The sequence below is a fragment of the Maylandia zebra genome, unplaced genomic scaffold (genome assembly GCF_041146795.1).
Source record: "Maylandia zebra isolate NMK-2024a unplaced genomic scaffold, Mzebra_GT3a scaffold11, whole genome shotgun sequence".
Classification (NCBI taxonomy): Eukaryota; Metazoa; Chordata; class Actinopteri; order Cichliformes; family Cichlidae; genus Maylandia; species Maylandia zebra.
The window spans coordinates 648,481-720,569 of NW_027490041.1; the positions used below are offsets into that span (position 1 = coordinate 648,481).

The following is a 72,089-nucleotide window of genomic DNA, read 5'->3' on the forward strand; positions in this document are numbered from 1 at the left end:
TAGCAGTTTGTTCATAGTGAAAAATGAAGCCACTGCCAATCAGACATTTGCACAGTGGATCAACTTCTGATGGTACTGTCCTGAATTCCACACCTATAATATGTTTGCACATCCTGATGAATATGTGCAGCTGATTTTCAGTCCAGTTCCTGTGTGACAGACGCCAGTCTTTCTGCCTGTGTCCTTCCTTAACAATAGAGCCATCCTTCCACTGAGACTGTTTCTGATGAGGCTTCACTGAGCAGTAGATGGATCCCTCAGCTCATCTAATCGTCCTATTTCTAACACATGACTGTCAGAAACTGTTAATCTGCTGCAGCTCTTTAACTCCTCCACTTCTTATTTTGTAATCTCTTAGTTTCCTCATCTTTTAAGGTGGCACTGCACACCAGATCCAAAGTCAACATGCTGTTATATAATGGAGTTGAACCTGTAATGGAGTTTGATTTAAACCAATCAGCAATTAAGTGAATGATGATGAGCAAAGATGGTGGAGGTGGTGGATGAAGACCCGGACAGCTGTGGTTGGCTCCTCGTATAGAGCAGAGTGAGGTTGTGTTTGCACATTATTATAAAACCATGTTCACCATATATTTTAGCTGCAGACAATAACATTATTTCTTTGCTGTGGTGATTTTATTCCACTTTGGTAAAATGGAAAACCATCATTTCTTGCTGTAATTCACACATTATTCCAAGAGCCTCAACACGAGCCTTGTAGTCCGACCATATATAGACAAATCAATAGTTGTGTTTGTAACAGCTCATGAACATGAATCGTTCCACATTACTTTAAAATCATTGCAAACTAAACTGGAATAAATGAGTGTTTATATATAGTTTTGTCTCAGCTGTTCATACACAGTGTTTCAGTTCTTATCAGAGTCCCACCGTCTCACTGTGGTGAACCTTTAGCTCTGTTGTAAGCGTGTTGTTAGACCAGGGGCCCGTTCTTCGTACGTCGCTTACTACATCCAAGATCAAATGACACATCCAAGACCAAACCATCGCGCTAACCGTGAGCTCGCTAATCCGGTTCCCCGAACCCACCTGTTGTTGACGATTAGTACAGCTGGACGCAGTAATGTGACATCACTGGGTGTCGTAAAAGGGGCTACGCATCGATAGTAGAAACATTGATAGGCAACCCGCTGATTGGTCGGCGAAAATGTCGAAGGGGCGCGCTCGGTATTTTCCGGCAGCAGAGCAAGAACTCTTGAGTGCGGGATTTCAGGAGTTTCAGAGTTTAATTAAAACGCAAGGGAACACTGCAAAGGCTGCAAAAGCAAGGAGAGAGGGCTGGCAGGAAGTTGCTGACAAATTAAACTCGTAAGTAATTTAATAATAACAATAATAATGGAGTGGGTTTATATATAGCGCTTTTCAAGGCACCCAAAGCGCATGACAATACCACTATTCAGTCACTTTATTATTTAGCCTATTTATAGATTTATTATATTACACTATATTATCCAATATTATATTACATTATATTATATTGTCATATTATATCCCCTTTCACATTAGAGCCACAACAGGACCCACTAGAACATGGGAACAAGTAAAAGTGAAATATAAGAATATTCTACAGAATGGTAATATTTATCACTTATATTGCTTTTCGTCTCTTGGAAAGAGACCCTGAAATAATCTGTTTGTTTGTTCATAACAGCAACCAAGAAAAGGGCAGAGCAAAAAAAGACAGGTGGTGGTCCTGCACCCCCTCGTCAACAAGTTGGTTAAGTGAATAATACCCTCACGGGAATATCGATATCTCTCAATGAGCACACTGTCGCGCTGAGCTAAAGGATCCTGTCTGTCCCGCAATATACGCTGAATTCTGAGGACTCTCCTTATCAATCTTGCACCTTCCGCAATGGGTGGCTCGCGTATACGGACAGGACATGGCTGCGACAGGCTTCCCAAATCCACCTTCGCTTTTATAGCCGTGGTCTCTCATCTTGATTACACGAAGTAATTTACAATTACTACTCTGAAATATGAATTACATCTGTAATAATCACATACATGTAATAGAATGTTAATAGTACATTTCCCTTTTTTAGGAAATGACCTGTATGTATCTGTGTGACATCAATAAAAGGATCAGGTGCTGCATTATCTTTAGTTACATTGATGTTATTTATTTATGGTGAAACAGTGGTGGAATATCGCTGTTGCTTTCGTGTAAATGAAGCGGACATACCTGAGTGGCCGCGATCTAATCCTGTTTACATAAAGTAAACCTGCTCCCGAGCAGGTTTACGCTCACGGCTCTGTTGCTATGACAGCAAGTCCCGGATGAGCTCCGGGGAACCGAAAGATCCAGGATCACGCGAAATCGTCAACAATCTAATCCAGCTAACTTACTTAGCGAGGTACGAAGAACAGGCCCCAGGTTTCCCTCATTTAAAAATAATCTCTCATTAGAAATGGACATGATGTCTAAGACATAGAAATGCTTATTATGGGTTCACTTGATGTCACTGAATAGATGCACATGGGTAACGTGCAGGCCATCCAGCTCCGAGGTTTATCTCCTCACCTCGAGTCTGCGACACTCTCTCCGTGTCCTCTCAGATAAGGGCGCGCACATTTCTGCACGATCTTCTAAATTACAAAGAGCGATTCACAAAACAGAAGCTCACAAAACACTCATCACAAACCAAAAATGGCTCCACTGAGCGTCAAACTGTCACCAGAATTTACTGATAATCTAAAGACTCACAGAACTCATTTTGTCTCATTGTGTCTTAGTTTGAGACATAAGTGCATGATCATAATACTGTGTAGTTAGATGAGACAGAGCTGATGCTTGCTCTTAATTATCCTCTTCATGTTTCCCGAGCCTCAGCAGTGGAAGCTACCATGGATAGAAAGACTATGACTCATCTTAAATCTCAAATCTTTGTCTCCAAAGAGCTGCTGATGTGTCCGATATGATCCACAAGCTTAAACTAGGATTATAAGTGTGTGCAGTGATGTGTGTGAAACCTCTGAGGACTCACACGTGTGTGCTTCAGCCCACACACACATATGAAGCACTGCGACCTCACACAGAAGTGTTTTACACATCCAACCTGAATCCTGATCATTTCTACAGTTTATTAAGTTCAGCTTCACCTGAACATCAGTGATGAAGCTGCTCTGACTCCATCACAGCTCACAGCTGTTGGAATGAGTCAAACAATGAAGAAGGTTCAGAAACAGCTGATGATTTTACAGAAACATGATGCAAACATGAAAATGGACACATGATTTTTTATTAACAGACACTGTTTATGTTTCACTGTGCATGACGTCATCAACACTGACACCAGGGGGCGCTCATCACCAGCCTGAGGAACTGTGATAAGGGAGGGAGACGCAGTGTTGTGTGTACTGCAGTCGGACAGAAGGAAAAACTTCCTCCTGAAAACATTTTCATCCTTCCCAAAAGTGTTTGAGTCAAATGTTACAAATATATAAATACAATAAAACACAGGGTCTTACATGAAATTAGTGATGCAGTTGTGCACTGAGCACCTTTCCAATGTTCCTTCCTCAGATGAGTCCAGCTGCTGAACACATTAACATCTGTATGTAAATGTAGCCGAGAACCAACCTGAGCACTGCTGGGAAAATACAAAGGCAACCATCAAAGTGCTGTATTATCTTATTTATTCTGAATGTTGACTTAGATCCACACCACGATTTATGAAACTATAGAACTAAAATAACAACAATCGTCTGCTTCTTTAAAATTTCTTTCATTACATCAAACCAGTGAAAACTGAAAAAAACAAAGAGCTGTTAGCATGTTTAGACCAACTTTGAGACAGAGACTGTAAAGTTCTGCACTTTAAATCCTGCCTGTGTTCCTGCAAATGATTCACACTGAAAGTATCTTAGTTTAGTATTGAGTGAGCCACAAAGCAGCCTGATAGCTTTAAAACAGGAAAAGTAAATGAAATTGACAGTTTCAGTGTAGCTGGATCTATTATTGGGGGGTCATGGCCCCCGTAACCCCGCCTGGTCCTGAGGTCAAATCCACCATCTTTGTTTCAGAGCTTCATGTTCTCCCGTGTTTGTGTGCGTCCTCTCCGGTACTCCGGCTTCCTCCCACAGTCCAAACACATGCAGTTAGTGGGGTCAGGTTAGCTGTGAGTGGTTGTGTCTCTGTGTTATTCCACCTTAATAAATGACTTCCTGTTAGCATGAAGTGCTTCTGTAGGACTGATGTCATTTTCATGGTTGGATCATTTAAATGAAGCTGGACTCAGATGCAGTAAATAAGCTGATTGATCATTAATGAATAAAGCTGGTCAAACACATCACGTGGACACATGTGATTGTGTGTTGTAGTATTGATCCCAATGCTGGTATCAGTCCTGGATCAATAACACTGGATGGATGCGTTCAGCATGGAGCCCTGAGCTGTGTTACAGACAAACATGGAAACTGACAGGTCTGTGTCATTCACAGTCTGTAACACTTCTAAACAACAGAGGCTGACCCAAGTGCCTCAGAGCCAGGCACGCTCACATCACAGCTCTCTAAATAAGCCAGTTTCAAAATAAGAGCTGAAAGCTGTGTTTGCTTGTGTTAGCTTATTATTGTGGAGACTAACATTCAGTGATCATGTGTTCAGACTCATAATGATTACTCTCAGAAATCCTGATCTTTGTATTTACTGTGTGTTGGATCAATAACTGAGATTCATGGTATCACACAGCTGTGCTGCTGCTGATGTCAGCACATCTGGAACAATACGAGGTATCTGCTACCAGACTGAGCAGGACGTGAGACCTGTGGACTGTTTAAAGCTGTCCCTCCACAGCTCACTCAGACCTGATCCACACCTCAGTGATATTCTCTGACTTCCTCAGTAGAGACAGAAACCATTCAGATCTGGGACCATCAGCTGACTGATGATGTCACACAGACTGTGTTTTTCAGGAACAGTGATTCTGATGTGAGCCTGCTAGCTGACAGCAGACCTGATGAAAGCACATGTTCACATCTGTGAGGACAGACTGGACTCTTTGACTGCACCTTGGTTCTCCTCAGAGGTCTGTACAGGAGCATGTCCACCCCCACTGAAGATCTCAGTCACTGTGAAACATAGAAAGCTGCTTGTGTGGCCTCTGCCTCACATGTAGATACAGCTACAGGTTTCTCTGTCAGTCAGACTGAAACAGTGTCCTGATGCTGCATCATTCAGCTCTGTGCCCCAGTCAGCATCACTGGGAGCTACCAGTGTTTCTGCCCTTTTCCTGTAACACTACACTCAGCACAGGCTCAGCTGGTATCCAGTGTTGGACTTTGGCTTCAGCTGCTGTGATAGATCCTCTAACATAGATCAGCTCTGCTACATGTTGTTAGATAAGTGCAGCTGCTGTCATGTCCTGATGTTTCTCTGGCTCAGCAGCTTCTCCATCAGAGGTTCACATGGAGCTGATCCAGTATCTCCAGTAACTGTGTTCTGTGCCTCACTGGTTCATCCTTCTGTCTGTGTGACGTCAGTCAGATGTTGAAGTTAAACTCTGTAATCTTCACTGTGTCACAGAGTTCAGTGAGTCCCGTTATTCACAGTATCAATCAGATCATCAGAGAACAGCTGATCAGCAATCAGTGGTGCCAACAGCGCCTCCTGTGGTGAGAGGATGCAATAATGCAATGTAGCATTTTTCCACTCAACACTTGCAGTCATGGAAACTGTCTGTTGGATCTGTGTGACGTTGCTTTCTTGGTTAGAGTTCCTCACAAATGTCCAGATGATTCTTCTAATGAGGCGTCGACCATGTTTGCAGCTCTTTGGAAGAAAACGTCGCCCTTTGCCATCCTTACTTTTCTTTGACTTCTTCAAATGCAGCTGAACTCCAGCTGGTATTTTCTTGAACTTTGCAGCTGTTTCTGGTCATCAGTTCATTCCTGCAAACCTCTGAAGCTGAACAACAATGATGCTGCATTGCTGGCTGATCCCAAAAGGTTGATTCTGTTCATCTGGACATTTTCAGAAACGTTTGCTCACTGATCAGGTGACTTCTTCAGTCTCAGCTGACTGCAGCTTTACAAGCTTACAAACAGCACATTTGCACAATGACTGAAAGCAGCAGCACCTGATATATATGATACTAATATAATACATATACATATATAATCCATACTAATGATGAAGGAACTGAGCTCACAGTCCATTGTTCATTCAGTGAACTACTCAGTTTATTTTGGGCCTCAGAAATGCTCACTCTGTTTGTACATCACTGTCAGCAATAGACTCATTCTGCTGTGTGGACAGGAACACATGTGACATCACTTCCTGTTTGTTTGTGACTGAAGAAGTTTACAAGGAATCATTTAGAAGAGTTTCAAACATCAACTGATTGAATCCATGAATCTGAAAACGTGTTTGTGAGTGAAAGAGACAGACATGTACAGACTGAACTATCTGTTCAACAGTCAGAGTGTTTCTGTAACAGGAGACACTCTTTACACTCCACTCAGCACAGGGACACTGAGGAACCACGAGACCAGAACCAAAACCCAGGATAAAGAGTTTGAGTGAATGTGGTGTTGAAGGTGTGGAGGTGGATCAGAGTGTCAGAGGAGACTCTGTAGAAGGACAGAGTGCCAGCAGGACAGTCCACATACACTGCTGCTCTGTTAGAGACAGAGGAGGAGGAGGAGGAGGAGGAGATGGATGTTAGTCTGTTATTGTGCCTGACAGAACGAGGACCATCATCAGAGCAGCTCAGACTCCAGGACTGATCATTGTTTCCAAACACACAGTCTCTGCCTCCTTTCCTTCTGATGCTTCTGTAACTCACTGATATATAAACTCTTCCTCTCCACTCGACCTCCCAGTAACAGCGACCAGTCAGACCATTTCTACACAGCAGGTGAGGATAAAAACCATCAAATCTGTCTGGATGATCAGGATATGACTGAACCTCCTCCACACAATGTGCCTCAATGTTATTGATATTATTATTAACATTGTTATATAATAATAAAACCTTTATAATAAAACCACTAAAAACCTTTGTTCTCATGGTCCAATCATGAGTGAACTCCCCGATGAAGCCTTGTGTGCTAAAACATGTCAGAGTTTTAAAGGTTAAACATGAGTTTCCAAAACGTTTTGCTGGAGAACAATGAACTATTTGACTGAGTTTCAATCATTTACAGACGAGCAAAACCAGGACAGAGAAAAAAAGGACAAAACTGACTCAGTAAAAAACAAAAGAAGATCCCATGTAGATCTGTATTATGTAGAAGTTCAGCCCAGCAACCAGTTCAGTTCAACACAAGTTTAAATGATTCTATCTGAACTCTGTGGAGCCTGATCTCAAGCTTTTTGAGTCTGACACAGAAACCAGAGGATCTTTCTGTGTCTTCAGATTCACTGTGATCCAGTGATGGGAGTGATTTCAGCCCTGAGTGATCGCGCTGATGTTTGCACAGAGCAGACAATGAGGTGAATGTTTGGGCACATTGGTAACAGTGAAACAGTTTATTAGTAACGTGGGATCGTTTGTGTGCAGAGTATGAACTGAGATTCCTGAAGCTCTTGTCACACTGGTCACAGCTGTAGTTTCCTTCCATGTGTGCACGTTCATGAATGTTACGATTACCTGAATGTGAGAAGCTTCTCTCACAGTGTCTGCACTTGTGTGGTTTCTCTCCTGTGTGGACTCGTTTGTGTGATTTAAGGTCCCTTGCAGTGGTGAAGGATGACCCACACTGATCACAGAGGTGCTTTTTAACCCCACTGTGAATCAGTTCATGTCGTTTTAAATCACTTGGTGTGGTGAAGCTTCTCCCACATTCTTTGCAGTATTTCAGTTTGTCTCCAGTGTGTCTATGTTGATGTACTTTTAGGGTCTTTTGCCGACTGAAAGTTTTTCCACAGAGGTCACAATGAAAGTCTTTCCCACCACCACAGTGATGACAGGGTTGAGAACTGGATCCATCTGTGTCGCTCTGCTTCTAAACAAAGACACAAAGACAGTGTAAGTCAGTCCTTCAACATTTGTATCCTGAACGTCGCCTGAAATAAAGAGCATCTCTGCAGACGTCCAACTACATTTGACTGTTTCAGTTAACACACTCAGTTTACTGGGCTGCAATAACTACAATACTACCACCATAATACTACAGTAATACTAAAATCATAACTGAAAGGAAAATCTGAATAATCACTCAGAGCTGCTTTTCCATGCAGTAGAATTGCTAACATGCTAACACAGTTTAATGAGCAGAGTTGTTCCAAACAGTCAGGCTAAAATGACAAGATAACAATATAAATACATACCTCACAGTAACTGCACTTGTAGAGTCTCTTTCTGGTGTGGATCTGTTGGTGTTGTCTCAGGTAACGTGGAGATTTAAAAGTCTTCTCACACAGGTCACATCGATAAGGTCTCTCCTCAGTGTGGGTAAACATGTGTCGTTGTAAGTGTGCGTCTGTTGTAAAGTATTTGCCACACTGTTCACAGCAGTACACATCATGTCTGGTGTGAATGCGTAGGTGTATATTTCGGTTACCTCTCTGGCTGAAAGTTTTTCCACAGATGTCACAGCTGTATGCCTTAATTCCAGAGTGGGTAACTAGATGCCTCTGTAAGCTGCTACTGTGAGTAAAAGCTCTGCCACACTGATCACAGCTGTATGCCTTAATTCCAGAGTGGGTAACTTGATGCCTCTGTAAGCTGCTACTTTGAGTAAAAGCTCTGCCACACTGATCACAGCTGTACGCTTTAACTCCACTGTGGATGAGTTGGTGTTTTTTTAGGTAACCCTTCAAGGAAAAAGACTTTCCACACAAGTCACAGCTGAACGGTCTCTCTCCAGTGTGGATGACCTGATGCTGTTTTAGTGAAGCCCTCACAGTAAAACCCTTCCCACAGTCGTCACAGGTGTGTTTTTTCTCTCCCTTTCTTCTGTGAGGTTTGTCGGCCTCCTGAGAGCGCTGACTTCTGGCTCCATGTTGGTCCTGCAGTGACAGAGATACAAACAGAGGCAGTGAGTGAAATGCAGTCGTGGAACAAACTCAACCTTCAAACTCCATTAACACTAGTTTTAAACCTGAAGGTGGAGCGTGGCACCAAACACCTTAAAGGTCTCTTATCCCCACCTGCTGGTAGTTCTAACACATTACATCCAACCTGCTGTTAAAGATAATTCATGACTGTTCAAACACTAAAATCATGCCCGTCCCTCCTGATTGTACACACACACACACACACACACACACATTATTTTATAATTTAGATTATTTTGTTGTTTCCTATTACATATTTCTATAATTTGTATAGATTTATACAGAATTATTCAGTGATAATAAATCCTATGTTTGTTTATTCTAAAGGAACCCCGTTAGCTTCCACAACAGATGTTGCTCGTCTTCCGTCAAATACTCACATAAAATATTACACAATAAAGTGGATTCAAGATATCCACATAATTTCACTCTTACATCCACAGTGAGGTTTCACAATTGTTCAAATATAAGCAATCAATAATAATAATAATAATAATATCAATAACATTGAGGCACATTACACAAGTTTCAAAAACAAATCATGTCTTACAATATTTACAACAACTAAAAGCTCTGTAAATCGGCTTTTAAGTGTTCATTGAAGTTTTGAATAATTCTCTAATTTTTTAAGGCAACTTATTCCACTTAAAAGTTGCTCTAAATGTAACAGTTTTACAAAACGTTACTTTTAACTCGAGCATTTACTAAATTGCAGCTTGTTGAAAACTGTGTAATATGATGATGTATTTCATCTGGATACTGCAGCTGAGCAGAATAAATGTGGTGTGTTTAACAGAATTGCTTTCTTTAGAACTACAAGTAAGCCATAGAATATTTTAGCCTGTACAGGAAGCCAAGAAAGGTTATTATGCATTTTATCAATATTAGTATAGTATGAACATCTTCACACTAATCTGGACGCCTTATTCTGGACTAACTGAAGTCTGTTAAGATCTGTCTTATTAGCTGCTGACCAAATGATTGAACAATACTCCAGATGAGACATTACTAGTGCATTAATGACATCTTTCATAATGAAGAAGTGATACACAAAGAGCATTTCATAGCCATAGCTATGCCTTGTCGGCAGAGTTATGTGACATTAGTGATGTTTGTACTTTCAGCGTTAACTTGGTTTTAAAGCCTTTAAAATATACGCCGTTCAATAGTCGACCTTAATCTGACAGAGAATGTGATGATTTTGTGGATAATTAAAGTCAGTCATATATCCACAAACACAACAAGCTGAAAGTCAGTGATGCTGCTCGGTTTGCAGTCCTGAACATCACGGCACAAGCAGGATCCACTGCACTGTTAATGTTAGCTGTGTTATATTGCTGCCTCTGTTCGGTGGTGTCGAGCCAAACGCACTTTAACGTGTGTTTGAACGAGCTGACGGTTCACTCGTTAAGCTGAAAGAAAGATGCTTTAATCACAGCAGTCACACATGTGTCCACTGCACCATCTGGAACTCTTCTTGTTTACACTCGTAATAACACAAACACTAAATCCTGCTTCTCTGGTGCTGTTGTGTAGCAGTGTGTACACCTGAGACTGTCACCTGTCTGTCTGTCCTGCACTCTCTCTCTGTTTCTTTCTCTCTGATTGTGGAATAAAAGTATGAACATGTGTTTATAAGTTACACTTGTGTTTGAATCCTGCAGCTTATCACACATTTGATTTCCATGTGTGAATTACAGCAGTTATGACATGGTCTGATTTTCTCACCCAATAAAGGAATATTTCATATATCAGTCTACTCTTCATTCTATCAGACACAGTTATCACAGCTCCTACATTTGCTTTTTACACATATATGTAAGCATTGAGCCACATTTAGTACCAACATATTAAACGAACAATATTTGTCTCTTATATATGATACATCTGTATACACACTGTCACAGATACTTGTCTGTGAGTGAAGTGATTAATATAATAACTATAATATTGGCCATATTATATTTACATTACCACAGTGTGATGACTTTAGTCTCATGAACAACATCAGCTAATTGTTATTTACAGCTAATCTTAAACGACTGTTCAGCACAGAAATGAAGCCCAACAATCATGTTTCACAGTCCTGTGGTCTCAGCCTCAGATACTCATCAAATCACACAGAGCTCATGTAGAAACAAATGAACTAAATATGTTCTCCTTCATTTCTGTCAAACAAAGCTGTATGAAACGTTTCCAGCTGTTAGTATCATGGTTGCTAGGCAACCTGGGCAGCGCGACGGAGGCTAGACGTCCCATTTCACGAGCCTACGAGCCTCGCACTTCGGCCTTAGCGGTCTTTGAGTACGTGGCCCTTGAGGACTTTGAAGCTGCAGAACCTGAATCGGGATACAGCCATGATGATCTCCAGCCTCGTGCTCGCCAACATTCTCACCTGAGTTAAGAAGACGATCACTGAAATGGTCTCAGCAGGTCCTTTGATGACAGCAATGAAATGCAGTGGTAAGGCTTTTTGGGGATTAAGTTCGTTTTCATGGCAAAGAAGGACGATGCAGTTCATCTGATCACTCCTCATAACATTCTGGAGTGCAGGCAAAATGCTATTATAAAAACTTAAGCAGCAACTTCTCCAGGTTCCAATATTTATGCAATTCTCAAACCTTTTGGCCACGACTGTATAACCTCTTCTGAAGTTTAGTGGATATTATACATGGTTATGCTCAGGATGTGTCGGCCAGTTTCCACTGGAAACGCCTTTTGGTTAAACTGTCAGCGAGGAATTTGCATTTGCACTGTTACATTTTTATATAACTTTAATGCACATAAACAACAGCTGCTTGTTTCAGTGAAAATACATTGATGGGTTTTTAATAAAGTTGTACAGCTGTAAAGTATTTTGTCTGCTGTCAATTCTATCGTCAGCTACATCGTTATGGCAAATGTTCAAATGTATACAGGGAGTGCAGAATTATTAGGCAAATGAGTATTTTGTCCACATCATCCTCTTCATGCATGTTGTCTTACTCCAAGCTGTATAGGCTCGAAAGCCTACTACCAATTAAGCATATTAGGTGATGTGCATCTCTGTAATGAGAAGGGGTGTGGTCTAATGACATCAACACCCTATATCAGGTGTGCAGAATTATTAGGCAACGAGTCAAAAGAAGGACTTGACAGGCTCAGAAAAGTCAAAAATAGTGAGATATCTTGCAGAGGGATGCAGCAGTCTCAAAATTGCAAAGCTTCTGAAGCGTGATCATCGAACAATCAAGCGTTTCATTCAAAATAGTCAACAGGGTCGCAAGAAGCGTGTGGAAAAACCAAGGCGCAAAATAACTGCCCATGAACTGAGAAAAGTCAAGCGTGCAGCTGCCAAGATGCCACTTGCCACCAGTTTGGCCATATTTCAGAGCTGCAACATCACTGGAGTGCCCAAAAGCACAAGGTGTGCAATACTCAGAGCCAAGGTAAGAAAGGCTGAAAGACGACCACCACTGAACAAGACACACAAGATGACGGCGCGTGAACAACGCGAGGCTCAGTGTCTCTCCAGAATCTGCTATTTAGCGGTTTTTTATCTACTTTTAACCGGATTATTCGTCCAGAATTGCTGTGCGTTGCTGACCTACAGCAGACAGGAGCTTCTGGACATCTGGACTCACAACTCCAACAGTTTTATCGCCGATCTCCGACTCATCCCAGAGATCTCCAGAACACCGGAGGCTGCCCACTCTCCCCGGCCGGGCGGAAGTGCACGCAGACGGCACCGAGATCGTAAACAAAGGAGAGGTAGGCGCGGAGGGCTACGGGCTAAGCTAAAGCTAACACCACACCAGCTGCCTTTACCCAGTATTTTCCTCGCCAATGTCCGTTCTCTGGCAAACAAAATGGATGAGATACGGCTCTCCATCACTAACAACAGACGGATTATGGACTCAAATGTCATGTTTTTCACCGAAACATGGCTGAACAACAGCTGCCCGGACAATGCTATCGAGTTAGCAGGACGCCACACACACTGAGCCGACAGGCTAGCAGATGACTCCGGCAAGACCAGAGGTGGAGGTTTGTGCATTTATATTAACAATGCTTGGTGCATGAACTCCACTACTATTGAGAGTCACTGCTCACCTAATGCGGAGTTTTTAATGGTCAAATGCAGACCTTATTATCTCCCCAGAGAACTCACTTCGATCATACTCACTGCCGTGTATATACCCCCCGACGCTAATGCTAGGTTGGCCATGAAAGAACTTTCTGCAGCCATTAACAAACACCAGAATAAACACCCCGAGGCTGCTTTTATTGTTGCTGGCGACTTCAACCACACCAACTTAAAGACAGTCCTCCCCAGATTCCACCAACATGTCTCCTGCCACACCAGAGGAGACAAGACTTTAGACCATGTGTATTCCAACCTGGCTGGAGCCTACAAAGCCACACCCCTCCCCCACATTGGACAATCGGACCATCTCTCCCTGTTCCTCACACCTCGGTATTCACCACTCATCCAACGTGTGAAACCTGCTGTGAGGACAATTAAAGTGTGGCCAGAGGGGACAGACGCAGTGCTCCAGGACAGATTTAAAAACACAGACTGGAATATGTTCACCCACACAGACCTGGACCAGTACGCCTCATCTGTACTGGATTACATCTCCGAAACCACAGACAGTGTCACCACCCAGAAACGGATCACCATGTACCCCAACCAGAAGCCTTGGATGAACCGGGATGTTCGTCTCCTCCTGAACGCCCCCAACACCGCCTTTAGGTCAGGAGATGCACACGCCTACAGCACAGCCAGGGCTAATCTAAAGAAGGGCATCAAAAAAGCCAAACACCATTACAAAAAGAAGGTAGAAGAACACTTCTCCAACTCCAACCCCCGACGCATGTGGCAAGGACTCCAGACCATTACAGACTACAGGACCACCAAACCCTCCCCCGCATCCTCTGATGTCTCCTTCCTCAACGAGCTCAACAACTTTTATGCTCGTTTTGAGCGAGGGAACCCACAACCACAACCAAAGCAGACATGACGCCAGACCACCAACCTCTGACTCTCTCCCCCACCGATGTAGGAGCGGTGCTGAACAGGATCAATGTCCACAAGGCTGCGGGTCCTGATGGCATCCCCGGGCGTGTTCTCAGAGCGCAGGGCTCTAGACTAACTTTTTGCCATGGGCGTACCAGTACGCCTAACTTTAAAAAGTTAGGCGTACCGGCACAAAAGTTAGGCGCACACAAATTTTATAATAATTGATATAATATAATGTGTTTTTCTGGATACACTGTGCTTTTTCAGCATTCAAAGATTGATGACACCGTGTCAGAGCACTGGCTATGAATTTCAGAAGGATCAGGCCTTAACAGAAAAGTTAGCAATAGTTCTTTTCCTATTACAGCTACATCCACGTCTGTCGTGCCTAGGCTGCTCACTAGGGCTGGGTATCATCACTGATTTCTATAATCCATTCGATTCCGGTTTTCAAAGTCCCGATTCGATTCAACTTAGCCTCAGACAGTCAGAAATATTATAATTCTGATCATTTATCAGTACTGACTTCATCAGAATTGTGAGCATCACAGCAGATGCCTTTGTGTGAAAGTAACTGAGAATAAAACACAGAAAAACATGAAGGAGATTTTCCTGGTCTGGCTTTTTATAGCAGATAACCTTAAAATATTCTACAATGTTCTGCATATAAAGTTTAAATTTCTTCAGTATTGAACAACAGAAAAAACAGGCTTTCTTGTTCGAGGTCATTTAAGTGAAAAAAAGAAAAAGAAAAGAAAAAGACAGCAGCCGCAGCGCTGTAAACAACGGTAGACTGGTGGGTAATAAGCGAATGAATAATACAGAAAACAGAGATTGGAGACGGGAAACTGTTCTTGAAGTACAGAGAGAGATAGAGAGAGCTAGCTGTGCATGAAGTGCGATTTTAATAGTCGTGGAAGCAAAACAGCAAAATTCAGCTCGGTGAATTTTGGTTGGAGAGACAAAACCTGCAGCTCAGAATCAGCGCAAAAAGACGTAAACACAGCGCGGACCGGACGCATCAGGATCGCTAAGCTCCGACAGCGTGTCCGTCTACGGGCCGTCGGGTGAGAAAGCCGAGAAAGACAAAGTTAATTCTGATATGTCGGGTCTGTGCTGTGTTTACGTCTTTGTGTGGAATCCGTGTACCTGGGCCCTGTTTCAGGAAGCCGGTTATGAAAACTCAGAGTGAAAAACGATACGCAGGGTTGAGTAACCCCGAACTGTCCAACTCGGAATATTCGGTTTCAGAAAGGCTGATAACAATTAGTTCAGTCAACGCGGAGTTGCTTTAACCCCAAGTGAAGCGCGCGGATGAGGATACATAAAGCCCTGATAAGCGGAGCACAGATTAAGCGAGTCACCATGGAGACGGAGGGAAAGAAGGCGCGGTCAATGTATTTCACAGCGCTTGAGGCCGAAATTCTGATGGCAGCATATGCCGATAACATGCAAATTCCGCGGAAAAAAGTAACACAGCCACAGCTGCAAAAGAAAGGGAGCATGCATGGCAAAACATAGCCGACAGAGTCAATGCGTGAGTGTTAATATAAACATTGATCTAGGGATTTCCACCCATTTAACACGTTATTTTATCATATGTTATTTTATTTGTTATTTTATACATTTTATTTTGTGATGTGATGTGAGCGCAGGTGCAACCCAACAGGCCCCAAAGGTTCCTGGCAGCAAGTAAAAATGAAATATAAAAATATAGTCCAAACAGGTAAGGTGTAATTGTATTATGAGCCATAGTGCTTGGTCTGTTTGTCCGATGTAAATCAATTGCAGTTAGAGGCTACATTAATTTTCTTTCTGTAAGCACTTATTGAAATTATCTGAGCACATTACAAGTACATATTTGCTTACTCTGTATGCTCAAATGTGACCCGTTATAGCCAACAGAAAAAAAGCGGAGGCCCGAAAAACAGGTGGGGGTCCTCCACCACCACCACTCACAGAGGCTGAGCAGTTGGCCCTCAGCCAAAACAGTGGGCGCCCTGTGGCCGAAGGCATCTCTGCGGGGACATCCTCTGAGTCAATAACCCCGCAAGACACAAGTGCCTACATAAGGGGTAAATTCAAAATAATACATGATGTGCATACATCCTTTCTTCACAGTCACCTTTGCAGTGCTACTCATTCATCTGATAAACTCTTCACCATAATGGATTATTTTGTAGTGAAGTTATTTTCCTACTGATTTTGCCTTCCCTCAGTCTTGGTTGTCTTTGAGAGCATAATGACAATGAAGTATAAGGTGATTGGTATGTTTGTTAATTGCCATTTGGTCCCTTGTAAGTTATAAGTGACCTGTATAAACCTCATATTCTATCAGTTGATGGTGGTGGTGTACTGCATCTGGTGCAGCCTCCTGTTGAGCCAGACCAACATGCAGTTGTGAGTAATACTCCACAGATTATATGAGTTTACAGTAGAACAGCAATGTTGTCTATTTCTTTACTACAGGAAAATAATGAAGAAACATTGACAGCTGTTACAGAGGAGGAAGCAACAGAGACACTTTATGAGGTTTACATCTTTTAATACTTTGTGTACAGGAAATACAGGCGACCAATAAAGCCAGTTGAACAAAAAATCTGTTTATTCTTCTTTCAACATGTTGAGGTGATGGGTCAAAAGAAATGATTGTGACATATGGTGTCTCTGACTGCTCTTCCATCTTGTATGTCCGTGGGAGGGTCAGGATGTTCATGGTTTGGATCACTGCTGATGTTTGGTTCAGAAGGACAGTGTTCTCCTCTAATTGTGGCAATGTTGTGAAGAATCACACATGCCACAATAATGTCACATGCCCTTTCTGGGGTGACCCTGAGTCTTTGCAGGCACTGGAACCGGGCCTTAAGCATTCCGATAGTCATTTCAATTCTGGCTCTTGTCCTGCAATTAGCCAGATTATATCGCTGCTGTGGGCCCGGTTCAGGGTCAGAGTAAGGGGTAAGCAAATAGGGTAAACATGGATACCCCCTATCACCAAGCAAGTAGCCAGTGAACTCTCCTAAGACAGAAGGATACACTTCAGTTCAAATGTCCCTGAAGCAATTGGTCTTTATATATTTTAAAGTATTCTCAACTCACCATGTCCAAATTTTGTGCTCAGTGTACATTCACGGAATATTTGTGAGTCATGGACAGAGCCTGGCCACTTGGCTTCCACATTTGTGATAATGTTGGCAGCATCATATATGATCTTCACAGTGCAGAGAACACAAATTAGCATCCATTACTATAATGAAATAATTTGTTAGTTTGAAATGCTACAGGGAACTATGTACCTGTACATTAATGCTGTGGAAAGACTTCCTGTTCACATAGTCTCCTTCATTTACTGAAGGAGCAATGATTGGAATGTGAGTGCCATCTGTACAGCCAATCACGCCTGGGAACCCTGAAAATAAATGTACAATTTAAGTAGTAGTCCAAGTATCACCACATCATAAATTAAGTTTTGGTCATCCTGATACCTGCAATTTTGTGGCATCCCTCTTTGATAAATCTTGTGGGTCTATGACCGGGGAACACCACAGACGAGTACAGGAGACGTTTCAGTGCAACTGTAACATTCCTGACTGCCCGACAGACGGTAGCCTTGGAAACGTGCTCAGCGTCACCAATATTATACAGAAAGCTCCCGTTTGCAAGAAACCGAAGTGCAATACAAATAATATGTAATGAACTGAGAGCATGTCCGCGATGTGTCACATGCGTAATATATGGCCTGAGGATGTTATCCAAATAACTTAGAGATTGTGCTGAGAAACGGTAACGTTCGCACAGAAAATCATCAGGAAATGATAAAATGTCCAAACGCGCTCTGATCACTCTCTCCCGGCGGAGAGCTCTGCGGAGAATTTGGGCTTCACGATCTACTGGCTCTTCAAGGAAGTGGCACGCCATGTCCGACACTTCCTACTGTCAGGTTTCCGACAAAGGGGCGGAGACAGTCGGGGATAGTTGTAGTAAACCTGCTAGGGGGCAGGTTAGCTTCACGGAGTGTGTCGTCATAGTGACTCACTGAGGCTTCATCTGAACTCGCTTTGTGAAACCGAAAACCCAGAGTTTTCGTTAACTCAGGGTATACTTACTCAGTTTTTCCACTAAACCGGCTTCCTGAAACAGGGCCCAGCTCTCATTTGCTGTTTGGTTGTTGTTGAACTGGTTTTGTGAGCTTTAATCTGAGAATCTGGCGTTTCTGGCAAAACACAGTTATATTTAAAAGTCGATTCAGGATTTAATGAATCGATATCGCTTTATTCAAGCTACTCACCTCCCACTTCCACCTGCACTTTCAACTGGACCACGGCCAATCAGAGAGGTCCCGCCCCTGACTATCTCTGATTGGTTTAGTCCACGATAGGGGCAAAATGTGTGTCTGTTGTTGACCACAGGGAAGGTTGCAGATTTTTTTTTTTGGCTACTCGAACAGTTGGTCGCACAGGTGCAACCAAATATTTTTTTTTAGTCGCACCACTGAAAAATTTGGTCGCATTTGCGACCAAATTGGTCGCACTCTAGAGCCCTGGAGCGTGTTCTGGGGAGCTTGCAGGAGTGCTCACAGACATATTCAACCTGTCCTTGGCCCACGCTGTGGTACCGGCCTGCTTCAAATCCACCTCCATCGTCCCGATACCCAAAAACTCCAACCCATCTTGCTCAATGACTACCGCCCAGTAGCACTCACCCCCATCATCACTAAGTGCTTAGAGCAGCTGGTCCTAGCACACTTCAAATCCTGTCTCCCCCCCACCCTGGACCCCCACCAATTCGCATACCGCCAGAACAGGAGCACAGAGGATGCTGTCTCCAGCGCACTGCACTCTGTCCTCTCACACCTGGACAACAACAACACCTACGCCAGAATGCTGTTTATAGACTTCAGTTCAGCATTCAATACAATCCACCCCTCACAACTCATCAGGAAACTGACAGACCTGGGCATCAGTTCCCTCATCTGCAAATGGTTACTGGACTTCCTGACCAATCGCCCCCAACATGTCCGGCTGGATAACCACTGCTCATCTACCATCACAATGAACACCGGTGTACCACAAGGCTGTGTGATGAGCCCTTTCCTCTACTCCCTCTTCACCCACGACTGCAGACCTGCTGATGGTTCCAACACCATCATTAAGTTTGCAGATGACACCACGGTGATTGGCCTCATCAGTGACAACGATGAGGCCGCCTACAGGGAGGAGGTGGATCGTCTGGCTGAGTGGTGCGACACAAACAACCTGCTGCTTAACACCGAGAAGACCAAGGAGCTCATCGTGGACTACAGGAGGAATGCTGACCCACATCCACCCATCCACATTAAGGGGATGGCTGTGGAGCGTGTGAGCAGCTTCAAGTTCCTGGGAGTCCACATCTCCGAGGATCTCACCTGGTCGACCAACTGCTCCAAGCTGGTCAAGAAGGCTCACCAGCGCCTCTTCTTCTTGAGGACTCTGAGGAAGAACCACCTGTCCTCAGACATCCTGGTGAACTTCTATCGTTGCACCATCGAGAGCATCCTGACCAAATGTATAACAGTCTGGTACGGGAACTGCTCTGCCTCGGACCGGAAGGCGTTGCAGAGGGTCGTGAAAACTGCCCAGCGCATCGCCGGAGCACCACTTCCTGCCATAAAAGACAGCTACAGGAAGCGGTGTCTGAAAAGGGCTGGGAAAATCATCAAAGACCCCAGTCACCCATCACATGGACTCTTCACCCTCCTGCCCTCTGGGAGGCGCTACAGGAGCCTCCGGACTAAGACCACCAGGTACCGGAACAGCTTCTTCCCCACAGCTGTCAGACTCCTGAACTCTGCCTCCTGACATCTGACCCACGTTAACTTATGGACTCAACATACACACACCCACAATGGACAACTGTACCCTATTAGAATCACCTTGTTGTTGAATTGTGCTATACAAATAAATTTGCCTTGCCTTGCCTATTTCAGGAAGCCGGTTTAGAAAACTCAGAGTGAAAAATGATACTCAGGGTTGAGTAACCCCGAAATGTCCAACTCGGAATATTCGGTTTCAGAAAAGCTGATAACAAGTAGTTCAATCAACGCGGAGTTGCTTTAACCCCAAGTTAAATGCGTGCACGAGGATACATAAAGCCCTGATTAGTGGAGCACAGATTAAGCGAGTCACCATGGAGACGGAGGGAAAGAAGGCGCGGTCAATGTATTTTACAGCGCTTGAGGCCGAAATTCTGATGGCAGCATAGGGCTTTGGAGTTGACGTCACGCGGCAATGCATTGTGGGAGCGCAGCTCCATTTTCGGGGTCTACGAATCAAAACAAACACACTGTGTTGGAACTACGACGACAAGAAACATGCTTAAAAGCAGCTAAAAAAGAAAAGGGACGGTATAGAGACCGATTGCATCCAGAGGCGAAGCAGCGGTACTTGAAAAAAATAGAGTGCATCGCAAATCTGGACCCATATGAAATACGGCAGTGGAGTAAAGACCCAGACGACTTACCGCCACTGTCCTACCCCGATATCTTCACGTATCTTGTTTGTGGAGTAAGCGCTTACACAGCGAACCAGTTTCGTAATTACAAGTCACTGGAGGCGCACATCCAATTTACAAATGGCTGGGTGCAAGATTTGGCTATTTTCAAGCCGCCAAACTCTGAGTATGTCGTCAAAGTAAGTCAGCTGGAGTGCATCCAGTGAAATAGCCATTTTCCACCCCCGACCATAATTAATGTTATACATTTATCATTGAACTGCTAAAATATCGTTATCATATTATATGCCCGTAATTGTAAAGTACATGCAAATTAACACATTGATAATTGGGCAAATTATTAACGCCAATTTGTGTCCTTCCTGTCTCATTTCATTTATTGTCTTTACATCAACCAATCAAGTCACTCCATTCGATGTTTGATCGCAATTTCTATAACTTCCGAGACCACCAACGATGATATTATTCAGCTATAAAGTGTGATAAGAACATATTTAGAACTTACCGGAATGAAAATGTCTTGAGCACACCAGCTGATATCTGGAGACGTAACAGAACTTGATATCAGCTCGTCTCACGGCTGCTATCCAGGCTAGACGCCTTCGTTTGGTAATATCCGATACATGAGCTCCTTCATGTTGCTTCCAGGTTGGGAAAGCATAAAAAGACAATCCAAACTTATTCCCGTGCCGGTCGTAAGATCGAACATTGCAGCCGACCACACAGCAAGTACGAACCATGGCTATGCTTTCGCTCCTTACTTAGACCCCCAAAATGGCGGATCGGGCCAAAATCCTTTCCACGCCCACCCCCGTGACATCACGCTCCAAAGCCCTATATGCCGATAACATGCAAATTTTGTAGAAAAAAAGTAACACAGCCTCAGCTGCAAAACAAAGGGAGCATGCATGGCAAAACATAGCCGACAGAGTCAATGCGTGAGTGTTAATTTAAACATTGATCTAGGGATTTCCACCCATTTAACACATTATTTTATTATATTTCATTTTTTATTTTATACATTTTATTTTGTGACGTGATGTGAGCGCAGGTGCAACCCAACAGGCCCCAAACGTTCCTGGCAGCAAGTAAAAATGAAATATAAAAATATAGTCCAAACAGGTAAGGTGTAATTGTATTATGAGCCATAGTGCTTGGTCTGTTTGTCCGATGTAAATCAATTGCAGTTAGAGGCTACATTAATTTTCTTTCTGTAAGCACTTATTGAAATTATCTGAGCACATTACAAGTAAATATCTGCTTACTCTGTATGCTCAAATGTGACCCGTTATAGCCAACAGAAAAAAAGCGGAGGCCCGAAAAACAGGTGGGGGTCCTCCACCACCACCACTCACAGAGCCTGGCCACTTGGCTTCCACATTTGTGATAATGTTGGCAGCATCACATATGATCTTCACAGTGCAGAGAACACAAATTAGCATCCATTACTATAATGAAATAATTTGTTAGTTTGAAATGCTACAGGGAACTATGTACCTGCACATTAATGCTGTGGAAAGACTTCCTGTTCACATAGTCTCCTTCATTTACTGAAGGAGCAATGATTGGAATGTGAGTGCCATCTGTACAGCCAATCACGCCTGGGAACCGTGAAAATAAATGTAAAATTTAAGTAGTAGTTCAAGTAGAGCTGGGCGATTTTTTCATATCACGATATGTTTTTTTCATTTCAGGCGATAACGATATCCATCACGATATAAGCCAAATAACTATATTTGTAAGATTTAAATGTGCCGTTGCTCACAAGTAAAATGTGAAATAATCAGCAGCTTGTTTTTATTTAAATATTTATTTCCCATAATAAGTTCAACAGGGTAGATGTACTTAAGGAACATGAGACTTTTTCAGATAAATAAAGGCAAATATTGCAAACTACACAAAAGGCAGCCGCTAAAGCGTTTAAGTTTCAAAATAGAACAAACGAAACAGACTAAATTGTCAATTCCACTTAGAAACAAAATATTAATTCTAAAAATAAATCTTAGTTTGTTTTACAGAAGAACAGACAAAACTGACTAACTTTTGTCAATATCAAATAAACTGAGAACTAAAAGGAAATTCTCAATCTCTCCTTGTTGTATAGCTGAGCTTTTCAAACAGTTTTAACAGTTACTTTAGTCTGACAAAAGCCGAATGACGAATTAGCGCTTCCAGTCAGAGACTGAGGCTACGTCCACACGTACACGGGTATTTTTGAAAACAGAGATTTTCCGTTTTCGTTTTAAAAAATAATCCCGTCCACACATAAAGGCAGAAATGAAGGAAAACGCTGCTATGAACATGCCAAAGCAGCAGGTGGAGCTAGATTCCTAACCGTGCAGAAATGTTGGCCAATCAGAAGTCTAGAAGCCTCGGTGGGAAAAAGTAAACAAAGCTGGGGCATAGAAGCAGAACCGAGTCGTATGTGTGGAGGGACAGTAACTGTGTGTATATGTAAGCATTTAAACACTGCAGAGAGTAGAATTAACAGTATTGTAGAAATTCATTTCACCGAAACAATAACGTGGCGCACAGTGTGACGCATGCACCAGTTTATTGTATTTCCAGACTTGCTTTCGGCACATTTACAGTGCACGCTACTCTGTTTTTTGTCAGACTTGAAATAGCCGAAATACCTTCACACTACGGAACTTCTATGGCTCTTCCGTTCGACAATCTCTCCGGCATTGGAACCATCATCTGTTTTCTCTTCGGTCACGCTCGGTTGATTTTTCTAGTCGGCACACTCATTTCCTCCATTACCCGCTGGCTGCTTCCCAAACAAACACACGTGCGGCTTGGCACTTGTGCTGTATGTAACAAGTCACGCGACGTGACGCTGCGGCTGTGATTGGTTCGGCTCTGCGCTACTTAATTTGGATTGGCTGACCTTCTTTTTTTTTTTTTTTAAGAGGACAAGAGCGGCGAGGTCTATCGCGATAGCTTAATTTCTCTATCGAGTAAAAGTTATATCGCGATACATATCGTTATCGTTTTATCGCCCAGCTCTAAGTTCAAGTATCACCACATCATGAATTAAGTTTTGTTCATCCTGCTACCTGCAATTTTGTGGAATCCCTCTTTGATAAATCTTGTGGGTCTGTGACCGGGGAACACCACAGACGAGTACAGGAGACGTTTCAGTGCAACTGTAACATTCCTGACTGCCCGACAGACGGTAGCCTTGGAAACGTGCTCAGCGTCACCAATATTATACAGAAAGCTCCCGTTTGCAAAAAAACGAAGTGCGATACAAATAATATGTACAGAACTGAGAGCATGTCCGCGATGTGTCACATGAGCAATATTAGGCCTGAGGATGTTATTCAAATAAATTATGGATTGTGCTGAAAAACGGTAACGTTCACACAGAAAATCATCAGGAAATGATAAAATGTCCAAACGCGCTCTAATCACTCTCTCCCGGCGGAGAGCTCTGCGGAGAATTTGGGTTTCAACATCTACTGGCTCTTCAAGGAAGGGGCACGCCATGTCTGACACTTCCTACAGTCAGGTTTCTGACACAGAGGCGGAGAAAGGGTTAGTTGAAGTAAACCTGCTAGGGGGCAGGTTAGCTTCACGGAGTGTGTCGTCATAGTAACTCACTCAGGATTAATCTAAACTCGCTTTGTGAAACTGAAAACCCAGAGTTTTCGTTAACTCAGGGTATACTTACTCAGAGTTTGCACTAAACCAGCTTCCTGAAACAGGGCCCTGGACCCTCAAACACACAATAATAACATGGAGTGAACCACCACTCACAACCACTAGCACTTTATATAGCCTCTGTAGAAATTATCCACACCCTCACTTATCTTAACTGCACTACTGTATAGCTCTGTGTAAATAATCATTCTGTACATTCGATAATCTTTAATCCTACAACTGTTTACAACTTGCATAGTTCCCATTTCTGTATAGCTGTATATCTCAGATTTCTGTAAAGTTATTTATTTCATATTCTGTATAGTTTTTCATATTTATATCCTGTTCATATCCTGTACATAGCTTGTACTCACTACAGCCTGTACATACTTAGTTATAGCATATTCACAACATACTTCATACCGTGTACATTATAACATACCATAATAGAGCCATTTCTGTAATATACTTACATATCTATATTATTGCTAATATATATTGTAATATATCTATATCACTAAAGCACTTCTGGATGGATGCAAACTGCATTTCGTTGCCCTCTACCTGTGCATGTGCAATGACAATAAAGTTGAATTCTAATTCTAATTCTAACAAGCTGAAACGTCAAGACTGGGCCAAGAAATATCTCAAGACTGGTTTTTCTAAGGTTTTATGGACTGATGTAATGAGAGTGAGTCTTGATGGGCCAGATGGATGGGCCCGTGGCTGGATTGGTAAAGGGCAGAGAGCTCCAGTCCCACTCAGACGCCAGCAAGGTGGAGGTGGAGTACTGGTTTGGGCTGGTATCATCAAAGATGAGCTTGTGGGGCCTTTTCGGGTTGAGGATGGAGTCAAGCTCAACTCCTAGTCCTACTGCCAGTTTCTGGAAGACACCTTCTTCAAGCAGTGGTACAGGAAGAAGTCTGCATCCTTCAAGAAAAACATGATTTTCATGCAGGACAATGCTCCATCACACGCGTCCAAGTACTCCACAGCGTGGCTGGCAAGAAAGGGTATAAAAGAAGAAAAACTAATGACATGGCCTCCTTGTTCACCTGATCTGAACCCCATTGAGAACCTGTGGTCCATCATCAAATGTGAGATTTACAAGGAGGGAAAACAGTACACCTCTCTGAACAGTGTCTGGGAGGCTGTGGTTGCTGCTGCACGCAATGTTGATGGTGAACAGATCAAAACACTGACAGGATCCATGGATGGCAGGCTTTTGAGTGTCCTTGCAAAGAAAGGTGGCTATATTGGTCGCTGATTTGTTTTTGTTTTTGAATGTCAGAAATGTATATTTGTGAATGTGGAGATGTTATATTGGTTTCACTGGTAAAAATCAATAATTGAAATGGGTATATATTTGTTTTTTGTTAAGTTTCCTAATAATTCTGCACAGTAATAGTCACCTGCACACACAGATATCCCCCTAAAATAGCTAAAACTAAAAACAAACTAAAAACTACTTCCACAAACATTCAGCTTTGATATTAATGAGTTTTTTGGGTTCATTGAGAACATGGTTGTTGTTCAATAATAAAATTATTCCTCAAAAATACAACTTGCCTAATAATTCTGCACTCCCTGTATATGGTGATAAATATCTTTGGTCATATGGTCCTGCTCTGTCTGTCACCTTCTGTGTTGAGCTCATTGTTTCCTCTGTAGTGGCTGAGCTGAGTCCAAGTAGCTGAAAATGTTCCTCTGCTGCTCCGTCAGACTCTCCTCCTCCTGCTGATCAGCTGGGACACAAAACAGATCTTTGTTAGGCTCCACACTGCACTGAAGAGTCAAAGTGTCTCATATGTTCATCTGACAAGTAAAAGAACACATTTTTGTTTCCCGAGGTGGGCAACTTGTTGGAAACAAACACAAAAGCTTTGAGCACTGATACCTGCCATTGCTGGCATTGAAAGATGCAACGCCAGCAATGTGGATTGGTTTGAGTCTTGACAATCCACATTGCTGGCATCTTTCAATATGTTTGAATGCACCAGTGTAAGTGCAGCCACTCAGACTCAATGTGTTCATAGAAACAGGTGCACATGTGTCACGAGTTCATCCAGCAGTAGCTATGGCACTTGGCCACAGGTGGCAGCAGTGGACTGACCTCCATTTGAGACTGCTCCAGCTGCTCTGTGACAGTCAGTAGATCTGCTACAAATTGCAGATCATATGCAAGTTTTGGAAATGACATTATAAATATTCCTAACTTAGCCACGGCAGCCATGTTGATGTATTACCTATATTGGCTGAAAATGTTCATTTGCAGAGAAAAGACACAGGCAGACTGTGCTTACAGGACAACAACAACAATCTTTATTTATAGAGCACATTTAAAAACCAACGGCATGCCAAAGTGCTTAACATAGAACAAATTAACACAAGTATAATCAGAGTCATAAAAATAAAAGTGTAGAATTATGTTCACAGGAAAAAGCCACCAATAGAAAAAATATAACTACAGCACATAGCTATAGCACAATATAACTGTGCCATCAACACACAATGGGGATAAGACATACACAGCGCAAATAAAAAGCAAGATAGGAAAATTAGTAAAATAAATCACTGCAGACAAGGCCAGCATTTAACCGGTAGAAAACGCAAGATTAAACAAATACGTTTTAAGCCGTGATTTAAAAGATTGAATAGAGTCAGACGCCCGAATGCCAATGGGAAGGTTGTTCCACAACTCTGGTGCGGCCAGGGCAAACGCTCGATCACCTCTAGACTTCAGCCAAGATCTAGGCTGCACCAACAGTAACTGTGAGGATGATCTTAAAGCCCTAGCAGGACATATAAGCTTAAGAGTTCCTTAAGATAGCTCGGTGCTGTGTTATTAGTGATTTTAAAAGTAAACAGCAGAATTTTAAATTGGATACGATATTTCACAGGCAACCAGTGCAAATCAGCTAGGACGGGAGTAATGTGGGCAAACTTCTTAGTTTTGGTTAGAATGCGTGCAGCAGCATTTTGGACTGTCTGTAATCTATGGAGAAGGGCAGTGTGGAGTCCAAAATAGAGTGAATTGCAGTAATCCAGCCTCGATGTTACAAAGACATGGATGAGTTTTTCCAGGTCTTTATGCGGGATATACTGCCTGGCCTTAGAAATAAGGCGGAGTTGGTAAAAACTGGATCTAACAACAGCAGACACTTGTCTATCAAGTTTAAATGAGCTGTCAAGTAACACGCCCAAATTCCTAACAGTGTCGGAAAAGGAGCTAGTGAGAAAACCAAAAGCATCATGAAGTTTGGCACGAAGGACGTCACTGCCAAAGACCACAATTTCAGTTTTCTTATCATTAAGGATAAGAGTATTTGCCAGGAGCCATTGCCTGACCTCACACATGCACCCTCGAAAACTATTCAAGGACAAAGCTAGGTCATCATTTAACTCAAAGTAGATCTGAATGTCATCAGCATAATAATGAAAAGCGATGTGATATTTCTCAAAGATAGCGCTTAATGGAAGCATGTACAATGAGAACAGAGTAGGGCCTAACACAGATCCCTGAGGGACACCACAACAGACAGGTACAGCGGAGGAAGAGGAAGTGGCCAAGTGAACCGAGGAGAGCCGATTGGACAAGTATGATTTAAACCAATCCAAGGCAACACCCTTGATGCCTACAGTGTGCTCAAGTCTCGCCAATAGGATTTTATGATCAACCATATCGAAAGCCGACGATAAATCCAATAGCACTAGGACCGAGGAGCGTCCATTGTCAGCCATTAGTAGAAGGTCATTGAGAACTCGGAGCAGCGCTGACTCAGTGCTATGATGTGGTTTGAAGGCCGATTGGAATTTATCATTAATGCTATTCTCATCCAGGTAGTGTTGCTTCAACTCCAGGCCTATCTTCTCAAGAATTTTGGCCAAGAACGGAAGCTTGGAAATCGGCCTATAGTTCGCATAATCATTATAATCGAGGTTCCTTTTTTTAAGAACAGGCTGAATTATAGCATGTTTAAAGGCTGATGGTATGCAACCAGAGAGCAAAGAAGAGTTCAAAAGGGACAATATACTAGGTCCAATTGCACTAAAACAGTCCTTAACTATACGAGATGGAAGAACATCATATACGAGATTAGTATTGTTCATTTGTTCAACCAGACGCTTAAGAGTAGGGAGTGAAACGGGTTCAAACTGATAGAAGGAAGAGGAACAGTCAGGGGTAAACGCAGGGCCTGTCATTAAAGGAAGAGCAGATTTAAGAGATGAGACTTTATCTAAAAAATAATTTAAAAATTGTTCGCAAAGAACCGGGGAGCACGGCAGCGGCATAGTGGGGCAGGGGTTGACCACAGAGTTAAAAATTTTAAATAAAATTCGAGGATTGTTACCATTGGTAGAGATAATTTTTGAAAGAAAAGCTGCTTTAGCCATTTTGGCAGCAGTTTGAAACTTCAAGCGACTAGTACGTAGGATGTCGTAAGATGCCTGGAGTTTATCTTTCCTCCACCTTCTCTCATCCCGCCGACACGCACGTCGTAGAGCGCGAACAGAGTCACTTAACCAACATTGTGAGTAAGTTCTGGGGCGCTTCATTTTAATAGGTGCCACAGTGTCGAGGATGGAGGAACATGTAGTTAACAGGGTATTGGCAAAATTCTCAACCATATGAGGGGTAAGACAATCTGACGTAATAGATGCAGAATACACAAAAGAAGCAGAGAATTTCACCACAGTATCAGCATTAACAGTACGCACATCACATAATAACGTTACATGTTATTATGTGATGTTACTGAAATCATCATGAATAACAGGAGTGGTGATTCCTGTAACTTTGTGTATATAATTTGGCATTTCTTACTGATGTAGGCCAAAAATAAATACATAAACTGAGCACCTGATGGCTTTGAACTTTTGTTGTCCATCTTCCATTGGTTTGAATTTTGCGCTCCAGTACAAACACAAATCCCCCAACCCGAGGATCAGCACAATTAACCTAACAGACCTACACCTTAGTTCACAGATTCACTTTGTCTAAGGTTGATTTCTGGGATTTTACACAACCCAGGATTCAGATCGTGAATCCATGATGGGCTTGGATTTACATCATTATAAATGAAATGTGCTCTACTTGGAAGCAGCCGGCCCCGCCCCTTTTGACGGGTTGTGTGAGACTTTAAATCATCAAACTGTAAATTATAAATTTAAATTGTTATTGATCCTTTACCCCGAGTCCTAAAGTGTAGATTTATTTTCTTACTCTTCTTATATTTATTGTTTGTTTACTTGCACCGCTGTAACTGCAGCCTCGTCGTCTCGTCTCTCTATATGCTGGACTGTCTGTAGCGGAGATGACAATAAAGTTTACTTTGACTTCAGCAGCGCGCAGGCGCACCGAGGGCTCTCGCGCTCACTTTATAGAATGTAGAAAAAACATGGGTGCAGATTATAAGTCTGTATCATAATATCTGTTTGTTGTTTTTATTTTGTTTTGCGAGTTGGTTATTAGATGCCGCTCCAGCCAGCCAGAGACTCCCCGCCGCCCCGCCCTCTCCTCCCTGTGCCGCCAGCAGCAGGCGCACCTCGCAAACGGAGGGCGCCCTTACTCCCAGCAAATGGCTGATAGAAAACCGATCGGTGCCTACGAATTTCCCAATATGCGCTGGCATGACGTCGGGGAAGCATGGGTACGACCGATTATTTTATTTTTTTCTTGCCCGTGATGCCCCCCCCCACCACGATGCATTCTATTGGTTTGCACACTTACACACACCCAGCTGTGGTTTCCTGTTTTGCTGGACTCTGGAGAGCCCCGCCTTTAACGCTCTTCTCTCACAGAGAGCAACAGAAAACTTGGAAAAACTCCAGATTGACTGAACTCAGTTCAAAGTTACCTTGACACCTTTAGATGTGAGACGTAGCGATGGTCCGCTTGAAGCTGACGCTCCGGTGCGTGTGTCAGAAAGATCAACGCGCTGCTTCAGAAGCACCGTGTCGAGGCTTGATTCGTTTGGCCAGAGTCACGTGATCAGTGACGTCTGAAGCTTCGTTTAGAACGTACCTTTTTTTAAATCGAACTTTATTGAAACACAATGAGTATACAACATACAAACAGATGAAGTTTACAAAAGAACAGAACATGAACATACAGAACCAGGAGTAAAAAAATGATGATATGAGTAGGCGAAAAAAAATCAACATATAAATATTGTTCTGAGAGGCTTTTTGTTGGTTGAGTCTGAAATTGATTGTATGTACAATTCATATCCTTATAAAACGGCAGAAATATGGTGTTTTATTAATAAACTTACATTTATGGATATAAAATAGCTAAAAGTATTAACAAATATTTTATAAAAAAACATTTATCATTCTTCCTGGGGAACTTAAAGAAACAGAATAAAACATTTTCCATCGTAAAGAAAACTCCCTTAAAATATGGACAATAACAAAACTGCTAAATTCTTCCAGAATCTCTGTGTAGAGGAACCAAAAGAGATGTGCCACAGTTTCTGGATGATCCCCACAGAAAGTTCAATTAGTATTTATGTCTCTTTTAAATGTCACCATATAGTGACTGGCTGGGTAACATTTATGAAGAATTTTATATGAGATTTCCTTCACCTTGTTCACAATTAGATATTTATGGGATCATCCAGACTGTCTTCCAGGTGATATCTGGAACATGTCGGTTCCAGTAAGATATTCTATATATGGGAGAGACATGATATCTTCTTGGAATAAACTACGTATTCTCTTATTGCTGTTACCAAGTTCCTGTGAAAAGCAGATTTTTCCCACTGCTGACTCAGCTGGATCAGGGAGAGTGACTGAGGCAGATATTGAGCTGTCAGTGTTTTTATATAACATTAAAGTCCCTGAGGGTATGGCACCAAGCACCATTGAGAATTCCCCAACACTGACGGGAAAATTATATAGTGTAAGGAATTCATTGTAAGTAAGTAGTACTCCCTCGTTAAATTTTAAAACTTAGTAGCGGCCGCCATTGTTGGCAGCTGAAATTTGGCTGGGCCACGCTATGAATTCTGGGATATGGTGGGCCACGAAGGACACACCCGACCCATCCTTCAAACTCGGGGGAATGAAGGACGCATTTGAAGGAGTCGAGGAATCGGGACAGCCTTCGTCGCCTGGCTGTGACGTCATCGGCCTTCAAATGCGGCCTCCGGAGGATGCAGCCGACGTTTTGGGACACAGCTTGTGTGTCTTTGTTGGTCATGTGACCTCCCAGGGACTACACATGGAAACGAGCAGTTTAGCTCAAATCTGGCAGGTTTCCATCGTCTGTTTTTGTCCTGATGTCCATGAACATGAACACTGTCCCTGTCAAACACATCCAGATAATCTGATCCAGTGTTGTTCTTCTTCTGTGGTGTTTGTGATGGAGCAGTAGCTGCTGATCCTGATGTCCTCCACCAAGGGGGCAGCAAATTCAGCTGACTGTCATCATTTATTAAAAAGATGTAACAATGTGACATAATGCAATATAATAGTGTCAGTTACACGTTGTGGGTTGCACTGTGGCCAGAATGGACATTACCTCCTGCCTAATGGAAGCTGTCAGCCATCCTGCAACCATGAATTAGATAAGCAGAAGTGAAGGGATTGTCAACAACAATTTAATAATAAAATGTAATGTGATAGTTGCACTTTATTAGCTCCCCACAATCGTATGAATAATAACCATGAATGCACTGCATGCTCATAGCAAGTTCTTTAGGTTTAAAGTGAGATCCTGCTTTAAAGGGCGCTTCATCTGCTGGGAATGACATGTTTCTTCTAGTATGTAAGGCTCAGCCCATCTTACTGGGACTTACTTTTGTAGATCCACATGCTCTAAACCTGCTGCTCCATGATTGGTGCAGAAGCTTTAAGCTACTATTAACAAATAATGACCATGGACTTAGTTGTTACTACAATAACTTATCATTGAGCAACTTTTAATTTTACTTGTAAAACTATGCAAGTAGAATTGAATGGGGCACAGTGAGCTGAGCACAGGCCCACTCTGTGACACTCAGAGGTTTGTGGATATCATACTGAGAGTATTGGACACAGTGCAGCCAGCTTGCAGCCACTTTCCCACCACTTTAGCACAATGTTTACATGAGACTCAGCCACACTAATGTTCCTGGGCAGACATGTGGTGCAGCATGGCTGATGGCACTGTACCTGCAGCTGTCATGGACAAGAACCACTCAATACCTCACCCAAGCCAAGCCTGTGCTGATGTTGTGATCTGAGACCGAGACACTAACCCAGGATCATGATATGATGTTGTGAGAGTTTCACTAAGAATTAGCTCTGATTACAAGATTTCAATCTATCGTAACTCTAATTTGTATTTACTTCAGTTTGTTCATCTTGGAGCTGTGTGCAGCTGAGGACAGTCTTATTATTACCAGGTGAGGATATGTAACAGCCACAGTCTGTAGAGATGATGTCACCATGGAGTGGTGATGTCACTGGAGCTGCCAATATGTGCTCCAGCCAAAGCTACACCAGAGGGTTGTGCTGTGTAACAGGTTGGTGCAGGTGGTGTTATCTACATTTGAACATTAGGCAACAGTCTCATGAAGACACTTTCTATTGTTCACAAAAGACCAACAATAACAGAGACAAAGGGAGAGCAGCAGAACTAGTGCTAACAATTAGCACTGCTAGCCTGCCCACCAACACCAGCTAATGTTCTAAAAACGATGATCAATGATTTTGCTGTAACGGCTCCAGCTGTCTGTGTCAGGGACACGTTGGAGATGAAGTGAGTGATCCAGTGACAAAGGTTTGGAAAGCTGCAGTCAGCTGAGACTAAAGGAGTCACCTGACCGAGAGACCAAATGTTTCACTGAGAACGTCCAGATGAACAGAATCAACCTTTGGGATAATCTGTTCCACACATCCATGTTTCACTTACTGCATTATATTTCCTCATTGCTGTGCACACAGGCCTGTGGCTTATAACCAACTCCAAGTTCAGACTCAGAGGCTGCTGAAGCTGTTTTCTGGAACAGAGACGTGTTGGATATAAAAGCAACTCTTCTTTATGTGTCAGCACTGAGGAAAGGAGCAGCTTCGTTTCTAAGTGTATGAAGGACTGTAGCAGTGTGTGTGTGAGCTTTATTTCACAGACAGAACCATGTCAAAAACACAACTTCAGGTAAAAACAATACAAAATCAAAGAGTCTGATCAGAAGGATTAAACAGAGGAGCGTGGGACTGTTTTTAACAGACAGCAGGTTAAGCCAGGCTGGAGGAGTAAACTGAGCCTCGGTGTGAGCAGCAGTGTGTTTGACAGGAAGCTGAGATAAACAGTCTGGAGCCCATTTAGTGCTTCATATGAAAGTGTGAGGATTTGAAAGCAAATCTAAAATCAAGCAGGAGTCAGTGTGAGAATGATTTGTGCTTTTCCTCAGTCAGATGCTGGGAGTTTCAGTTCATCCATGTTCAGCGTGCTGTGCTTTGTGTAACAGGAGAATATGACAGTATAAATCAAGTCTTCATGTCACTGAAAGCCTCCACAGTCTGCTATGGAGGTGCATCAGTTTGGATTTACAAGAAGAACATTTCTTAAACCTGCCACAAGATGGCGCTCCAACAGAAGGGATGTCCACAGTGTAACACAGACACACACATACTGTGTGAATGTGTGAGTGAATGGGCTTTCAACACAAGGCTTCTGCTGCTACCTTTAATGACATAATTAGCTAACAAGAACAAACTGTTAATTACCACCAAAGAACGGCTCCAGATTTTAGCTGCTGACCATTTTGTGAAACGTTGATTACATCAGCTTATTGTTGATTTTTCAACCTTAATATCAGCTGCTTTAAAGGAGCCTGGTTCTCTGGCAGTAACACTTTTCTTCACTAGATGCAGTGCAGGCACAGTCTGTGTTTCTAAACTACACACTAATGTTCATTGTTGTGCAGCTAAATCCTCCCTCTGGATGGGAAGAATCCCTGTCAGGCTTCAAACACCTGGCTTGGTGTTCTGGAGCTAATGTGTCACCTGTGAGGACTCTGAGATGAACACACAGCAGACACTTCAGTTCTCCGTCTGTGTGTCCTCAGTTTCCCAGCATGCCTTGGCTGTGGTGGTGGAGGTGAATGAGGGGGAACATGCTGCTCTGTCAGCACTCAGGTTTCATACCTGGTGATCTCAGAGGACAAAGCGGCGTTACAGCAGCGCACGTTGATGAGACCTGATGCTCTGAACAGTTCAGACTTCAGCCTCACTCTGAGAAAACAAACGACTGACTGTCAGCAGCAACTACACCTGCTCCATCAGTGACGGAGAGAAGGACTGAGACTGAGAGACATACAGCTGCAGGTCAAAGGTCAGAAACGCCCGCTCTTTGTACGGGTCAGGAGTTAGTACTGCAGAGGTCAGAGGTCAGCTTGCTGACAAACCATTTGAAACAGTTTGGAGCTAAAAGCACAACAGCAGAGGAAAGAAGAGACACTGCAGAGATGATGCAAAATATTGTGTTTTGTTCTCAGCTGTCAAAAAGTGTAACACACGTGTTCCAGCACAGCCTTTGTGTACTTTCACTTCTCCATACTGTCCATTGGAAATCCTGTTTGTTACTTTTTGATTTCAGTCCATGTGTCCAAAGCAAACTTCTGTCCCACACTTTCTCTGCTGACTCTTCACCGATGCTCAGATGATCTCAGATGATTTCACCAGAACTCATCAAAATTCGGGCTCCACAGAAACCCAGACGTCACTAAACAAGCGTAACAAGCAAAGTGAAAACTGGTCGTTCAGCTTTATTGACCAAAGATAAGCTCACATGTCACCTCATGACACAGACACTTATTTCCACAGCATGCACGAGGACTGACAATAAGTGTCTATAAAGCCACTTCTATCTGCCACACCTGTGCTTCTGTCATGGTTGCTCTCCTCTCACTCTGTCATTTATCCACAGTCTGCCTCCCTCTGCTCCGTCAGCTGACGTCCTCTCTACACCACCTGCTGTGTTTTATCCTGCAAAAACACATTTAAGAAGCGTTGCACCGAGTAACGGGAGGAACTGCTATAAAATCCATTTAAAGGAGGTGGTGCTGAGTGCTGTGACTGGGGTCCCACCACTGACATCACGGGTGGAGGACATGTTGGAAAACTGCTACAAAGTGCTGTGCAGCCAGCAGAGCTTACAGTCTGTCCTGTGTGTCATACAGGCTCTCACACTTAGTGTTTCTGTGACACATTGAAGAGAAGTTTGTGTTGTTCACAGTTGTGCTTGTACTGAGTGACAGCTGACATGACCTAACAGGAATAATGTGTCTGTGCTGAATGAGAAGTAACACACAATGAAGTCTTGATGCATCTCAATCATCCAGGAAAGTGAGTCTGTTGCTTCTGTTCATCTGGACGCAGCGTTTTGTGGGAGAAACGTGTCGTCATCATCAGGTGACGTCTTCAGTCTCAGCTGCAGGTTTCAGTCTTACAAACAGGACATTTGCATAAAGACTGAAAGCAGCTGCAGGAACGATGGGCTGGGAGCTCCGTTCCTTCATCTTAATTATGCAGATTCTCAGGACCATTGATCAACAACCACTGATCCATGTCCATGAGTCCCATTCACAGAGATGTGGGAATGGCTGCAGTCACAGCATGTAAGATGGAAATAAATGAGAAGTATTTAGCTGAAGTGGATTTGATTTATGTTACTTCTTTTTTAACTTGTAGTTCTACATTGGAAGATTATTGTGATATTGAAATATAAAAATACATTTATATTCTATTATTTTCTCAAAATAAGCGTCACACTCGTGGAAGCCGGTGTAGCCGCCGAAACGCCTGCATTTATGGAGACTTTCAGCCCCAGGTAGGCCAGTTATGGATCTTGGGATCCACATTATGTCAGCAGCTGTTCTCCACCGTGAACTGTGTTCAAACAAACACGCTCACGCCTCACAGACGACAGCTTACAGTCCTGTAGAGATAAAGTGACTCTTACAGCCCCGTCTTCAGTCTTGTGGAGATGATCTCGATGCTTTGGTGGATGTTACTAGCTCCTGTGCAGTATTTTGTAAAGACATGATTATACCCCGTAAGCGCGTTAAAATTTACGCTAACAATAAGCCATGGCTCACTAAAAGTGTCAAATCCTGTTTAAGGAAAAAGAGACAGGCCTTTAAAGAGGGGCTGTTACCGATTTTCAGACAGCCACCAAGGAAATGAAAATCGAGATGTTGAAAGCAAAACAGACAAAAACCTTCTTGAAAGCAAATTTGCTGCAAAAACTTTTGGGTCTGCCTGGACTTGTATGAAAACCATAGCAGGGTTTCAAAACCCCCAGAGCAGCAGTCAGGTCATTTTAGATGTTTTAATTCAGACAGAGATTTTCAAATGCTTTAAACATGTTTTCTGCTCGTTTTAGTTCTTCTGATTTCAGCGAGGATATTTCTGAACTGAAACAGAAACTGAGAGATACTCAGCACTTTATCATTGAACTCAGCGATGTTAAAAAGGCCTTTCATACAGTCAATGTGAACAAGAGCCAGGTCCTGATAATATTAGTGGCCGCCTAATTAAATCTTGTGCTGATGAACTCAGTCCTATATTTCAGGTTATTTTTAACAAATCCTTGCAAACACAACATGTGCCCTCTCTTTGCAAAGAAGCAGTCGTGGTTCCTGTCCCTAAATCTAAACGACTTCAGGCCTGTTGCCTCACTTCAGTTGTCATGAAAGTCTTTGAAAAAATCATCAGAAATGTGATTATGAAGAGACTGAAGGTCAGCTGGATCCAATGCAGTTTGCATACAGGCCCAACAGAGGAGTGGAGGACGCACTTTTGACTTTACTAAATCTGATTCTTAAACATGTAGAGAGTAAAGGGACTTTTGCAAGACTTCTTTTCATTGATTTTTCTTCGGCTTTTAATACAACACAGCCCCATATTTTAATTAAAAGACTTTTAGAACAGTTTGAAATCAGGAAAAACCTGCTGGGCTGGATTTTAGATTTTCTAACTGACAGGTCACAAAGAGTGAGAATAAATGGGGTTCTGTCTGACCCAGTGTTCTCCTCCACAGGTTCTCCTCAAGGCTGCGTCCTATCGCCCTTATTATTCACTCTCTATACAAACATGTGTCAGGGCAGACATGAAAACAGGGTCATTATTAAATATGCAGATGACTCTGTTATTGTCAGCTTACTGAAAGAGGGTGAAACTAACCACGGCCCAGTCATTGATGACTTTGTTCAGTGGTGGGAGGAGTCTTATCTCCAGCTGAACATATCTAAAACAAAAGACATGGTTGTTGATTTTAGGAAACAACAAAATGGGCACGGAGTCACTTTAATTAAAGGTCAGAAAATAGAGCAAGTACAATCATATAAATATCTTGGGACCATAATCAATGAAAAACTGAACTTTGATCAAAATTGCAAATCAGTTTGTAAAAAGGGTCACCAGCACCTTTATTGCCTTAGGAAACTTGTTCATTTCCACATTGACCAAAAAATTTTATCTTTGTTTTATCGTTCTTTTATTGAGTCTGTTTTATCCTTTTGTTTGGTGGCATGGTTCGGTCAGACCTCTGTCACAGAGAAAAACTCTCTGAATCAGATAGTGAGATGGTCCAGTCGTCTGATAGGTGAGCCACAGTCTTGTTTAGCCTCCCTGTACTCTGAGCAGGTACAGAGGATGGCTTTATCAATCCTTAAAAATGGTTCCCATCCTCTAAGGGGTGAATTTCAGCTTCTTCCCTCAGGACGGAGGTTTCTATTTCCGAGATGCAGGACAAAGCGTTATAAAAACAGCTTTGTCCCCGTTGCTGTCACTGAATTAAATAAGAACTGTTTTTGATTCGAAATATTAAAGTATGTGTCACAGTGAGTTTTATATATTTACTAGGTATGTGTGTTTTTAAAGGGATGTCAAATGCTGTCATTTGTCTGTAAAGCAAATTTACCTTGCCTTTGGGTATAAATAAAGTTACCTTACCTGCAGACGCTGTGCGCAGAGGTTCAGGAGCAGAAGTCCCGTTGTAAACATATCACGGCAGACCCGACGATGTTTGCATGAACGCGCTTTTTTTAAAAGTCAGGTCGAGGCTCCAAAAGCCCAAAGGCGATATAACAGTTTGTGTTTGCTACATGGATCATTGTAGTTCAGCTTTCCTTTGTTATATTTCTTTAAGAGCTCAAAATGTGTTCATTACATAAATCAAATGTAATTTTCTCTGTAGCACTTCATGGATTTCATAAGCAACACACTGTAGTTGTTCACACAAAGCATAAAGGTAAAAACAATATACACAGTGTTATCTTCATTTTAGATGTCACAAAGTATTTGCGGCTCCCAGTGTTTTCCCGAACCCTGACCCTTTGCGTGGAAACCGGGTCCAAAAGGCTCTTTGGGTGTTAAAGGTTGCTGACCCCTGCACTAGGCCCAACTGACACATATATTTGATTCCAAATACAAAAAATAATGTGTAACCTGCTGGAAGAATGTAGGAGGTTGAGACAGGATCTCAACACTTGGTGTCTGCAACAAAAGACAACAATATGTGGGCCGATCGTGGCTCAAGAGATGGCAGCTCGTCTTGTAATCGGAAGGTTGCCGGTTCGAGCCCCGGCTCGGACAGTCTCGGTCGTTGTGTCCTTGGGAGAGACACTTCACCTGTTGCCTACTGGTGGTGGTCAGAGGGCCCGGGGGCGCCAGTGTCCGGCAGCCTCGCCTCTGTCAGTCCGCCCCAGGGTGGCTGTGGCTACAAGCTTACCATCACCAGTGTGTGAATGGGTGGATGACTGGATGTGTAAAGCACTTTGGGGTCCTTAGGGACGAGTAAAGCGCTCTACAAATACAGGCCATGTAATGGCAGAAACATTCTCTAGTGTAAATCCTGACTAGTTCATTAATTCCACCCAGTGCTTCCTGCAGAAGTTCTCTGATGACTCTGCAATAGTCGGCCTCATCACTGATGGGGACGACAAGGAGTACAGAGGACTGACTCAAGACTTTGTGGACTGGTGCCAGCTGAACTACTTCCAGATCAACGCCAGTAAAACCAAGGAGCTGGTGGTAGACTTCCGCAGGCACAAGCATTCTCCACTGCAACCACTGAACATCCAAGGTATGGACATTGAGGCTGTGGACAGCTACAGGTACCTTGGTGTTCATCTGAACAACAGACTGGACTGGACTCATAACTCAGACGCCCTCTACAGGAAAGGGCAGAGCAGGCTGTACCTGCTGCGGAGACTCAGGTCGTTTGGAGTGGAGGGCCCACTGCTAAAGACCTTCTATGACTCTGTTGTGGCTTCTGCTATCTTTTATGGTGTGGTCTGCTGGGGCGGCAGCATCTCTGCTGGGGACAGGAAGAGACTGAACAGGGTGATCCGAAGGGCCAGCTCTGTTCTAGGATGCCCTCTGGACCCAGTGGAGGTGGTGAGTGACAGGAGAACGGCGGCTAAGCTGTCATCCCTGTTGGACAACATCTCCCACCCCATGCAGCAGACTGTGACAGCACTGAGCAGCTCCTTCAGTGGGAGACTGCGGCACCCACGGTGTGGGACGGAGAGATTTCGCAGGTCTTTCCTCCCCACTGCTGTCAGACTCCATAATAAAGACTTTAACTGATCAAGCACACACATCCATACATATGCAATAATACTAAGTGCAATAATCCTTTCTGTCATCGTTGTATTTTTACTCAGTTGTATATAGTATTTGTATTTGTATTCTATTTTTATCTTATTGTATATTTATTTTATTTTATTCTACTGTATATAGTATTTTATTTTATTCTATTCTGTACAGTTGTGTACTGTATTTATTCTTATTGTATTCTAATTTTTGCCTCATAACTTTTGCACTGTCCACTTCCTGCTGTGACAAAACAAATTTCCCACGTGTGGGACTAATAAAGGTTATCTTATCTTATATAGTCAAAGGAGTCAATCAAACACAGCTGGTTGAGTCATTTCTCTGTGAGTCTAAAGTGAATCTAGTATTTGAAAGTCCACTTCCTGTATTTGTTGTTGAAGACTTCTTCAGCTTCTTCTCAAGGACATCAGCTGCTTGTTTGGCAGCAGAGGCAGTTAAGAAGCTTCCTGAAAAACACTGAACAGTGAGTTCACTGTGGCATATGACAGATTCAGCTTTCTGTGTGCAAATGTGTCTGTGTCGACCTTTCAAATGCTGTTGAATCCAAAACATCAGCGGCTCCTCGGCTGCTCACTTCATGCACTTCTGTCTGTGTGACAGTCCAATGACATCACAGCTGTTTCCAGCCCCAGTGTCTCAGGACTGGACACCTTTAAACATGTCGAGGATCAAACAGCGTCCAGCTAAACACACATGAAACTATCAGAGCTGACAATCATTCCAATAACATCTAATGGTTCATGTATGTAGACACAGGACTACAAGGAAATGGCTCTCAGCATCTGGCTGTGGGAACACATGAGTCCCTGTTTGTGTTCAGATTGTGTGCATGTTTTAGACGTGTGTCACATGTAGAAACACAACAATCCCACAATGACACACAGATGTGTTTGACACAGCTGTGCAGCTGTAAGTTGTTTCTAATGATTCATTGAAGCTCTTCTAACATTCTGGAGACGATCAGTACATGAATCTGTTCAACACGACAACAATTTGACTTCAGTGTGAACGTTTGCATTAAATAACCTTCTTCATCCAGCTGACAGCATCTTCATCCTATGATGTGAACAGTTCCTCCTGTTGATGACAAACCTCTGACAGGATCTGCTTGAGGAGCTTTTTCATGTGCAGCTCTCTGAGCTCAGGGCTGAGCTGCTGTTTCATCTTTAAGAGCTGCTGCCTCCTCGCCGGACTTGTTCTCCTCTTCTTCTCCTAATGACACCATTTCTGCTTCATATTAAATTCAATAAAGATGCTGACATGTATCTGTAGCAACAACATCATTGAATCTAGAACAACTGGAGCCAAACCAGTGGCTCTGCTGGGATCACTGGTGAGCCAACACTTCCTTGTTGATGCAGATTTCAGGGCTTCCTTTTGCTCCTCCGTTATAACTGTTCTCTCTTCTCAACACATGATGACACAAAGGAATCAGCAGTGACAAAGATGATGCTGAAGAGAAGCACACACTTCACACATATAACAGACCAGTGCAGTTACACACACCTCTGCTCGACATCAGGCCTCAAACAAAGACACAAAACACTAACTTGACTCTAAACAGAAGAAACGAGCAGCTGTTTCTGTTCTGTGCTTATTTATATTTGACACACATGCTTCTCTTTGTGCAAACACACATCGCACTATAAGGGTAACCTCGCACACAATGATTGGACTAGAGATGGACCGATCCGATATTACGTATCGGTATCGGTCCGATACTGACCTAAATTACTCACTAATTACTAAATTATTATAAACTAACCACGGCCCAGTCATTGATGACTTTGTTCAGTGGTGGGAGGAGTCTTATCTCCAGCTGAACATATCTGAAACAAAAGACATGGTTGTTGATTTTAGGAAACAACAAAATGGGCACGGAGTCACTTTAATTAAAGGTCAGAAAATAGAGCAAGTACAATCATATAAATATCTTGGGACCATAATCAATGAAAAACTGAACTTGTGTGAGTGTGTGAATGGGTGGATGACTGGATGTGTAAAGCACTTTGGGGTCGGAAGGTTGCCGGTTCGAGCCCCGGCTTGGACAGTCTCGGTTGTTGTGTCCTTGGGCAAAAAAGCACTTTGGGGTCCTTAGGGACGAGTAAAGCGCTCTACAAATACAGGCCATGTAATGGCAGAAACATTCTCTAGTGTAAATCCTGACTAGTTCATTAACTACAGATCAGTTTCAGTGAACATTATTCACAGAGGGATCTGAGTTCCTTATACCAGACTCTACAGAAACTGTAACACTGTACAGCTCTGCGACTCAACAATATGACAACAATGTAACACACACTAGAATCATCAAATAAAGCCCCACTAACCACTAGAACTAGAACTAACTAACTAGCACTGGACACTTGCATATTAGAGATTTCTACCACCATAGGAGGCGAGATATCATCCTTGAACCAGAGCATCCAGCCCTCAATTTCGGACATAAAAAGCGACGTGGCCAGGCATGATAACACTTTGACTGAACTGCAGGACTGTGCCTCGAACCACTCTGACACCATCGCCACTCTCCAGGCCACTGTGGAGCGTTTGTCTGCGGAGGTAAAGAAGTTAGATGAGAGATGTGGAGCTCTTGAGGCACTCCAGGAGGAATCATTTAAGAACTGCAGGAATACCAGAAGGCACAGAGGGACCCAAGATGACTGAGTTGGTTCACACCTGTTGGCGGAGGCGCTATCTCTCGAGGAGAAGCCACTCATCGATCGAGGACATAGAGTGAATCGCCAGCGTCCCAAACAAAGTCATCTTCCTCGGCCCATCATCTTGAGATTGCACTACTACCACATTGGTGAGGAAATTCTGCTGAAAGCTGCAGAGAACAAGAACCTGATGTATAAGGGTTTTTAAAATAAACATCCTCCCAGATTTCCCTCCCTCTGTTGGAAACGCAGAGCCGCATTTGCAAATATGAGAGGAAGACTACGTGGGATGACCGGCGTCAGGTACAGACTGCTATACCCTGCAAAGCTGTTAGTGACCCATGGTGATGTGAGGAAAAGCTTTACCGATCCCAAAGAGACCGTAGACTACGCGGAGAAGCACCTCTCCCACCCACCTTCAAATGTATTAAAAGCAAGGATATATCTATATGTCTAACGCTGACACAGCACTGTGTTTCTTCTTTTCCCTTTATATTCCATGTAAAGGTGAATATGGAGCGTTTATGGTGATTTTCTGAATCACGGGCAGATGAACTTCCCTGAAGTGTTTCCAGCTGGGCGTCGAGTGTTTGACCGACGCATGAAACGACACGTTTGTGAGTATTTGTGAGTATTTATCACACGGCGTGCTGCGGGGAAAAGCCTGTTGTAACATTCATGTTTTAGCCCCTGACGGCTCCTTTTGGCTTTTCATCCCTAAACTCTCTGCATGCTCTTTCATGTGATTCCTTTTATTTTGAAAAGTCTCAATAGGATCTTGAGCTTTATTGTGAAAGGTTTATGTGGAAAATAAAGAAGCGGACGGCGGAGCCACGAGATGGTTTTACCGGCGTTGTTGCTAACGAGCGTCCGTAGTGTGGTTATATTAAATATAAGAGAAAGAGAGAACTTTAATACAGACACTACAGTGAGCATCACAACCATGTAACATATTTTACACCATGAAACAAACGATGTTTCATATCATCATCTGATATATATGTTATGGAACAGGCCCAGCGCAGGCTGCCTGTGATGCAGCACAGCGCCACCCTGTGGTCATCACTGCACTGGTGACACTACAAACAACAAGTATACAGGATGGACGGTGGCCCTGAGAGCTCACACACACTGCTGCTTCTAAAACACCATGAAACAGGAAAATGCTGTGAAAGCACAAAATAATCACAGTTCAAAGAGACAATAGTGACAGAAACAGAGGCTTCACTGGTGCTGAGGGAGAAATCCCAGAGAAGCTTCCTTCCTGCCAGTATACGAGCCCACCAACAGAGACAGGACCAGTTCATCCTCCATCACTTACTGTGGCTCACGTTGCTCTTCTGTTGCTTTGCATCACAGACGCGTCTTTACTGGCTTCTTCTTCTAATTGCACTTAGAAACATGTTGTCTTTAACCTGTCACAGCTGCCCAGATGTTGCTGCTGAGAACATGTGGAGCTGATTCATGTAGTCATGTGTCTGTGAACAGCCAATCACAGGAAGACTTTCAGAAGCAACTCAGAGGAACAGCTGAGATGTGCTGAGTGACACAAGAAGTGACAACAGATGTTAAAGTTCAAATGGTGGTTTTGTTTGCAGGGACTGTGAGTGGATGGAGATCCTGGTCCTCCTCAGCTGTGAGTTCTTCCTCTGTCATGAGAACCTCAGGGGGAGAACATGTGCTCACTCTCAGCTGCTTTAACAGGAAAGAAGCTCTTTTAGATCAAAGCTGAGAAACTGTTTGTAACAGCGAACTCTGTCACCTTTCTCTCCTCAGCCTGCTGCTGGACAGGCCCATGAAGCTCTGCTGTAAAGGCTTCCATGTCCCAGGCTTCACCTTTACCTGCTGACCAAAACAGCGATGGGGAGTGGAGCAGCAGGTAGCAGAGGTGAGCCTCTTGTATGCAGCCTGTTATCTGTGGGACCAGGGAGGACGTGACACAGATGTTGCTGATTCAACATCTGTGTGACAGCTGGAGCAGCACAGTCTGCAGGAAACATCTGTGCATGTAGGAGACACCAAGGTTTACGTGGTGGAAGCAGACGACTGACTCAAGCAGCCTCACATCACAGGCTGCTGGCTACAAGCACATGACCACAGTGACTGGTTTCACTGGTGTCTGTCCCAGTCTGTGGCAGAGATACAGGAAGTCACAGACAGCCTGCACACAGCGTTTCCTCTGGAGTGTGTTTCACACCCTGTTTGTGTTTCTCACTAACATGTTGTAGTTCTTCCTGCACACAGCAGCACTTTGATCATTTCTCCTGCTTTTCTTCCTTTTCTAGCTTTTATACACTGACAGTAACACAAAACTCCAAAGTCATCATTTGAGGAGCTTCTTAAGAGTTTCTGTGAGTTTAGTGAAGTCAGCCTCTCAACAATAAGTGTGTGTGTGTTGATTATCTAATGTTCAGAGAGGACTGCACTGATGTAGCATCCAGGTGAGCAGCTTATGAGCCAACAGGGGAAATTTAGCTGTATTATTGTTGTTTAAATGTAATAATTTATGATTTCATGTTCCAATATTTCACTTTTCCCAACGTTTGTTATCATTTGGTCTGAAAACCATGACAAACAGCAGTGTTACAGTTGTTAGCATTAGCTGCTATAGAGCACTCAGTCACTGTATTGGTGTTAGCGACATGAACATATCTGAGCTAACTGTGTGTTCCAGATGTGCAGCAAACCCAACTGTCCCTGTGTTTTCCTGCTGTAGACATTATCCCCATGATGCTGACGTCCTCTGGTGGGACGAGCTCACACGTTTATGGATTCAGATGCTAACTGGACCAGACTGGTGTCAACCTTTGTGCTATAGAAGCAAATCAAAGAAGAACCAGTTGAACCTGAGCTGTCTGTAGTGGTGACACCAACACCATGTCACCTGCACATGCTGACCCAGGGTCAGTGTTGAACCTATAAGCTGTGTCCTCACAGTTCAATATGTCCTCACTGCACAGGTCAATGACATCAGAGCTGTAATGTTGTTCCCGTCTCACTAAAACTTCTGGCATAAGGTGACTTTTCTGGGTGATTCCTACTCCAGGGTCACCAGTTTGAATCCCTCTGTTACTGCTGGGAACATGCTGCTAAAGTGCCCTTGAGCAAGGCCACGTCCAGCTGATGAAGCTAACCCTGGGCTCTGCTTGCTGGCAGTGACAGAGTAGATGAAACAGCTCAGTGGATGCTAACTCACAGCTAACAGCGCTCTGTCATGGATAAGTGAAATAAAGCTGACTGACCCACAGCTGCACACAAACACCTCCAACACCTACAGGTCAGCAGGTCCACTGCTGTCTCTGATGGGCCCAAACTTTGCTTGTTCAGCGTTTGCTGCTGCTGACTTTGAAAATCACACCAAACATGGAATCAAATATATCGACTCAGCTTAGACTAAAGAGAAGCTCGGCACTGCTCACAAAACTCAAACACAAAAGGCTTTTTAAAGACAACAATCACTTTGACAGACACACAAACACGACTGAGTCCAGAGGAGCTGCTGGTTTGAAGCCACAGAAATGTTCAAATGTTTAAACACACTGCAGCGTTGCAGCCGTGATGCATTTGTGCTGCTAAGGCCACACACATCAGCTGCCTTACATTTTAGCACCAGTTCATCTCTGACCATGGCAGCACAGTCTTTCCAGTACAGTGATGTTGGTGGGGACAGTGGGGACTGATTGTTCATTGGCTGTAAGCCGGTCACATGGACGTTTAACTGGTGCTTTGGTTGCTCTGTAGTCTGTTGTGCCTGTGAGCTGCTCCTAAAATGAGACAGATTATAATTGTCACCATTCTGTTAATGACTCTTATTATGTGCGCTCTCCTCCACTGTCACACTAAACACATTAAACCTTTATTTTTGTGTAAAGTCAGGATTTATTGGCTCTTCTTAAAAGCGTCATGAAGTGCAAAACTCAGCAAACATTATACAAAAGTAGATTTAGAAGCTGAACAGAAAACATTTAAAGTGACAGTCAGCACAAATCCAGCTGACATCTCCATCCAACCCAAGTCTTCATTTAAAGTCATTATAACTGTGACACACGTTTGTTACAGTATTAATCCTGCCTGATGCTGCAGGGCCAACATCATGAAACAGGCTCAGCATTTATTTCCATTATGAAACTTTATCATTAAAAACAAACCATTGTTCTGCAGTCGTCCCAGGACTGTCGGTCAAACGTTCTCTCCACATGTTTAAGGCTGAGCTCACTTTATCGTCTGCCTGAAGGAGGGAAGCAGATGTTACTAAACATCACAATAAAACATATGAAATGGGTGCACATGAGGAACGTCTGCACTGTTAAAGCCATGCAAACATCTTCACACATGAAGCAGCAACACCTCTCAGTTTAGCAGCAGCTGGTAAAAGCCACAGTGATCCTGGAGCCTCCCTGAAGGACTCGTTCATCAGTAACTGTCAGGAGGACGATTAAACCTTCTGCACACGTCCTGTAGTTACACACTCGGGAGGAAAGACGACGTCCTCGCTCTGCAACATGATCTGTGTTTCATCCAGGACGCTCAAACACAGATTGGTCTCCAAATATTAGACGCACTGGTTCTTCATGCGTTTCTACCTGAGCACTCAGAGTCATTTCTACAACAGGCCTCCTTCACCTGCTGGTGCCTCTGTTTCTGTGTTTGGCTGTTTCCATCAGTGCCTGATGTTTGTGATCTTTGATCTGTTCTGAAGTCTCTCTTTGTAACACAAATGTTGTTTGGCTTCTTTTGCAAACAAGGCAAAAGAACTTTAATGGATTCATTTGCTGATCTTACTTTTCTGATGCAAAGCCGTCCTTTCAACGCTTTAGAAAGAAAACCAAACAATGTTTTTAAAACTTTCCCAAAATGTAAAAGCTATTAAAACCATAAACTTCTGCTCCTTGATCATGTGATTCTTCTTCTAGACTGTCTGTAATTGTTATTGCTGATTGTCAATAAAGTTGTTTTTTATAAGTTATGTTGTAAAGGAAGCTTGTGGCGAGGGAGGAGGGGCGACTAAAAGCAGGTTCATATAGTGGGAAAGTCCTCAGGTCATGTGAGGATATTTACTGATGCGTCAACACTGTCAGATAAAAGAACGGCTGCTGCATTTGTTCTCCCAGAGATAAGTTTGGTGATGAGTAAAAGAATTACAGATGATGTGGCAGTTTATACTGGGAGCTGGTAGTGATGTTACTGGCTTGAACTGGGTGGAGGACGCACTAATATGGAGGTATGTGGTTTGCTGGGACTCTAGCAGCGTGCTAGTGAGCACAGGTGATATGTCTTCAGACTCTAGGCAACATATTGTTTTTGATATACTTCATTTACTGTATAGAATCAAACACAGAGGGATAGAAGTGGATTTCTTATGGCTCCCTGTGAATATCGGTGTTGATGCAATGAACAGGACGATAAGTTTAAAAAGGTGCAGCAAGAAGAAGTCGTGCAGGTTTGACTATAAAATACAGTGAAAGTGAGGTGAAGAGTATAATGAAGGTAAAGATGAAGGACGAGTGGCAGGCACACTGGGACAGAGACGGGAAAGGCAGATATTATTATACAGAAAACAGTCGTGTAGAAGAAGCTGCAGCAGAGACCAGGATGGAATCTGGAGAGTCAGAGTTGGTCACACAGGCTTGAATAGCACACTTAAAAAGGTAAACATGACACAGGAAGTGTGACTTCTGTGGACCAGAGGAGACGTTTGACGGGTTGTTAGCGTCGTCAGGATGCTGGATGGAAACGCTGTGCCTGATAGGATGATTACAGGCTGGACTTTGTCTTCCTGTTACAGATGGATCCAGGCCCTGGATGACTGCTGGACACACATGACCCACACTAGGCTGCCTTCATCCATCCTTTCCTCCTTCACTGAGACTCAGAGTCAGCATGTATGTATTTATCAGTGATTTGAATCCTTTCATTACAGAGTGAAGTTAAAGTAGACGTGTGAACACACTAATAAACACAAAGGGACACAACTACTACTGCATGATGGAAAGCTGAAGTATTACACAGCTTTATGAACCTCCTGTTATCCTGGTAGACGAGTACAGCAATAAATCTTTTACTTGGACATCTTCTGGCTCCAATAAGCTTTGAAATGTGACCATGAAGTTAGAGACACACTGACTGAAACCCACAGCTGTGACTGTGGATCACATCCACACACAGTGTAGCTGCTGTCTCTGTGTGAGCCTTTGCACTGCTGCTCGCAGCACCGTTATATCACTCAGCGCTCGCTGCTGTTATTGAATCCACTTTTTACTGTCCGTGCAATCAAGCTCCTCTGCAGAGCTAGAAAATATCTTCGAACCAGTTTATGTGTTAGGGGATCCTTTGCAGCTGTGACTGTTGCCTCTGTTTTTGTCCTTTGGTTCCTGGGAGCCTTTTACATTTCCATCAGCAACAAATATCTGAACAGGCTTTATTGTAGGAAATACAGGATTAAATAGTTGTCATTATTTATTAGATGTTGTTAAAGATGATCAGATGCTTGTTTAGTTTAATGCTGTGGCTTCAGTCAGCATCACTGTGCTGTATAGTTTTATTTTTCTGATCCTTCTGTTAAAGTTGCTGAATAAAAGCTGGTTGGTCTGCACCTCACCTCTGCCTCGAGCCTCCTTCTTTAAAGCAGCAGAGGCTCTTCATTCAGGTATCACAGCTCGAGTTGTTCTGCAGGAGACCCAGAGTACTGTCCTTGGTCCATAATGACATTAATCCTCAAAAATAGTTCTGGCATAATAATTGTGCACACAGTGTAAAACTGAAGAAGCTTCTCAGATGAAATGTCTTCAAGAAACTTAAAAAAGTCCAGATACTTTTGTTTCTGAGCTTCTTAATTCAATTCAATTTTATTTATATAAATCACAACAGCAGTCGCCTCAAGGCGCTTTATGTTGTACAGTAGATCGCACAATTAGAGATACAAAGAAAAACCCAACAATCATATGACCCCCTATGAGCAGCACTTTGGTGACAGTGGGAAGGAAAAACTCCCTTTTAACAGGAAGAAACCTCCAGCAGAACCAGGCTCAGGGAGGGGCGGGGCCATCTGCTGTGATTGGTTTGGGTGAGAGAAGGAAGACAGGATAAAGACATGCTGTGGAAGAGACACAGATGAACCGCTGAGTGTTGTCCCGTCGAGGTGGCTCTTCTATGTTGTGCATTTATGGCACCAAACCACAAATGCAAAGGAAGAAAGGGTCGAGGCTGATTGGTGTATGTGCCCATGAGTATGAGTGTACACGGGTGTTTCTCTGTGTTAGTGACAGTCTGACAGAAGGCTGCATCCCTCAGCCTCATGTGGGCTGTGTAGCCCCTTTACAACTGCAGTGAGAGCTCAGACCTGTTTCTGGTGGGTGGTGGACTCCTCCAGGGCTTCCCCTGATTCCCCTTCTGCCACAGAAGACTGTGGCCTCAGAAACTCATATCTGCTTTTTGCAAATGAAGCGAACCTTTTGGCTTCATCAGCAGGGGCGGATCTAGAAGGGTGGCATGGGGTGGCAAGTGCCACCCTAAAATGATCCCTTGCCACCCCAAGTGCCACCCCAGTTTTGCATATGACAGTGTTGTTTATTAAAATAAGTTTAACAGTTTGAGCGTAGTTACAGTCAGCAGTGAATATAAATGCTAGAACTGGATATATTCCATAGTGTCCCCCCCTCCACATTAACAAATGGTTCAGCCCATAGCAGGACGGCTTTTTTCTTGTTTTCAGCAGCAAGTGATGCTTATGATTGTGCCAGAGCACATTTTGAACAACACCATGGGAATTTCTGATTTTACACAGGTGGGTGGATGTTACACTGTGGAAATGAAGGAAGGTGAGTGCTATTTTAAATGGTTGTAGAAAATGAAAAAACAGCAGGTGTATTGGCTGCATTTTTAGATAAATAGTTGTATCTGTTTACAAAATGTACAATTTATATTTGCATTTCAAGTTATAAACATTTACCCAACACGTCTGTGGTTTTTTTACAGTAAAAAATACTGCTAGGATTTTAGGTTCTTTGTGTGATTTCAGATCAGTAATAGTTACATTAATAGTAATAGTAATACTAATGCAGTATGTCAGTGAAAAAACAACTAAATTCAGTTGAGCTGAAAAGATACCAAACAAAGCAAGAGGAGGAAAAAATAAAATGAAACAATCTGAGGGTGAAATACAAACGTAAACTCAAAGGAGTCACAAATGTCCGGTTGTGTTTCAGACCTCAGAGGGTGAATCCAACAAATCATGAAAAATGAGGTTTACATGTTTGTTCATGACAGTGCAGATTTCTGACATTTTGTGTCATTTAAGCTGCAACAATGTGACAGTTTTCTAACAAAAACAGTGAAACTTAAGTTAGACTTGTGTTTGTAAATGAAGCGCCCCATGTTGTGTAGCTTTCTGGAGTTTATACTTATTGGGCTACATATGTATTTAATATACAGGCTGTACAGTACATAACATCAAAACTCACATGTTTCATGTAACTAAAGTGTGTAATCATGTGGCTACAGACAATAATTAAGTTATAGACTATATTTATATGAAAAACGTGCATACTTACTGCATTTGAATCATTTTAACCACCTGCATATGTGTTTGGGGGAAAAAGGCTTTGATTTTGCCACCCTAAGAAAATTTCTCTAGAGCCGCCCCTGACCATTTCACAGGATTTGCATTTAAAGATGCAACAAGACTAAAATGGTTAGGGTCAGGAGGTCAAAGGTCAGAGCTCCTGTGGGTCTGAGGGCGGCCTCACGCTGGAGAAGGATGAAGGAGTCTGACCTGAGCCAGTGTTTGACATGAACACATCAGCACTGCTGTCAGTGAGCCTAACGACAGCCGTTAGCATCATTTCAGTGTTTCAGTCATAAAAACTATGGAGTGCCAGGACTGCCATAATGAATTAATTAAATACACCATTAAATAATTAATTAAATGTGGCAATAATTAATTAAAATTGGAATTACTTAATTAAATAAATAGTTATGACACATGTAATTAATTAATTATTGACACATTTAATTAATTATTTATGTATTTCACATTTTAATTAATTATTGACACATGTAATTAATTAATTATTGACAAATTTAATTAATTATTTATGTATTTCACATTTTAATTAATTATTGACACATTTAATTAATTATTGACACATTTAATTAATTATTTATGTATTTCACATTTTAATTAATTATTGACACATGTAATTAATTAATTATTGACACATTTAATTAATTATTTATGTATTTCACATTTTAATTAATTATTGACACATTTAATTAATTATTGACACATTTAATTAATTATTTAATGATATATTTATTTATTTCATTTTGGCAGTCCTGGCGCCTGGCTCTCGTCATGAAATAATTTTATCTGTCAGCCTCACCCATCAAACTCAGGGGGCGGGGTTAACGCTGCCCATGCAGCTTCTCTAACATTTGATTGGTTGCCGTGCAAAGTAAGTCAAAACAGGTCGATCCTAGAAAATCTATTGCTTGTGTAGACTTGGGGCAGCCAGGTATCCCAGAATGCAGATCAAATCACAGGCAGCAATGGTGGTGGTGTAGTTTTAAAATACCCCGTTTTTCTGTCACCAGCTACACTTTTAACAGTGTTTTAGCCGCGAGTGTCGCGACGTATGTCTGGTCAGGTTGTCAACATAGAACATGTTTGCAAAAGTGCTCAGATGTTTTCAGAGATTTCACTAGCTCTGCTAACAGTTAGCATGCAGAGTGCACCCAGGGGGTTACGTTAACCGGTTTGTTTACATATTCCACTCTCCGTGTTCCACATGTTGCATTCGCAGATTCTCATTTTCACCGAACGATCGTCTCTTTCCGCCTGGTCTTGTGTCTCTGTGCTTCTGTAACATAAAGAACGAGCTGACATTTTTCTCACGAAACCAGCGATCAGCTCAACAGACCGTCAGTTTACCTGCATGCATCCTCCTCCTCATCTGTCAGCTGTTTAACACCTGCTGCTAATTCAAGAAACACGCCTATGTTACCTGGTGATAGTCACAGTTTAACTGGGCAGCCGGTGCTCGATATAACGCAATGTCAGCGCATTTTTCTGCACAAGATAAGTAAATATAGTGTTTTCCCCGAGCGCAGAGCTGCTGGAGCTCGTTTCCTTACAGAGCACTTTATAGGCGAACAGCTTTATCAGCGGCTGATGTCCAATCACCGGCACACAGCTTTGAAACCTCAGCTGAGTTTTAGCTCTCAGTGGTTAAACGCTGGACTTCATTCACTCAGGTTCTGTCTGTCGGGTCACGTTTACTTCGCTGTTTTATTTACAACTGAGCAAATCGGTTTGGCTGAGGTTAAAGTTACGTTTCATAACTGCATAGTTTCACAGACGTTTAATGGTTCACTGGCACATGTGTTAGACTGAACTATCATCTAAATATCATCTGTTTTTTAATAGTTATTCAACTGTATTCTAAGCACCAGCTGTCTGTTAGAATGTGATTTTTCTCTCTCTGTTGGCAGAGGTATAAAAATGCACAGGAAAATCTGACGTGCATGGCAAACTTCACCGACGATATTTAGGGAGGAATAAACACACATCAAACATAAATGAACCATTTGTCTGTCTCCATAATTGAGAGAATTTTCTCTTCTTATGTCAACACTCTCTCTCTCTCTCTCTTTTTTTTTTTTTCCGGTCATGTTATGTTTACCTTTCAAAGGCTTGTTACAAACTATGAAACACATGGTGCAGACTTCTGGATGTTAGAAGAAAACTAATACTGCTCATGAAGGAGACTAAAGGCAGGAAGGTGTCCTTTAAAACTAAACATGTTAATAGGACCTCCCTGTTTATATCATAGTTTATGATATAGCACGTGTATTTCAGTAATAGCCTGCTGAGGCCACTATACGTGCTGGCCTCATATCAAATGTGAAGGCAGACTGAGTCTATGTTTGACGTTTTTTATATCTAATCTTCCTTTTCAAACATTTAAACAGCAGCGAGTCTGCAGCTGAGGGAATACAAACTCAGGTTTGCTCGTTTCTTGGATTCATTTGGTGATTTATTAAATGTATAACTGTTATTCTAATCTGCTGCTGAGTCTCTTACACTTTTCTTTATGCTGTATATTTTCACGTCTCTGGAATAGTTGGCAGTTAGATAGTCAGCTGGGAAACTTTGTGTTAACTCATGGAGCTGAGGATATCGTGGATATGCTGACCTCGCTGCGTGGTGTACAGAGCGAGGTCAGCATGATTAATATTCACAATAAAAATATTAGCCGAACATCATGAAGTCTGTATGTGTTTCATAGTGTCGAACAACCTTTGTACAGTTAAAGCCAGCAGTTACTACATGACGGAAACACCAACGTTATCTCTTTTATGTGTTTATACACAGGTCACGCTGATTACTGAACAAAAACCCAAAGATCAGATGTTAAACAGATTTATTTGCTCTCTCTCCTCCTTAAACATGTTTTTAATGTTAGTTATAATTCAGACTGAAACACGTAGGACACATAAGAACATCAGGAAATAAAACACCGATAAATATAACCTCAGTAAAAGAAGTCAGCGGGGGTTACTACAGCTGTGTACCGGGGCCTGCGCTTTGTCGGTGGGATTGCTTGCGAGGCGAGCGGGTCTATCCCACGCTTTGCCGTGAGACTGGGCAGACATCTCCGAAATCATCGAAGCACTTTTGCAAAGAGGCTGTATCTTGACAAACCGACCAGACACATGAAGATTAAACCACTACATTCTCTGCTAAAAAATATTAAAACGGTATTTGGTGACACACAAACAGGGTTTTTCAAAGCTCAGTTCTGTTAGCTTCCACATGCCGGTTGTTGTGTGCTAGAAACAATGGCCACCAGGCCAAAGCAATGGTTTTGACTCGATCAGCGTTAACCCCGCCCCCTGAGTTTGATGGGTGAGGCTGACAGATAAAATTATTTCATGATGAAAGCCAGGCGCCAGGACTGCCAAAATGAAATAAATAAATATATCATTAAATAATTAATTAAATGTGTCAATAATTAATTAAATGTGTCAATAATTAATGAAATGTGTCAATAATTAATTAAAATGTGAAATACATAAATAATTAATTAAATGTGTCAATAATTAATTAATTAAATGTGTCAATAATTAATTAAAATGTGAAATACATAAATAATTAATTAAATGTGTCAATAATTAATTAATTACATGTGTCATAACTATTTATTTAATTAATTAATTCCAATTTTAATTAATTATTGCCACATTTAATTAATTATTTAATGGTGTATTTAATTAATTCATTATGGCAGTCCTGGCGTTCCATAATACGGCAGAATGGTACAAGGAGCTAAAAGAAGAATTAATACCAGTGATGCTTCTAACAATGAATTGAACCTTCTAGCTGCAAAGAAGCAATTATCTCTGCCATCCCAAACGAAAACAAGGATAAATTAGAATGTGCGTCATATAGACCAATATCTGTTCTTAATACAGATTACAAGCTGTTTACATCTATCATGGCTCGACGATTAGAAAAGTTCTTACCTAATCTAATTCATAATGATCAAACAGGTTTTATTCGAGAGCACCAAATACAAGATAATGTGCGACGGACATTACAAATTATTAATCATATTCAAAAGAATAAAATAGAAGCAATGGTAATCAGTATCGATGCAGAAAAAGCATTCGATTCAGTTAATTGGAACTTTCTTTACCGAGTCTTGCATACATTTGGCTTTCACGAAAATATAATTAAGACAATACAGGCACTTTATGATAACCCTACGGCAAGGATTAAAATTAATGGCTACCTATCAAATAGTATTAAGCTGCAAAGAGGAACAAGGCAGGGCTGTGCGTGCTCACCATTATTATTTGCGTTATATCTGGAACCATTGGCTCAATATATAAGACAAAATAAAGAAGTAGAAGGTATTAATATCCATGAAAAGGAGCATAAATTAGCCTGCTATGCAGATGATATTTTAATATTTTTGGGTCAACCATCAAACTCTTTACCTAAATTAATGCAATCATTTGAATACTTTGGTCGACTATCTGGATATAGGGTTAATATGAGTAAAACACAATTGCTTAAGTACAACTATATTCCATCAGAAGAAATTAAAAATAAGTATCAATTAGCATGGCAAACAGAGTACTTTAAATATCTAGGAGTCATAATACCTAAGGGTCTTACAGAACTATTAGAACAAAATTATTTACCAATACAAAAAAAAATTAAGGAACATATAGCGAGATGGAATCTAATTCCATATTTAAGTTTATATTCGAGAATAGACTCAATTAAAATTAATATTCTTCCTAAATTATTATATTTATTTCAAACATTACCAATAGAAATTAACCAGAAACAGTTTAATGAATGGGATAAAATTTTGTGAAGATACATATGGCAAGGAAAAAGGCCCCGAATTAGATTTAAAACCCTACAACTTAACAAAGGAAAAGGGGGTGGGGCTTACCTTCTCTTAGGGAATATTATTGGGCAGCACAATTAAGGCCTATGATATGCTGATGTAATCCTTCATATGACGCTCAATGGAAAGTTATTGAGGAGAGTCTGACCTCCATCCCCATACAAGCTATTATAGCAGACAGAAGCTTGCAAAATTTAATAAAAACTATTGAAAATCCATGGATCAAGTTGACTTTTAAAATTTGGGAAACAGTAATAAAAGAATATAAACTAGAAGAGGATATAGCAGTTCTTAAGTGGTGTGCATATGACACACATTTTGCTCCAAATAAATTGGACACCAGATTCAAAGATTGGACATATAAAGGATTAACAGCTTTATGTATGATAATGGAGGAAGGCAGACTAATTAGTTTTGATAAAATGAAAGATAAATATTCATTAGAAACACAGGATTTTTATAGATATCTACAGATGAGGCATTTTGTCAATAAAACGATAAAAGCTAAGGCTGAATTGAGTAAACAGCTGAAGTTGATGGTATTGTATAGTGATTCTAAAATGTCAATAAAAATAAAGAAGTTGGAATCAAATGAGTCCAAGTCTTCTGCTGATTCAGCATCACATTCATCTTTGCTCCTTGTTCTGCATCCCCACCATGGACTTCATTCCTTTCCAAGCCAGCCTTGAGTGTCCTTTATTCAGCTCATCCTCTGCTTTACTTTTACACCTGATTTTAGCTGCTTTTCTTCTCTCCCTCATAATTGTGATTTACTAATCCAGAGCTGATTTTTGGGGAAAATAGTTCATGTTTTCAAAGTAATCCCCATTTTTCCCAGAATGAAATGTAAGTAGAAATAAATGATCTAAGTGAGAACATGAGCCTTTAAAAAGGCTCTTCTGAGAATGCTGCCAGTGGTCAAAGCCTCCAACAAAGCTCTGTAAGTACATATGTGATCATAGCTTTAGCTTTTAAATGTTTATTCTAGTTAACACAGATCAGGTGGAACAACTCAAATAAAATATCAAAAATATTAAGTGGTCATCGGTACTCAGTTTGTTCAATACTGAATACAATGGAGCACAAATTGTCCACGTTTCTGAAATATTTCTGGGTGTAACTGTCACCAAAGTGCAATTTAGACCTGGCCTGTGGTTGTTATCTAAGTGATAATCATCAATTCTACTAAAACAAATACAAAATAAAGAAATTTGACACATTCTGTTGATATCAAAAGCACACTGAACAATTCAGTGTTGTTTTACTGCTGTTCTCTCTTCACTTCTTCTCCTCTGATTCTCTCCACATGTTGCTCTGCATCAGTGCTCAGTTTCCTGACAAAACAAGATGAAATATTGCTAAATATAATAGTATCTCATTACGCTTCAACATAAGTGTTTTATTTTTGTAATTGTTTATCTGTTATTTTTCAGACTGAGTCACTGTGACCTGTCAGAGAGAAGCTGTGAAGCTCTGGCCTCAGGTCTCAGCTCTCAGACCTCTAATCTGAGACAGCTGGACCTGAGTAACATCAACCTGAAGGATTCAGGCGTGAAGCTTCTGTCTGAAGGACTGAAGAGTCCACACTGTACACTGGAAACTCTCAGGTGAGATCAAGCATTTTTCTTTCATCAACTGACAGAATTAGCAGATTAATAATAAGGCAGTCCTCTAATAAGAGGAGAAGTGGAGGTGCTTTGAAGGGCAATGTACTCTTATGTTAACAAGACAGGAAGTAGTTCCTGGGAACTGCTTCCTTTGTTATTGTCTAAGTAGAAACATGATGGTGAAACAGTGATGAGTTTGCAGAGGTGAATCCACACAACACAACAATGCTGTTGCGTGCTGAAAGCAGACTTCTCACAGATTCTGAGGCTGCAGGTTTCATCACTGTCCAACCAAAATTCACTGAACCAGCAGTAAATGAACGTCCAAAACGACGCTTCATGTTTAAAAAACAGATGATCAGGGGGATTTGTGTTTACATCTTTTTTGTGTGATCTGTTCACCTGCTGTTTCAGCTGTTTGGTGGTTGTTGAGATGGTTTTGTGAACTTTTAGCTGAGATTCTGACGTTTCTGTAGATACCACACATGTCTAATTACTTTGTACAGCATGAATGGCCATAACGAGGTTTTTAACAGTAAGAAAAGTTGTAAAACTTCAGAAAATATAGTTAAAAGTCCAAAACCTTCTACGTCTGGTGGCTTGTGGTAAGGAGCAGATCAAACGAGTAAAGAATTACGTTATAATTATAAATGGCTTCAACAGCACATTCAGGTCTGTGAGACTCATTCAGACACTGAGCCGTGGCTCTGTGCTACATGCACATATTTCTGCATCTCTGCCATTCAGACACACTTTATATATAGTTTATTTTATGTAGTATTCAATACTGAACTGTACATTTAGTCTTTTTAAAGGCAGCAAGTTTTATTCAGTGTTTTCATAAAAGCCTTATTTCTATCCATTTACTGCTATTAGGAAGAACACGTGAGGTTTAAGACCTGGACCAGTTTGAAACCTTTTGTCCTCCACAGTGGAAAATGGGTGGAAATAAAAATGGGTCTCACTTTAGCCAGCTCCTAATTTTATCAGTTCTACTCTCAGCGTCTCCTGTATATCTCCTGTATAAATGTTGCACTCAGCTTTGTGGTCTCCAATATCACTGAAATGCAGCCAGATGCTGCTCATTTTGCCTTTTCACTCTTTCCTGACACGCTTGCATTTCAGTACAGCTCCCATTTCTCTGTGTACTGGTCTCTACCACTACCCTTGCTGTCTATGGGACATGTCCTCTTTCACATAATGGTATGATCCCAGTCTGTCTCTTAAAGTGTTTGGCCACATGGTTTGCTCATCAGAATAACATCTCAGCCGTGCTCACATTGATTATCAGCAAGCCTGAAAATTCATCAATATTTGACATATGAAATTATCTCAAGGGCTGGATTTGGCCCACGGGCCATATGTTTGACACCCCTGGTTTACACAGTTTGGTATTCAATGTACAACTGAGCTAGCTCTCAGCTAACTAGCAGACAAGCTAACTGCTGGGACTGCGTCTTTCTAACAAGAGCGTCAGACACTCAGACTGGTTTCCTTTGTGGATGATGATGTGTTCTCACACTGATCCTTCATGCTGATGCTGCCATCCACCCACTGCTCCTGGATTCCTCATCATCATCTCCATCAGCCCTCACAATACTCCACCTTCATCAGCTTCATGTTCAGCAGCCTGGATGGACAGTAATTCTTTCCATGGGTTATGGTGGGACATTGAGAGCTGAAGTCAAACAGCAGTGAGAATGAAAGACTGATTCATTTCTATTTAGTCTTGTGATGTGCAGCTTTGTTCAGAGCATTAAGGCCCAGCAAAGGTTACTGAGGTCATAGAGTCCCTGATGAAACCTGTGTGCTTATAGAAACTGAGACCAGATGAACCAGAATAGAAGGACATTAAAATGAAGTGTCAGCTACACAAAGGCAAAGCTATTCAGTTGTTGCTGTGAGTTATTTAAATGGAGGATGGAGTCAGACTTTAAGCTGCTGGACTCAGTCACTATATCCTGTTGTCCTCATAGAACCTGGACACACAGACTCACCTGTGACACAGTGACACACAGTGTGGGCTACACACACATTAGAAAGTGGATCAGTCACACTTGTGCAATCATTTGTTGTGCTGGGAAACCATGAACACTTTGAATCACATTAATGGCTTTGTTACAGCAACATTCAATCATGAGTTCAAAAGTAGTGTATTGTGTACTTATTTTAATAGTACTGCAGTATGAGAAGTGCAACATTCAGTGTGCAGAAACAGATCAGGTGCTTTCTAACAGCAGTGTTCCCTTTAACACAGCAGCAGTTCAAATATTTCTGTCAGTCTGAGCTGAAACATGAATCTAATCAAATATCAAATCAAAGTTCTTTGCCTCTGCCAGGACGTTAACATTTGATCTAGTTTTTTACAAAGTTCCCTCAGCGTCCAGAGCCACCAACATACCTTTGATCAACAGCAAGTGAACATTTATAAATGTGTGTTTGCAGAACAGGAAGCAGCAGAACTATTGTTCTGTTATCAGGCAGCAGCACAAACGCTCATCAGCTCATTTACTGTGCAGGACTTTGAGTGTGTGAAGTGTGTGTTTGTGCTGGATTTCCTTTGGAGAATCTCAGTCAGAAACCAGACAAAGAAAAACTCTTTCAACAGTCCAGGTTGAGTTGACAACATGAACTGCATTTATCTTCCTCTGACTTGACATGTTCTTCCTCCTCTGCACCGAGCCAGCTGCTAAGACTCACAAGCTCATTGACATTTTCTGATGATAAAGAAACTCTCTTCTTCTGCACAATATGAGCAGCAACAGAGAAGAAGCTTTCACAGGTACAGATGTTGCAGCTGTGGCCAAGTACATGTGCTGCATGTTGGAGCAGCACTCTAATGGACAGGCCTCTGTACTGATGGTGGGCTCTGCTCTGTATCCACCACACTGTTCTCAGCTGAGTCTTCCTCCTGTTCACAATCACACTCTGATCAAGCATGTTCATGTTGTAACGCCGTGGCTTTCGTAGTCTCTCCTTTTTCCACAGCTCATGTGTTCTTCTTGTGATGCTGCGTCTTGAGGCTCATACATGCCGTCATTTGTTGATCCTAAGAACGTTCCTCAGACCGACTTCTTCAACAACAGATAACTTTAGTTGTATCAACACTGCCTCCTGGAACAGTTTAAAATGAACATGTCAAAGATCTGTACCTGTCTCCATGTTTCTGTCCCCGCCCCTTTCTTTCTGTCCTGGGTCATGTGAGCGCTGCAGTAGTATTAGGCCCACCCTCAATGCTCCCATTGGCTGAGACGCATAATGACGCCCATTTCAAGCCAGCACTGATCAACATCCCTCCTGTGACCCATGGCTTTTATATTCAGAGCCAGTGAGCACTTTCACAATAATCATGATTTTAAAAACTGTGATTAAAATAATTACTGACGTTAATCAGTTAATGAGTTAACGAGATAATAACAGGTTAAGTTGCCCTAATAATTAGACTTTGATGACAAACTGATGTGATCTCCATGTTTCCTTTGTTGGACTGTGGGTGAGTGTCAGAACTGAATGTACTGAGTAACATGTAGAGTTTAAACATGTGTCAGTTCCAGTTTTAGAGCTCTAAAGTGCAGCTATCATGTTAGGAATATGTTAGGAATAGACAGGAACACTGAGCACACTGAGGTCAAATCTTTATTTTACCACTCGCTGCATTCTTGATGTTCATGAATTCAGCAGCTTCATGATTGTCTGCAGCATTAATCTCATATTTCCATTAAAAGTGTTGAATTTGACTGTTTGATGTTCTTTATGATCTCTGGCACCAGTTCATCTGTAGGCTGAGCTCAGTCCATCCATTTAGTGAAATGATGTTTAAAGGTCTCCTTGTTCTGTGAGCGTGCACAGATCCTGAAGCAGAAAGCCTGGGTTACAGAGAAATGATCATCACTGTGATGATGCTCATCATCTCTGACTGGGATTTGAGGTTTTGTCAAAGCAGCAAAGAAAGCCTGGCTATGTTGGACTGGGTGTGGAAGCAGCTCCCAGTTTGAGTTCAGGAGACAGACACCCTCTCTACTTTGAAGATCAGCTTCAAACTTTCCTTTTTGATAAAGCTTATAGTTCGAGCTGGATCAGGTGACCCTGAACCATCACTTAGTTATGCTGCTATAGGCTGAGGCTGTTGGTGGACTTCCCATGATGCTCTGCTTTCTTCTCCCCTCTTTTCACTCCTGATGCTTTTATATGTCACTACTGCATGTCCTTAACTTTTGTCTCTCTGTTTTGTTCTTGTCTCTCTGAGCTCATCTCTTCTCTTTCCCCTCACCCTGCAACCAGTCATGGTAGATGCTCCTCCTGGAGCCTGTTTTCACTGGGAGGATCTTTGTGTCAAAGGGAGTTCTTCTTCCCACCATCACCAAGTGCTGATCACAGTGGAGGCTGTTACCTTACACCAGGGGTGCCCAATCCCGGTCCTCGAGAGCTACCGTCCTGCAGCTTTTAGATGCATCCCTACTCCAACACAGCTGAATCAAATGGTTTGATCTCTTCAGCATGCCATCATGTTTGGCAAAGGCCTGATAACAAGCCATTCATTTGATTCAGGTGTGTGGGAACAAGGATGCATCTAAAAGCTGCAGGACGGTAGCTCTCAAGGACCGGGATTGGGCACCCCTGCCTTACACTGTTAAACAGCTTCAGATGACTGTTGTTGTCTGTTGGGTATTGTCACTTATAAATAAAGTTACAATGGATGGATAGATGTTATTGTGACAAAGAGAAAACAACTGTTGACAGATAGATTGTTGTTTTGTGTGTCTGTAGTCTGTCAGGCTGTCTGATCACAGAGGATGGCTGTACTTCTCTGGCCTCCGCTCTGAGCTCCAACCCCTCCCATCTGAGAGAGCTGGACCTGAGCTACAATCATCCAGGTGACTCAGGAATGAAGCTGCTATCGGCTGGACTGAAGGATCCAGGCTGGAGACTGGACACTCTCAGGTATGGAGAGAAAATCTGATAGAGGAGGAAGAGCTGGAAACATTTCCCGTGTCTTTCACTCACTTCCTGTTTGTTTCCTGCAGATGAGACATGAACAATCACACATGCAGGAATATTTTCAGGGACAGACACACTAGTCTAGCTGGATAGTTCATGGATATTTATGTAGGGGTCTCCAAGGAGTCTGTTTGCAGGAACATTTAGGTCACAGGTGTACCTGATATAGATACCAGTGTACCTAATAAAGTGTCAGCTAACATTTGGAAATGGAAGCTTAAATAATGACAAACTGTACATTCACAGCTGAATTCACAATAAATTTGTTCTCAAGTGCACATTTTTCTGTTATTGTTGTCAAACAACAGAATGAGAATGAAATATTGATTCTAACAGGGCCCATAAACAGCATTAGCTTAGCAGCATTAGCTTATCAGAGTTTCCATCATGGTCACACAAATCCTTAGCAGAGAAAAGTGGCCTACTTAGCAATGGCTGCTCAAGTTGTATAAAGAGAGGGAAAACAGTATTAGCATTAGCACATAATGCTAATTCACGTCAAAGTAGAATTAGTTAATAATGGCAGCCTACTTAGCATTAATAATATAATGCTAATTCACATCAAATTAGAATTAGCTGCTCACATTGTTAAAAGGGAAGGGAAAACAATATTAGCATTAGCTGCTAATAATTATTCACCTAATTAGAGTTAGCCCCTAAGGCAGCCTAGTTAGCATTAACTCCTGACATCGTTATAATGCAGGGGAAAAGGGTTACCATTATCAGATAATGCTAATTTACATCAAATTAACAATAGTTAATAATGGTAGACTTCGTATCATTAGCTGCTGTCATTCTTACAAAGCAAAGGAAAACAATATGAGCATTAGCTGCTAATGCTTTTTTATCTAAAATTAGCATTACCCACTAATGGCAGCCTACTTAGCATTAACTCCTCACTAATATAATGCTAATTCACGTCAAATTAGCATTAGCTGCTAGCCTTAGCCTACCTAGCACTAGTTATTCACATTGTTAAAAGGGAAGAGAAAACGATATTAGCATTAGCTGGTAATAATTATTCACCCCTAATTTGAATTAGCCGCTAATGGCAGTATACTTAGCATTAACTCCTCACATTGTTATAATGTAAGGGAAAAGAATTAGCATTATCTAATAATGTTGACCTTGGCCCACTGGAAAAGTTCAGAACTAAAGATTTAGGAGTGTTTCTCGATAGCTCTTTCTCATTTGAGAAACAAATGAATTCTGTTATTAAAACCAGCTGTAAGGTTTATATTGTTGATTGATGCTTAGAAATATTTACTCATATATGCTTAGAGTTTTATAATCGATTGCATGATGATAGAGGTTTGATCCTTAGTAGTCTGTAAAGACTCTGTGTGCCTTCCAGAGTGCTCTGGCATGCACACAGCACTTGGGGCCATGAGAGAGGTCGTACCCTCTCTTACTGATTTATGGTGTAGGACAGGGGTCTCAAACTCAATTTAGCTGGGGGCCGCTGCAGGCAGAGTCTGGGTGAGGCTGGGCCACATTAGGTTTTCTACAAGAAAGGCATGGTTAAAAAATTCCAATCTTCTCAAATCTCTGTATTTTTATGTTTTAACACAAAATATGAAAAATAAATAAACAAATTAAGAATTAATAAGAAAATAAATCAATCTGTAATACATAAATAAAATAATAATAAGATATTTTTAGTCAGTGAACTTGTGTTTTTTTCAGTCTTCTATATCTGCTGTGTTTAGATTGAAATGTCTGTATTAACAGTTCTATAACCTTCTTCTGAACATGAATGGAACACTGTAGAAAATGAACTGTTCTTCTGAACATGGCTTCTCTTGCCTACTCCTTGCTGCTAGAGACCTGGCAGCGTTTCCTCTCGCATAGCCGAGCCAGATTTGGCCTGAGGGAGGAAGCAGTTGCGACCCTCAGTATGTCTTGAAGATGATCATCCGTAAGTCTGGATCTGTACTTGGACTTATTGAAGTTCAAAGTGGAGAAGAGCTTTTGGCACAAGTATGTGCTACCAAAAAGGCACATGGTCCGCTTGAACATTCGGGAAAGCCGAGGGAAACTAGGGCTCAAGTCTCTCAAAAATTGTCCAAGCTTGTCTGCTTTTCCACTCACCTCCCTGAACTTTGCTTTGAGTTCAGAGTTGCACTGCAGCTCAATGAGCTCCATTTGAAGCACAGAAGGGGCATCTTGCACATCAAAGGAGAAGGGGTCCGCAAAAATGTGAAAGGTGGCTCTGTGTGTCTTGAAGTCAGCAAATCTGTGATCAAATTCCTCCTGTAGCCTCAAAATGACATCAACATACTCGTCAGCACTGAATGGTGTGCCTGCATCCACGAGTGCCTTGCATGCTGGGAAATGGCAAAGGTTTGTCTGAGAGAGCTGAGCTTTCCAGAGCGCCAGTTTTGTGGAGAATGCTCTCACGTTGTCATAGGCAGCACTGACAAGTTGCCCCTGGCCTTGTAACGTCTTGTTCAGTACATTAAGCTCATGTGTCATATCAACAAGAAAAGCTGAGTCCATGAGCCATTTGGGATCAGTTAGCACAGGAACACTAACTCCATCCTTCTCCATGAAGGCTTCACTTCTGCTCTCAACTCAAAAAGTCTCTTTAATACATTTCCCCTGCTGAGCCAACGTACCTCAGTGAAGTCGAGCACATCCCCATATTCTGACTCCATTTCCTCTAAAAAAGCACAGAACCTTCGGTGCTTTAAGCCCCTGGATCTGATTTGGTTGATGCATTTCACAACAATAGACATCACATTGTCAAACTTCAGGCATTTGCTGCAAAGGACCTGCTGATGGATGATGCAGTGCAGAGCAATGGCCTCCTCCACGCCTTCCTCTTCCAGTTTCGGGAAATGTAAATTGAACACACTCACATCAGACATGAACCTTCAGAATAAAACAGGAAATTAACAGACAGAGAACCAGACAGGACACTGAACTTGACAGGCAGACTCATGAGCAGACACAAAAACACCATGGACAGACAGAGGGAACACAGAGAAGTGGGAGCAGGCAGGCAAAGAACAGAAACCTGACAAATGGCAAAATAACAACAGAATACACACTCGGAATGAACAAAAGCATAAGGAAACACAAAACACTGAGTCCTCAGACTCAGGACCATGACACATACACATACACACACACACACACACACAGACACACACACACACACACACACACACACACACACACACACACACACACACACACACACACACTATGCACAGACTGGTACTCTTTGTTCATACCTGTGTAAGACGTCATAATGAACTTGTGCATATTCATGTAAGCTCAATAAAGAGCAGTGTTACGAGGGAGCAGACGAGAGCGACTGAGGTCAAGTGAAGGAACGGCGCTGTCACAGTTCTCTCCCTCATCAATTGTCTGGTTCCAGCGGTGGGTCTGTGCTAGACGACCCATCACCAGCTTTTTCCACTGGTTACCAGTACGTGGTAGAATCCACTTCCAGATCTGGTTGTCTTTAAATCTGTGAATGGATTGGCTCCATCTTATCTCTCTTTAACAAAAGAATCCAAGTGGAGCCCTCAGGTCTGCAGATAAGCAGCTTCTGACCAGAACTAGACGTAAAAACAGAGGTGAGCTTTATCGATGGCTGCAGCCAAACTCTGGAACAGTCGCCCTTCACATCAGGTCGTCACCAACACTGGACATTTTTAAAAGCCGGTTGGAAACACATTTGTACTCTGTAGCTTTCAATCCTGACCAGTCTTTATAGTCATTACTGTGTATGTTTCCTATTTTCTCTCTACTCTGTGCAGCACTTTGGCTCAAGCTGTTTTTAAATGTGCTGATAAATAAATGTAGATTTCTTTGAATAAAACAGTGGAGCCGAGCTTTGAGCTCAGTGTGTAACAGTGTGTGTGTGAGAGCCATGTAATGTCCATGTGTGCATGCTGACTGTGCTGCTCTGACCCCCCTCCTCCTTTCAGGGTGGAGCCTGCTGGAGTCCGATGGTTGAGACCAGGTCTGAGGAAGTGTAAGTGTGTTTTTAATGGGATTCATGAAAACAAAGCAGCACACATTCAACCATCTTCATCATGTCAGGAGTCATCATCAAAGTGTCAATCAATGAACAGATGATGGATCAATAACTGCAGCTGGATTGTGTTTGTTCTCTCCATCAGATTCCTGTCAACTCACAATCGACACAAACACAGTGAACACAGAGCTCCAACTGTCTGACAACAACAGGAAGGTGACACGTGTGGAGGAGGTTCAGTCATATCCTGATCATCCAGACAGATTTGATGGTTTTAATTATCAGCTGCTGTGTAGAAATGGTCTGACTGGTCGCTGTTACTGGGAGGTCGAGTGGAGAGGAAACGTTTATATATCAGTGAGTTACAGAAGCATCAGAAGGAAAGGACTCAGTGCTGACTGTTTGTTTGGATGGAATGATCAGTCCTGGAGTCTGAGCTGCTCTGATGGTGGTCCTCAGTCTGTCAGGCACAATAACAGAGAAACATCCATCTCCTCCTCCTCCTCCTCTGTCTCTAACAGAGCAGCAGTGTATGTGGACTGTCCTGCTGGCACTCTGTCCTTCTACAGAGTCTCCTCTGACACTCTGATCCACCTCCACACCTTCAACACCACATTCACTCAAACTCTTTATCCTGGGTTTAGGTTTTATGGCTTGTCTCCTGGTGCCTCAGTGTCCCTGTGCTGAGTGGAGTGTAAAGAGTGTCTCCTGTTACAGAAACACTCTGACTGTTGAACAGATAGTTCAGTCTGTACATGTCTGTCTCTTTCACTCACAAACACGTTTTCAGATTCATGGATTCAATCAGTTGATGTTTGAAACTCTTCTAAATGATTCCTTGTAAACTTCTTCAGTCACAAACAAACAGGAAGTGATGTCACATGTGTTCCTGTCCACACAGCAGAATGAGTCTATTGCTGACAGTGATGTACAAACAGAGTGAGCATTTCTGAGGCCCAAAATAAACTGAGTAGTTCACTGAATGAACAATGGACTGTGAGCTCAGTTCCTTCATCATTAGTATGGATTATATATGTATATGTATTATATTAGTATCATATATATCAGGTGCTGCTGCTTTCAGTCATTGTGCAAATGTGCTGTTTGTAAGCTTGTAAAGCTGCAGTCAGCTGAGACTGAAGAAGTCACCTGATCAGTGAGCAAACGTTTCTGAAAACGTCCAGATGAACAGAATCAACCTTTTGGGATCAGCCAGCAATGCAGCATCATTGTTGTTCAGCTTCAGAGGTTTGCAGGAATGAACTGATGACCAGAAACAGCTGCAAAGTCCAAGAAAATACCAGCTGGAGTTCAGCTGCATTTGAAGAAGTCAAAGCAAAGTAAGGATGGCAAAGGGCGACGTTTTCTTCCAAAGAGCTGCAAACATGGTCGACGCCTCATTAGAAGAATCATCTGGACATTTGTGAGGAACTCTAACCAAGAAAGCAACGTCACACAGATCCAACAGACAGTTTCCATGACTGCAAGTGTTGAGTGGAAAAATGCTACATTGCATTATTGCATCCTCTCACCACAGGAGGCGCTGTTGGCACCACTGATTGCTGATCAGCTGTTCTCTGATGATCTGATTGATACTGTGAATAACGGGACTCACTGAACTCTGTGACACAGTGAAGATTACAGAGTTGAACTTCACCCTTTAAGACTGACCACAGAACCAAGTCCGCCAGAGCTTTTGTTATATTTTTACATGCTGTGGAGCCATTTGTGGGAGCATTTCAAGTTGCTATACATCAATACAACTGTTATAGCCCTAATTTTAATAATATGTGTGCATTAAGTCCATAGTAACTACATAAACTGCAAAAAAAACCTCTGCTCATCCATCTCTGTGTGTATCAGGATACATTTGGTTCATAATACACAGAAAAATCAGAGTTATTACCTGTAATAAATGTGAAAGATTCCTGCAGTGATAACCAGGCAGGACTGAAACACATCCAAGCTGTCACCACGGTAACAGCACCGCCCATCCACAGGTGAGGGGAGGAGCAAAAAGAGGGACTTTGACCATTTTATACTAAAAACACTCAACTAATGTTTCTAATATGAAACAAATAAGCCCACATTAATGTGAGCGTTTATTAAATAATAATAATGATGATTTCCTCCTGATCTCATTTCCACAGCAGAGAAAACTGTGGTGTATATTGAGGTGGAGGGTGTGGTCTGTGGCTCAGGTGTAGAGTGAGGGTGGGGTGCACCACAGCAGCATGCTGGGACTGCTGAGGGTGGAGGAGGGAGTGATGATGACATCAGAGCTGCAGCACAGAGACCAGTGAACACACAGTCTGTTCATCTTTGCATAGATACAATATACAGCACAATATTGAATGACAGACACGCTGTGGGAGCTTCCACAGATACACTGACGTCAGCATCCAGAGTCCTCCTGCTGCTCCCCCCTCAGAGCCCCGTGATCAGCACCAACACATTCAGTTAGATGACAGAGTCCAGCTGCAGCTAGAATCAGCTCCCCTCTGTGAACAACAGCACAGCGTCAGTGTTTCACACTCAGTGAAAGGAGGAAACAGCAGAAGAACACCATGTGTGCTACGTTTCCCAGGACACACTACAAACTGCACAAATACAGAGCAGCACGTGGAAGGACCTGGAGCTGCATTTACAGAGCTGCAGACAGCGTGATGTCCTGTATGGACAGGTGGAAGGAAGCAAGTCCTCAGCTGGAACACTCGTGTTTGTCCACAGACAGGAAACACAGCAGGAAACTTCCTCACAGAAGTGCAGCTCATGGATAACACACTTCCTGTCAGTCAGAATGAGGCTGCAGCCAAACACAGAAAGGTGTTTTTGTCCAGATGAGCCCAGAGAAGAAACACGAGTGTTCACAGACATCAGAAGCTCAGAGAGGTGAAACATGAGGTTGGAGTCCTCGTCAGCATCCAGAAGAGCTGCTGTGAAACCCTGAGTACTCATGACAGACTCTGATGGCACAAACACATCATGATTCAAACAGAAAGACAAACATGGAGCTCCTGATCCTCCTGCATGAGAACAAGCTGACATGAGCGCTGTGTCTGAGAGTGTCTCCCTGTCACAGTGACAATAACACAGCTGCTGCTCACAGTCATTAAACTGACCTGAGGTCAGCTGTGCTCCTTACATATGAACCATGTGACCTCACATCAGTGCTGTGGATGACTGTAGTCATAGAAGAGTAGAGCTGTAGCAGGTGGTGTGAGGAGGAGGTGGTGTATTGTAGTTAACGCAGTACTGAAACACTCCAGCAGAGGGCGCTGTTAAGTCCTTATTGTAACACAGTTACTGTGTGCAGTTAGACTTCATACATAATCTGCACTTATTTCCATCAGACATGCTGTCAGGAAATGATTGGTTTCTATTGATTCTACTTCCTGTTGACTCGTTTGATGACAGTGAAACAATCACAGCTGATTGTGTGATGATGTAAACTGTCACTGTTACATTCAGTGTGTGTGACATAATGTTAGTGCAGGCTGATAACAGCCTGGTTCTGTTAGAAACACATGAACGTGTCCATAGATCAGTGTGTGTTTAACATGAGAGCTTCAGCCCTGCTGATGTGTTAAATAAAGACATGCAGGAAAACTGATGAGACTCTGAAATAACTCTTTATATTTATAATGTAACTCTGCATCAAAAGAACAACAAAGGATCCCAGACAGGTTTCTGTGAACAAAGACCATTCTGATGTTTCTGTGTTTCTAACACTTTGACATTATTAGTAAACAGACTGCAGTGAGCAGCATTTATAAAGAGCTTCTATATAAAGATATGACAGCTGTTTGACAAGTTTATCACTCTGTGTTTGGACCTGATCAGTCCAGCTGTTTACTTGAAACATGTTCATTTACCTGTTCTGTTATATTCATGTTCTTGTCTCTGTTGAAAACACATTTTAATGTCCCTCAGATTTTTCTCCCAGATGAATAAATATAAAAATGACACAAACTGACTGCAGCTACTTTTTGTCCTTTCTGTCAAAAACCTTCATGTGACTCATGAGAGACACGTTTCAGCTGTTTGTGACAGATCAGAGGCCAACAAGTCATTTATAACACTTTCCATCATTGTTTAAAGTTCTCAGTGTTTCTGTGTTGCTGCGTATAGGATCTCCCAGCATCATCACTGTGCTGTCCAATCATTGTGTGCGAGGTTACCCTTATAGTGCGATGTGTGTTTGCACAAAGAGAAGCATGTGTGTCAAATATAAATAAGCACAGAACAGAAACAGCTGCTCGTTTCTTCTGTTTAGAGTCAAGTTAGTGTTTTGTGTCTTTGTTTGAGGCCTGATGTCGAGCAGAGGTGTGTGTAACTGCACTGCTCTGTTATATGTGTGAAGTGTGTGCTTCTCTTCAGCATCATCTTTGTCACTGCTGATTCCTTTGTGTCATCATGTGTTGAGAAGAGAGAACAGTTATAACGGAGGAGCAAAAGGAAGCCCTGAAATCTGCATCAACAAGGAAGTGTTGGCTCACCAGTGATCCCAGCAGAGCCACTGGTTTGGCTCCAGTTGTTCTAGATTCAATGATGTTGTTGCTACAGATACATGTCAGCATCTTTATTGAATTTTATATGAAGCAGAAATGGTGTCATTAGGAGAAGAAGAGGAGAACAAGTCCGGCGAGGAGGCAGCAGCTCTTAAAGATGAAACAGCAGCTCAGCCCTGAGCTCAGAGAGCTGCACATGAAAAAGCTCCTCAAGCAGATCCTGTCAGAGGTTTGTCATCAACAGGAGGAACTGTTCACATCATAGGATGAAGATGCTGTCAGCTGGATGAAGAAGGTTATTTAATGCAAACGTTCACACTGAAGTCAAATTGTTGTCGTGTTGAACAGATTCATGTACTGATCGTCTCCAGAATGTTAGAAGAGCTTCAATGAATCATTAGAAACAACTTACAGCTGCACAGCTGTGTCAAACACATCTGTGTGTCATTGTGGGATTGTTGTGTTTCTACATGTGACACACGTCTAAAACATGCACACAATCTGAACACAAACAGGGACTCATGTGTTCCCACAGCCAGATGCTGAGAGCCATTTCCTTGTAGTCCTGTGTCTACATACATGAACCATTAGATGTTATTGGAATGATTGTCAGCTCTGATAGTTTCATGTGTGTTTAGCTGGACGCTGTTTGATCCTCGACATGTTTAAAGGTGTCCAGTCCTGAGACACTGGGGCTGGAAACAGCTGTGATGTCATTGGACTGTCACACAGACAGAAGTGCATGAAGTGAGCAGCCGAGGAGCCGCTGATGTTTTGGATTCAACAGCATTTGAAAGGTCGACACAGACACATTTGCACACAGAAAGCTGAATCTGTCATATGCCACAGTGAACTCACTGTTCAGTGTTTTTCAGGAAGCTTCTTAACTGCCTCTGCTGCCAAACAAGCAGCTGATGTCCTTGAGAAGAAGCTGAAGAAGTCTTCAACAACAAATACAGGAAGTGGACTTTCAAATACTAGATTCACTTTAGACTCACAGAGAAATGACTCAACCAGCTGTGTTTGACTATATGAAAGGTCAGTGTGTGTCTGCACACAGACTGTTGTGTTGGACTGTTATTCAGTTGTCTGCTGAATGTTTTCAAATGTCTGCATCTCAGCTGTGATGAG

The 72,089-nt window shown here is 42.3% G+C and overlaps 1 protein-coding gene and 1 long non-coding RNA gene across 3 annotated transcripts; both read right to left on the reverse strand.

Moving 5' to 3' along the window:
* Nucleotides 1-6,425: 6,425 nt before the first annotated feature.
* LOC143415964 (uncharacterized) lies at nucleotides 6,426-30,684 on the reverse strand. 2 transcript variants are annotated; one of them, XM_076881339.1, is made up of 5 exons: nucleotides 30,020-30,684; nucleotides 25,801-25,906; nucleotides 8,530-8,977; nucleotides 8,297-8,448; nucleotides 6,426-7,971 (listed from the first exon to the last, which is right to left on the reverse strand). In XM_076881339.1, the coding sequence occupies exons 2-5, from the start codon at nucleotides 25,816-25,818 to the stop codon at nucleotides 7,279-7,281; spliced, it is 1,311 nt and encodes a 436-aa protein (XP_076737454.1). In that variant the 5' UTR covers nucleotides 25,819-25,906; nucleotides 30,020-30,684; the 3' UTR covers nucleotides 6,426-7,278. The 2 variants fall into 2 exon arrangements, with proteins under 2 accessions (XP_076737454.1, XP_076737453.1); XM_076881338.1 differs by having other exon boundaries at nucleotides 8,297-8,977.
* LOC143415965 (uncharacterized) lies at nucleotides 16,917-18,733 on the reverse strand. Its single transcript, XR_013096394.1, has 3 exons — nucleotides 17,324-18,733; nucleotides 17,127-17,238; nucleotides 16,917-17,046 (listed from the first exon to the last, which is right to left on the reverse strand). It is a non-coding gene; the product is annotated as an uncharacterized LOC143415965 (long non-coding RNA).
* Nucleotides 30,685-72,089: the final 41,405 nt, after the last annotated feature.

Bases quoted from the DNA above. Each gene is read 5' to 3' on its own strand.
- LOC143415964 (XM_076881338.1), bottom strand. The intron at 7,972-8,296 runs GTATGTATTTAT...GTCTTTGTTTAG, and splicing joins ACAAGTGCAGTTACTGTGAG to AAGCAGAGCGACACAGATGG.